The 60,948-nt window shown below is 42.8% G+C and overlaps 3 protein-coding genes across 3 annotated transcripts in view; all 3 read left to right on the top strand.

The window, feature by feature from the left end:
• The first annotated feature begins 3,398 nt into the window (after window positions 1-3,398).
• Window positions 3,399-14,485, top strand: LOC106564089 (pikachurin). The gene is made up of 9 exons (XM_045689838.2): window positions 3,399-4,198; window positions 4,641-4,750; window positions 11,020-11,106; window positions 11,200-11,226; window positions 11,358-11,475; window positions 11,871-12,006; window positions 13,488-13,654; window positions 13,744-13,859; window positions 13,968-14,485. Exons 1-9 carry the CDS (start codon window positions 4,093-4,095, stop codon window positions 14,460-14,462), a joined length of 1,362 nt encoding a protein of 453 aa, XP_045545794.2. The 5' UTR covers window positions 3,399-4,092; the 3' UTR covers window positions 14,463-14,485.
• LOC106564097 (pikachurin) lies at window positions 14,485-23,927 on the top strand (the record flags this gene model as incomplete). Its single annotated transcript, XM_082955288.1, is given in 12 exon segments — window positions 14,485-14,661; window positions 14,812-14,912; window positions 14,989-15,133; window positions 15,281-15,305; window positions 15,308-15,436; window positions 16,304-16,429; window positions 16,524-16,767; window positions 16,986-17,097; window positions 17,278-17,406; window positions 21,297-21,477; window positions 22,961-23,064; window positions 23,162-23,927. Coding segments are annotated over 11 exon segments (1,392 nt in total), but the record flags the coding sequence as incomplete, so codon positions are not given.
• Window positions 23,928-56,757: 32,830 nt separating this feature from the next.
• opn4xa (opsin 4xa) overlaps window positions 56,758-60,948 on the top strand; it is a 65,938-nt gene continuing 61,747 nt past the window's right edge. The window contains 1 exon segment of the mRNA NM_001279055.2: window positions 56,758-57,064. The gene's annotated coding sequence lies outside the window, so the exon portion shown is untranslated.

Raw genomic sequence — 60,948 nt, 5'->3', positions numbered from 1 at the left:
CGGAACTGTTCCGTATTTTATCTAACGGGTGGCATCCCTAAGTCTAAATATTGCTGTTACATTGTACAACCTTCAATGTTATGTCATAATTATATACAATTCTGGCAAATTAATTACGGTCTTTGTTAGGAATAAATGGACTTCACACAGTTCGCAACTAGCCAGGCGGCCCAAACTGCTGCATATACCCTGACTGCTTGCACGGAACGCAAGAGAAGTGACACAATTTCCCTAATTATAAGAAATTAATGTTAGCAGGCAATATTAACTAAATATGCAGGTTTAAAAATATATACTTCTGTATTGATTTTAAAGAAAGGCATTGTTATTTATGGTTAGGTGCAACGACAGTGCTAAATCAGCCGTTTGGCGAAGTAGGGTGTGATTCGATGAGAAATTAACAGGCACCTCATCGATTATATCCAACGCAGGACACGCTAGATAAACTAGTAATATCAACCATGTGTAGTTAACTAGTGATTATGTGAAGCTTGATTGATTTTTATAAGTTTAATGCTAGCTAGCAACTTACCTTGGCTTCTTGCTGCCCTCGCGTAACAGGTAGTCAGCCTGCCACGCAGGCTCCTCGTGGAGTGCAAAGTAAGGCAGGTGGTTAGAGCGTTGGACTAGTAACCGGAAGGTTGCAAAAACGAATCCCCGAACTGAGAAGGTAAAAATCTGTCGTTCTGCCCCTGAACAAGGGAGTTAACCCACCCTTCCTAGGCCGTCATTGAAAATAAGAATGTGTTCTTAAATGACTTGCCTAGTTAAAGGTGTAAAAAATAATGTACAAAAATAAATAGGCAAAATCGGTGTCCAAAAATACCGATTTCCGATTGTTATGAAAACTTGAAATCGGCCCTAATTAAAATCGGCCATTCCGATTAATCGGTCGACCTCTAATACCAACTGGTGAGTGAACGTGGGAGTGGAAATGATGAAGGTAATGGGGTCCAGGTGTGAATCAATGATTCACAAGTGAGCGTCATGATGAATCCCAGGACCGGTGGTCAGTATTCTGGTGACTTTGTACACCGGAGGGGAGGAGCAGACGTGGCAATAGATGAAAAGGTCCCACGTGTAGGCAGAATTGGCTAGCACAAAGAGCATTTGGTTGGCTTATTTTTAATATATTGGTTCAAGCCAATGTACTCCTCTATAGATCGATTTTAAGCAGGCTGGAAGTAAATTTTGCATGCCTCCACCATGTCATGATAAAGGGGCTTGACTCTTGCAAGACGATCATACCCTGCAGCCCCCTTCTTCTGGTCATTCTCCTGATCCTTTTGTGTGTCACTCATGTGAAGAGTACGGTTGATGGCCAAGAATCAGTTTTCACTCATGATGGAGGTGGGGAACTCGAACTGATAGAGTGGGGACTTGCTCCAGTTGTCAACTAGTCTTGATACCTTTACCAGTCCCATGTAAATCACCAAGGAAATGTAGTTGAGCATGTCACCTTTGGTGACAGGTTTCCAGGACATCTTCCTTCCCCCTGTTGCATCTTGTCCCCATACTTGTTGGTATTACTACTTTGTGTTCCCAGTAGAGGTGGTAAAGTAGAGCTGAATCAGCTGTAAGGTGGTGTATATTTCATCACTAACCAACTGTGGGCCTTCAGGTCATTTGGGTTTATACCTAAATTGTTCTGGACCCTCATCTTCAAGGACCCTATGCCACCGGTCCTCAGTCTCATCTCCCTCTGCATCTTCTCTGTTGAGGCCTAGAGCTCTTCCCTGCCCCCACGCCTCCAGATGAACTTGCAGAGGGGAGTGTGCCAAGGCCTGCATTGGGGGTGGTTGAAGAGGAGTGGTGGATGTAGAACCATCAGACGGGGTGATTGACATGGCAGTGAGGACCTTGACCGGCGGGGCGCTTGCTGTGGAGGGGTGGCTCCCAAAAGTCATCATCCAAATCCTCTGCGGTGAATACATTGTTGTAAGACACAGAATTACAGTTTACAAAATGTACAAAACCCATTACTGTAAAGTAAAAACACCAAGCCTAAACTTTACCTGTACAGTGACTCACATAGGTGTTTAGCACAAACACACACAATGCAAACAGTAACACTTTGGAGACAAATGCATAGGTGAGAACCACAAATAAACAAACAATGGACTTGAGAGTTTAGTGGCCTCTCCTAAGTTAAGGATGAAACTTAGAACAGCAAACAGTGAACTAATATGAAGAAACAGACAATAACTACTTTGGAATTATATAACATTGAAATTACTTGTTACATTGGCCTATGTAAACTAAATTCAAAGCACAAAAAGCAGACAACTTAAAAAAAAATACATTGAGTAAATTAGCTATATAAAGTCATGAAAATAATTTACTTACAGATCTAAAACTGGATCCAATCCTTCTAGAAAGCAATCTTTGTCTGCCGAGAAGAAAAATCTGAGCCAGGTAGCAATTGTTTGCATTATGCATGTGAAAAGAGTCACTTGGTGAACATTCGATGTTGACATTAAGTAATACATCAGATAACATTCGCAATAGGCTAGATTTGTTCCTACCAACCTAAGGATTCATTTGATAACCCAATGCAGCTATAACTCAAACAGACCAAATCGAAGCTTACCTTGTAAGATGGTTGCTGTTTGGTGAAAACGTTATGTAAAATAAACATTTTGACTCTCTTGGCTGGTGATCAATAACGGTAGGTCACAGGCAAACAATAAGATATCCTCGTGATCTGTGGAGTTCCGGCTTTCGGTGTGTATCAACATATTCCGTGTTTATTTCGTTTATGCTTCACAACACTAACCGGAATGTAGATAGCAGCCATCTTGAAAGAGGTCATCGGCCTTACAAATTCGTATGCCCATATATGGTAGTAAGTCAAAGATTTGAAGGCACTGATCAATAGCCAAGATACTCAGCTTTCCGCAGACACCCTGCTTTTGCAGATACTGTAGGGGCTACCATTCTGATCACAAACTGAATTGAATAAACGAAAACAAATAGGGTTCCCAAATATTGGGACTATACATTTAAGAGGGGATTGAGGCCACTGTGTTCTTGGGGACCTTCAACGCTGCAGAACTGATTTGGTACCCTTCCCAGATCTGTGCCTCAACACAATCCTGTCTCACCACAATCCTGTCTCAACACAATCCTGTCTCAACACAATCCTGTCTCAACACTCTCCAGCCTTCGACCTCATGGCTTGGTTTTTGCTCTGACATGTGTTGTCAACTGTGGGACCTTATATAGACAGGTGTGTGCCTTTCCAAATCATGTCCAATCAATTTAACTTACCACAGGTGGACTCCAATCAAGTTGTAGAAACATCTCAGGGATGGTCAATGGAAACAGGAAGCACCTGAGCTCAATTTCGAGTCTCATAGCGAAGGGTCTGAATACTTATGTAAATAAGGTATTTCTGTTTTATATATTTTTTTATACATTTGCAAACATTTCTAAAACCTGTTTTTGCTTTGCCATTATGGGGTATTGTGTGTAGATTGATGAGAAAAAAAATGTATTTAATACATTTTAGAATAAGGCTGTAATGTAACAAAATGTGGAAAAGAAGGAGTCTGAATACTTTCCGAATGCAATGTATATATTTCTTGTCTGTATATTCTGTCAATCATTTGTATATTATATTCAAACTACTGTTATACTTATTTTTTTAAAGGGGGACATACTGACAAACACAATTTACCAACATTGTCTCTAATGACTGGTGAATGAATGAACCCGTGTTGTTATTATTCGATAACCTGTGATCAGTCACATAATTAACCCACATGCCGCCTACACCAACCTACCTGCTCACTACCTGGCTGCACTGATAGAAGGTGTTGTCAAAACTGTAGCGTCCGACACTGGAGTACAGTACACGCCCACTGTACTGGTAGGCTACTGAAGATAATTCACGCCGATATGGTCCAGATACGCTGTGGAGAAGGCTGTCCGGTATCATCATCATCATCCGAATGTTGATCGTCTCGCTTGCGCATACACACACCTATTCTCGGGAAACATTTGCAGTTTGCAACGGGGTGCACACTCGCTCAAACGCATTCCTCAAAGTTTTATCCTCTGTGTTTACATTTAATTAACTTTTTCTGAGTTATGGATGTCTTGAGTCAAAAGATACGCATGTGCTTTATTTTGTTGGCGTTACTGAACGCGGTGGGGATATCTTTTGCTGTCAAAAGGACGTACGTCAGAAGATCCGGTAAGTTAATGTCCTCACCTGCATTAAGTTGAAGTTCTGATATTTTATTCAAGTACTTGTTGTGTAGCTTAGTATTTGTTTCATTATGATGTAGCCCAATTCACCCAATAAAAACCTTTCAGCATTGTTATGTTTAGGCGACACATAGACTTTGGTGACTTTTGGAATGCGTTAGTTTATCGGCTGTTATTCGTACCTGTAGCCCGTATATGTTAATGGATGAACTTCTTTTCCCAGTAACGTAATATAGCTGCCGCGGAAGATAGCTAGGTAATATAGGGATGTGAGCTATGCTGTCAACTCAGCAGCTCTATGGGTTTGAAAGCATCCTATAGTACAATTTCCAGTGGACAAAATTGTTAAATACAATTATAAATGTCACTGTCTTTGTTCACTTGGTACTACTGGGTTAAACATAGTCATGTTTTTCTTGGTTGTGCAGAGCGTCTCCATCCACCTCTGGACATTGAGCTGGAGACGATCAACTGCACTGCAGTCCGGGTCAAGTGGAGGTTACCCTGGAGACACGTCAGTACTGTTACAGGTTACAAGGTAAGATCTACTGTGTGTCTGTCTCACTTGTACACCTCTGGAATGATGATGTTTGAGTGTTGTAAGGAAAACCATATCTGATCTTAGTAAAGTTCTCATGAAGAGAGAGCGACTGACCCCTGCCTACTCTTCTCCCAACACTAAGAAAATAGTTTGTTTTCAATTGAATTTATTCCAAATCAAATTTCCTCCCTTGGTATATCTCTAGTAGACAGAAACCCCATTGTCATGTGAAACTGTGCGAGGTTTGCTTCCCACACACATCATTAGCTACTGCAGTTTTCAATGTACTCTCCCAAGGGAAAATCAGAAAGGATTTGTTTGCTTTTAGTCACTGTTTATATTCAGACTCTTAGTTGTAATACAGAATTGTGACAAGGCCCTGGGCCTGGGAGGAGATGATTAAATTAATAATCCATGCTTAGAGATCCACATGACAGCTTGTAAAATCCTGTAGTCATTTTGTCATCTAGTCAAAGTCATTTTACCCCCAGTCAGTTTCCCCCAGGGGACAGCCTACAAAGTAACTGTGTCTTTATGAGAGTGTTCAATTCTGTCAGATTTCTGGTCACTGCTACCTTTGAGATCCAAAACAAGCCTGTCTTTACTGTATTTTAGCAGATTGTTTGTTAACCGTTTACACTCGTGGGATAGTACCAAATTGAATTGTTTCAAACAGAAGAAAATATGAGAGACCTATGCATAACCATGGTAGCAATTGAAAGGGAACACTTTGGAGATTATGGGGAAATTATCAGACCAAAGGTGAGACACATCACTTCACCTGACACAAGACTGAATACGAATATTACACTTGCTTTTATGTACATTTTGCATTTACTGTTCTTTTCGCAGGATTTGTCGATAATGAAATCAGAAAATTCTGTGGATACATTCAGTAACATAATAACGATATTCATGGTAAATGAGGGGTAGGTGCAACATAAGACCAAAAAAATGACAAGTGTTTGCATAAGAGGCCACACACACCTCTCCAAAGTGTGCACAGTTACTAAATTATTTCAATGCACTTTCATGACTCAAGGAAAGAGCCTTCAACTATGAGGTGCTTTTTTGAGCTCTCCTAGCCAAGCACACTTGTATTTTTTTGTTTGGAACATAGCCCTGCATCGAGATCCGTTATGCCCAAGACACAAGGGCACATGCCCCCTCAGATTTGCCCTGTTTAAAAAAAAAAATTCTGATGTAAAATGATTTACTAACTTAATTTTTAAGCCCACTTTTTATCATAATTATTTATAAAAATATCTGTAAGCAGTATTTGCTTGGGGGGGGGGGGCACACTGACTGGACCTGCATCCCCACCATCACACAATACTGCTGTTTACGCAATCCAAAAACGGTCCATTATAAATCGCAATCTGGGTCAGGTGGGCATCATTTGAAAGATTATTCTATTGTCAACATGACTAGCTAAGTTATACAATCTTATAGTGTTAAGTTTTCACAAGGCACTTTGGTGCGTATAGAATGGATTCATGAGTGCATTCAGGTGAGTGTTCCGCAAATATGACAAACATAGGCTCATTCTGTTCAGAACAACCCAGGGTATGATGCCATGTTATCCTTATAACTGTACATCGAACATATGCAATTATAAACATTAATGCTGTAATTTACATTTGTTTTATAATATGGAAATGTGAAGTGCACATTTGGACTCGGGTGTGTGGTTTGCTTGTATGACATCACAGCAGTATTTATTATAATCTTCAACAGCTTCGAGTTCTCCTGATTTACAGCATTCCCCTCTCAAGCATAAAAAAATATGCAAAAGTAGCCCAATTGGCAGGAGGGATGGGGGCATCTTCTTGTTGTGCTTGGTGCTGCCATTTAGAATGCCTGTCAGCTGAATCCCATACAGCGCTGTAAAGCGGAGAGTCAAACTCTTAGCGCTGACATGTATAGCATGTTAGCCACTGCGGTCCAATTTAGGTGCTTATCAGTGACCAAATCTGCCATTTTCAAACCGCATATGTGTTATGAGTGTAAAGAGCTGCCAAGGTGACTTGTGTTGTGTATATGATATGATTTAGCAAGGAAAGCCTGTCATGAAGTGTCTTTATGCACTTAAAGATGCAGTCCAGTATCTTAAACAACACATTTGTAACATATTGTACGAATTGGATTCATACATTTTTGTATATTTTTTTTGCAGGACGTAACGTACAGTATCATACGAAATGGATGACGTAGTACACAATTGGATGACATAGTACACAAAAACAGTGACCTGTTTTGGCTCGTGAGCATCACTTTTTAAATTACTGGCTGAAATTATGCAAAAGTTTGGGAGCATCACTTTAATGAGGAGAAAGATGCAAACAATTAATACTGAGAAGGATATTTTATTGAATTAAATATACAGTCCCCTAATTATGATATTATTTTACATTTTTTGGGGGGGGCTCTATACTCCATCATTTTGGATTTGAGATCAAATGTTTCATGAGGTGACTGTACATTAATGTCACCTTTTTATTTGAGGGTATTTTCATACATATCTGATTCACTGTTTAGAAATTAAAGCGCTTTATACAGTGCATTCAGAAAGTACTTAGACCCCTTGACTTTTTCCAAGTTTTGTAACGTTACAGCCTTATTCTAAAATTGATTCAATTAAAATGTTCCCCTCAATCTACACACAATAGCCCATAATGACAAAGCAAAAACAGGTTTTTAGAGCTTTTTGCAAATTGTATAAAAAAAATAAAAAAAACTGATATCACATTTTATATAAGTATTCAGACATTTTAATCAGTACTTTGTTGAAGTACCTTTAGCAGCGATAATAGCCTCAAGTCTTCTTGGGTATGACGCTACAAGCTTGGGGAGTTTCTCCCGTTCTTCTCTGCAGATCCTCTCAAGCTCTGTCAGGTTGGATGGGGAGCATTACTGCACAGCTATTTTCAGGTCTCCAGAGATGTTCGATCGGGTTCAAGTCCGGGCTCTGGCTGGGCCATTCATGGACATTCAGACACTTCCCCCCCCCCCCCCCCCCCCCCGAATCCACTCCTGTGTTATCTTGGCTGTGTGCTTAGGGTCGTTGTCCTGTTGGAAGGTGATCCTTCGCCCCCAGTCTGAGGTCCTGAGCGCTCTGGAGCAGGTTTTCATCAAGGATCTCGCTGTACTTTGCTCTGTACATCTTTCCCTCGATCCTGACTAGTCTCCAAGTCCCTGCCGCTGAAAAACATCCCCACAGCATGATGCTGCTGCCGCCATGCTTCACCGTAGGGATGGTGCCAGGTTTCCTCCAGACGTAACGCTTGGCATTCAGGCCAAAGAGTTCAATGTTGGTTTCATCAGATCAGAGAATCTTGTTTTTCATGATCCGACAGTCCTTTAGGTGCCTTTTGGCAAACTCCAACTGGGCTGTCATGTGCCTTTTTACTGAGGAGTGGCTTCCGTCTGGCCACTCTACCATAAAGGTCTGATTGGTGGAGTGCTGCAGAGATGGTTGTCCTTCTGGAAGGTTCTCCCCTCTCCACAGAGGAACTCTGGAGCGACCATCGGGTTCTTGGTCACCTCCATGACCAAGGCCCTTCTCCCCCAATTGCTCTGTTTGGCCGTGAGGCCAGCTCTAGGAAGAGTCTTGGTGTTTCCAGACTTCTTCTATTTAAGAATGATCGAGGCCACTGTGTTCTTGGGGATCTTCAATGCTGTAGAACTTTTTGGTACCGTTCCCCAGATCTGTGCCTCGACACAATCTGGTCTCGGAGCTCTACAGACACGAGACGTATGTGGCAGAGTCTACAGACAATCATGGGTTACAAAGGGAAAACCAGCCATGTCGTGGACACCGACATCTTGCTTCCAGACAAGCTAAACACCTTCTTTGCCTGCTTTGAGGATAACACAGTGTCCCGCCGACACGGCCCGCTCCCAAGGTCTGTGGGCTCTCATTCTCCATGGCTTACCGCCCCAATAGATTCACAGACGATGCAATCGCCATCGCACTGCACACTGCCCTATCCATTTTTACATTACATTTGAGTCATTTAGCAGACGCTCTAATCCAGAATGCATACATTTCATTTTTTTTTTTTTTTTCTCTCCATACTGGTCCCCCCGTGGGAATCGAACCCACAACCCTGGCGTTGCACACACCATGCTCTACCAACTGAGCTACACGGGACAATATACCATCTGGACAAGAGGAATACCTACGTCAGAATGCTGTTCATTGACTATAGCTCAGGCTTCAACACCACAGTACCCACCAAGTTCATCATTATGCTCTGGGCCCTGGGTCTGAACTCCACCCTGTGTAACTGGGTCTTGGACTTCCTGACGGGCCACCCCCCTCAGGTGGTGAAGGTAGATAACAACACCTCCACTTTGCTGATCCTCAACACAGGGGCCCCACAAGGGAGCAACAGCGCCTCTTCAACCTCAGGTGACTGAAGAAATTTGGCTTGGCCCCTAAGACCCGCTGAAATGTTTAGATGCACAATTGAGAGCATCCTGTCGGGCTGTATCAACGCCTGGTATGGCAACTGCACCGCCCGCAACCGCAGGGTTCTCCAAAGGGTGGCGCGGTCTGCCCAACGCATCACTGGGGGCACACTGCCTGCCCTCCAGGACACCTATATCACCCAATGTCACAGGAAGGCCAAAAAGATCATCAAAGACATCAACAACCTGAGCCTCCACCTGTTCACCCCGCTATCATCCAGAAGGCGTGGTCAGTACAGGTGCATCAAAGCTGGGACCAAGAGACTGAAAAACAGCTTCTATCTCAAGACCATCAGACTGTTAAATAACTATCACTCGCCGGCTACCACCCGGCTACTCAACCCTGTACCTTAGAGGCTGCTGCCCTATATACATAGACAGGGAATCACTGGCCACTTTAATAATGTTTACATACTGCTTTACCCATGTATATACTGTGTTCTATTCAACTGAATTTTAGTAAATGCCACTCCGACATTGCTCAACCTAATATTTATATATTTCTTAATTCCACTCTTTTACGTTTAGATTTGTGTATTGTTTGATACTACTGCACTTTTGGAACACAAGCATTTCGCTACACCCACAATAACATCTGCTAAATATGTGTATGTGACCAATAAAATTTGATTTGATTTACAGACAATTCCTTCGACCTCCTGGCTTGGTTTTTGCTCTGATATGCACCGTCAACTGTGGGGCCTTATATAGACAGGTGTGTGCCTTTCCAAGTCATGTCCAATCAATTGAATTTACCACAGGTGGACTCCAAGTTGTAGAAACATCTCAAGGATGATCAATGGAAACAGGATGCACCTGAACTCAATTTTGAGTCTCATAGCAAAGGGTCTGAATATTTATGTAAATAAGGAAAATCTGTTTTTTATTTTTAATAAATTAGCAAAAATGTCTAAGAACCTGTTTCCACTTTGTCATTATGGGGTATTGTGTGTAGATTGCTGAGGCTGTAACATAACAAAATGTGGAAAAAGTCAAGGGGTCTGAATACTTTCCTGAAGGAACTGTACAGGACAGGAGTTTATCCTTAGAGGGTTAATGCCAACACTGTGTAGTACCAACACAGGCTCAGGGAGGATGTTTGGAAGTAAGAAGGACCAGGAACACTTCAATCCTATTAGACATGTGAGTGTACTGCTGGCGCCTTGAACAATCTGCTAATGTGCTGGGAAAGAGAGGTGCGCACATTGATATGGCATATTGTAGTTTGTGAGGTCCTGGTTGTGGCAAGATGCTAATTCAATTGAACAGACTGCAAGCCTTGAGATATTTTTGAGTTATTACAGCTCTTTGTCTCATTTGGAGTTCTGTTGTCTGCTTTTAATAGCGTGACAGAGATATTGTTCAGTGTGGCAGTAATCATATCTTGCTGTGGTTGAGCAGGCAGCTGTACACTAATTGTTCTACCGTAAAACAACATGCAGTTAGTGTTTCAGCTTTGACTATGGCTTGTCATTGTAATGGGCCACATTGTTAAACGATGAGCTAAGTCAGCCCAGAAATCTGATACAGTTCAGTGGGCTACAGTAACTTAGACTCGGTTCTGTTTGTCTCTTATGGGCTCTTTTGTTGTCCTCTGCTATCCTCAACTACCCCCAGTCCTTTAGAGCTCACTTTTGTATACTGACAACCACATGGTTTCCTTGACTGTTTTACAATAGAAATGATCCCAGAGGTGATTAATCTGAGGTGTCCTGAGATGTATACAGATATGTATATTTATAATGTATAATTCTACATGCAGTATTTGTGTATTCACGTGTGTTCTGTTGTAGGTGTTTTACACTGAGATGAGGAATGGCCGTCCAGCAAGTTCAGCAGTAGCAGTGAATGTTCGTCTCAGTCTGGACATGTTGGCTACAGTGAGCTATTTCTCCTTCTATATTGAATACGTTATATTTCCAAGTTATTCTTTCGACAATTTTTCTCTGAAAATCCTTTATTTTTTCCCCCAGGTAAAGTTCAATGGGCACACCATTTTTGTAAGTGTATTTTGCATTGCATGTTCAACTAATATCATTCAACTGAGATTACTGGTAGAATGAGCACAAAACGAGATTCAGTGTTTGTATCTTCCTATATATATTTTTTTAAATCTTCCTGTGGCTGTAAGGATGTAGAAATTGGCAGTTTGAAGATGGCAGCTCAGTATGTGTTTAGTGTCGGTGCTTATGGATGGGCAGGAGAGGGACGACACAGCGTGCCACGGAGAGTCAGCACCTTCCAACCAGGTAAGTGGATGGAGCAGAGGGACTCACCTTGGTCAGTCTAGTCATCCTGAATGAGGCGAAAACCAGTGAGCTTACTGCCTGTAGCAATGAATATGGGGCTGAATTTACTGAATGTTTAGAAAAGAGTGGAATGGTAGGAGATGGCACTTTGACTACAAATGGCTCTTCTGGGAATGTCATTTTCAGTTCATTCACTGTACTGTACAACAACAATTTGATGCTGGTGTTGAGGGGATGTTCATGCATCATGGAACCTACTGAATGACCCTTTGCTCCACTGCCCCTGAATGCACCCACGCTTTGAGTTAATAACAAGTACGTGGAATTCCAGAGAAAAGATTTCACATCTTTGATTGTTTTTGTATCTTTCCACACTCCACCACTACCCTCCACAGAGATGTGCATGCCCCCCTCGGCCCCCTCACAACCAGCCGTAGGGGCCGTTTCAGACACTGAAACCGAGTTGTCATGGAAACAGAGTGAAAGAAAGGGAAGCTCACCTGTCCTCCATTTCATTGTGTATTATATCAGGTAAGAGTTGTTTTTCTTCTATTAGAGTGTGACCCAGGCAACCGCTTGTCTTTTTATTTCCTTTACGGCTGTTATTTTTCCTGAAAGTGTGTAATGGTTCAATGTGTCCTTGAATTAACTTGAAGACCACTTTGTCTGACAATATTATTGTTGTGCATGATCTCGGTTAACCCAGAAGTAAAATCTTGCAAAATTTGGTCAGCTGTCTCATTAACTTGTGTGTCTATATGTGTTAGAAATTGACAGTTCTGGCAGTTTGTGAAGTTTCCACCTCTCACAAAAGGAAACTCTGTCTTCACCCAATCCTGATACGTCTGTATAACCAGCGGTGAAAACCCAAAGACCGGAGCTACTCCACATCGTTATCTCACACCTCCCATTCAATCCCGGCTGATTCTTCGGTTTGTCCACGGGAGATTAGGTTGTACATAACGTACGGTGGCTATTTTCATCTCCTGGAACCACTGCTCTTACAGATAGGTTGCCAACACGTTTGGTTTTGATTTTAACAAAAGCAGTAGAGGAAAAACAGTGTCGGAAATATTATGATGAAATATACAGGAGTGCTAAGCCTGATAATGGATTTTACAGTGGTTCACAAGGTTAAGGTCTGACACACAAACACCACAATACTTTGAGAGGTTGACAGTTCAATGGGGACGAGCTGTGTGATTTTTCTATGGGTACAAGGATTTAGAGAAGAACTAAAGAAATAGTCAATTAGTCAAACATTTTGATAGATTTGAATGGACATTCCAAAAGGAGTCATTTGAACAGCAAACCGAGTAAATGTTTGCGTGCAGCCTGTTTGCGTGTTGGGACCAAACAAGGAATGTTAATGATGCTGTGAAGTACCGTAGGATTTTTATTGAGTAATTCATCTCTTGTCTAAACAGCTGCCAGAATGGCCAGATAGCAGATATCCAGAGCCAGGGACAGACCACACACACACAGTATACACCAGAGAGAGATGACTAGAGATGACTATTTGAGTCACAGTCTTTCCTCGCTTGAATCTGTTGTGAATAGAGGATGGATAGTGACTATCATTGAAACTACATGACCGGAGTTGAAGGATGTTGACAAAGACAGTATAATACTTATGAAGGCTGTAGTCAGCATGGATTTGTGGACAAGGGCAACGCGAACATACTTCACTTGTCTATATCTTGCTGAGCTCAGTTTCTGTGACATGCTGTTGTTCACACCTTCACAATTCTATAATGTCTCAACCTGTCCCAGCAATGGCAATATGAGCACGCAATTACTGTAAGCAAGCAGGTGTTTGTGTTCTGGAAGAGCCTGCCTCACACGTGGACGTTGTCTTACGTGTGTAAGAGAGTTCCTAACCTATCCCTTACCCACCTTGTCTTTGACACACTACCCAGTCAGATTGTAATGGCTGATTTAACAAGTTAAATGCATTCACAGTTACTTATACCGTTACCTCAGAGTCTGTCTCTACCTGTGATACCATGCAGACCAGAGCTGGACTCTGAGTGGACGTCCCTAAAGGATCCAGTGAACGGCAGCTCGGTGGTTGTGAGAGGACTGGATCCTGACACTCAGTACCATTTTGCTGTCCAGGCAGTCAATGTCTACGGAGCCAGCCCACACAGCGTCATCGCTGACCCAATATGGACCTTCAGTGAGTGTGGGGAGGCATCTCTTCATTAATGATTTGATAAACTGCTCGTCCAAGTCCGTGATTGTCATTTATTCATGTCTCTGTGTTAGGTGTGCAGGAGGGGGGCAGCGGGAGCTTGGGTCAGGGTTCTCCTGGCAACGGCAACATTAATCAGGAGGATCTGACTGATGTTGAGAACTCTGATTATGGGGCCCTCATTCAGGAGGTAAAAGACAGTGTCATGCAGGCTTCACAATCACCATGTTTCTCGTTAGTTATTTCCCAAACGTTCCAAGTATCTCTTCTTTATTGTGTCCTACTGTCTTTGCTCCAGCTACTTTTCTCTCCAGAAGAAGACAGAAGATCTCTGCCGAGGTCCCGAACATGGAGTCCCTTCTCACACACAGGGGGAGGAGGAATGTCTCCTAGTGAGAACACTGCTGATTCTGGCACCATCGTCACTGCTAACAAGGCAGCCACTATAATATCCACCTCTACCACACCCATTCCTGCCAACCACACCCTTACCACCAACCCAGTTGCCCTCACCTCGTCTCCAGGCCTGGATAGCGTTCTGCCGACCCCTAGCTCAGCCCCACTCCCGGCCCGCTCCACCCTGGCTGGCCCCCTCTCCTCTACCCCTCCCGGCCCCAGGTCCCAGTGGAAGGGACAGGTGAGGGGGCTGTATGACCTGGCCTGTGAGAACGCTGTGTGTTCTCTCAACAGTGTGTGTATAGATGACTACCAAAGTGGGGGATCTCGCTGTTACTGTGCCCTGGGCCGAGGAGGGGACGCCTGCTCTCAGGGTGAGACAAGAGAACCACTCTAATGGACTATTATTGCTTAGTTGATGGACACGAGTCTCTGTTTTGCTACTGAATTTGAGCTTATTTGTGTATTATTGTTCTGGGTTTCTTTGTCCTCCAGTTGTAGTGGTGAAATATCCACAGTTTTATGGCTTCTCCCATATTGCCTTTGAGCCACTGAAGAATTCCTATCAATCCTTTCAGATCATGCTTGAGTTTAAGGTAAAATGTTGTCTGTTTCATTCTGAATGTGTTGCAGTTCCTTCATAGAAATAAGCTGTAAAGCTATTTTGTACATCCCAAATAAAAGTCAATGGTATTCTAAAGAATGTAAAACAAATGGATGCTCACCCCTGTCTTGTTACTCCACAGACTGACTCAGAGAATGGCCTTCTGTTGTTCTGTGGGGAGAATGAACATGGCAGTGGAGACTTCACCTCACTGGCTCTCATACATGGGAAGCTCCACTTTAGGTGGGTGCATGTTGATACAAATCAGTCAGTCACGCACTGACTGACTGACTCACCTCACCTCTATCTGTGTGTGCAGGTTTAACTGTGGCACAGGCACTGCCCAGATAGTGAGTGGGAGTCGGGTGGCACTGGACCAGTGGCACAGTGTCGTTGTCGGCAGGGAGGGTGTGATTGGCTGGCTAAGACTGGACAATGACACACCTGTCACAGGACACTCACAGGTGAGGACAATTCATTCTGTATATAGGACGTACATTACAAAAGAGCACACTCTGCTGCAACTGGTAAATACACATTATACAATGTCATAACCCTACGTGCGGCCCGGCCCTGTCCGGGTGTGTATCTCCTAATCTCTGATCCTACAGGGCGACTACAATAAGATCACATTCAGAACTGGCTGGCCAGGACAGCAGGGACCAATCGGGGTTTCCAGGGGTGTATCCAGACGCTAAGTATCAACAGCAGGGTGACGGACATGAGGCCTTGGCCAATGGGATGGGCTCTTAGTGGGGCGGATGTGGGTGAGTCACTGAACTGAAGCCACTGGATTCTAATACATTAATGTTTCCATCATAATCTCTTACCTCATTTATTCTCTCTGTTGATAAGTTTATCCCTGCTTATTTATGTCATTGCGTGAAGGTCATAGCAAGTAACATGTCAATCAATGATTAACATAAGTGTTTAATGACAGTAGGTTATAAACTTGTATTTGTTCTGAAGCCCTTTGTCATGTCTTATTTTCTGTCGGAACCAACAACTTCCTGGTCACTGGCCAATTTGCCTTCTTTCTTGTTGATGTCTGAATATCCTAAGAACATACTGTCATCTTGAGTCAGTTGTTCAGTAGATATTGTGACACACAGCAGTCCTTGTTGTGTACAACATGTGCACATTAAGACGGAGCAGACAAAGCTTTGATGTGTGGGTCTGCGTCTGGTTCGAATGGCCTAGGGTTGGTGAGATGCGTTTCTATGGCAGCCTCTGGAAGGCTTCCTCCTCATCACTCCTATTATTCAGAGAGACAGAAAGGAAGTCTGTGTTCTAGTTCAATAGGATATGATGAATGCCAGCAGGGAGATGCCAAAGTGGTCAGACACAATAGTCCCTAATGAGCTGACTCGATAAGTGAGATTATGTAAAAAGGGATTTTTGTTTTGGTCCATTTGTGGACTGACACAATTTCTGTCTGTTTTTTCTGTCTGTCTGTCTTTTTTTTACTCTTTCTCCGTATCTATCTTTCTTTCAATATATCTCTACCTCTTTTCTCTTTCTTTCTCTCTCTTGCTCACTTTCATAAACATATATTCTGTATGCCTCTAGTATGACAGAATGTATATACTGTTTAAATGACTGGTATACTATGGTGTATGTGGTTTACCCTGTAGGTGAATGCAGTGCCAGTGTCTGTGAAGGGGTCACCTGTGCCAATGGAGGAACTTGCTTTGCCAGCCATGCAGATGGGTACATATGTCTGTGCGCACTGGGTTATAGGGGTCCTCTATGCCAGGAGAGTGAGTAGCTACCACATCTCCACATTTTCTTATTTTGAACCTACTGTAATTACACACACACCTTACCTGTAACCCCTTCCATGTATTCCCCCAGGCTTCCAGCTGGTGGTGCCGTACTTTAATGCGTCTGTGCTGTCATACGCTAGCGCCCCCTGGCCTCGGTCCTCCAGACACAACCTGTCCTGGATGGAGTTTGAGGTGACCTTCAGGCCGACGGCTCCTGATGGCATTCTGCTCTACAGCCAGGACTCAGCCAGCAGAGACTTCCTGTCAATCATTCTGCTGGGAGGTTACTTGGAGTTCAGCTTCGACTGTGGCTCTGGGACAGCCACCATCAGGTTAGGGATAACAGTAGGGTTGCTTAGTCGTGGGAGAGTCCTGTTTTTGAGAAGCATGCACATTTTTTATATTTCAACATGTTGACGTTGTCGAGCAATCACGTTCTGAAGAAAGGCCATCTATGTGCAGAACCAAGGCATTACATAAATGTAACCAAATAGGAGAAAGGCTGTGTCTGGTCAGCACTGGTAAGGCTGATGTATCTGTTCATGTGCAGGAGTGAAGAGACGCTCACAATGAACGAGTGGCATGAGCTGCGTGTCTCCAGGACGGGCAGAGAGGGCATCCTGCCGGTGGATAACCAGATGCCCACACACAGCCTGGGTGAGGTACAGACCTTCATGGAGCCTGCTGAAAACATACACTGAACATTTCAGTAAAGACTGATCATAATGTATTCAAACCGTAAATTAGAAGAATACTGAAATGTGAATTTGGTCATCTTTGTTGTTTTAAGTAAATGTAGATTGAAGTAAATGTAGTTTGGCTTCCTCTCTCCTGTTGTTCAGGGAGCATTCACTCAGATCAGGTGCAGCGGTCCTCTGTACATCGGGGGCGTTCCAGAACACACCAATCCCAGGACTAAGATCAACGCTGGTGCTGCCCTGCTACACCACTTCACTGGCAGTATCCAAAAGGTACCACAGACCAATGAGCCCCCAGTGTTTGGTTCGTAGATATGACACCACCCAGTAAACTGGATGTCCTGTGGACATTCGGCGTCGTTCCCATTTTGTCCCTTAAGGGTTTCGGTGCAACGTTATCCCAAGGGAACATTCTCTGGGGGACCTTTGTCTAGTTCCCTGTATGTTCCCAGGATGTCACTGAGGACCATGTCAGGACCTTTTTAGGACGTTCTCAGGACTTTCATTTTAATAGTCCTTAGGAGGTGTGAGCATTTCCACTAAAGTGCTAGGGAAGGTTAATGCCAGGACTAAGTTTTTGGGTAGAAAGTCCAAGCTACTTGATAAGGACTCCATGAAAGTGCTAGCTACTGCCCTCATTCAATGCCATTTTGTCTCGCTAGTACTTCCTGGTTTGGGGGCTTTTCTAAGCTTATGTAGGGGAAGCTCCAGATATCCCAGAATAAGCTGATCAGGCTAGTATTGAAGGGGAGTCCACATACTCACATAGGCAGGAGCTGCTTTCAGGAACTCAATTGGCTGCCTGTTGAGGCTAGGGTGTCCCAGATTAGACTGGGTTTGGTTTACGGGAGTATTTATGGTTCTGCGCCCAGATATCTAACTGATTACAAAATAAGGTGTACGCCACTTTCTAAGCAAACTTTGGGATTTATTAAAAAAACTAACTTGAGAATGTGCGGTCCTCCACTGACACTTTGACCCATACGTACGCACATAAACTGCAGAAATTAGAAACTGTGACTCCGTTGGCAGAAGGATGAAACTCAAGAAATGCTTTGAAATTGATACTATTGTGTAAAATAAATCTAAATATTACCTCTCACATATTATATATGAAGAGCTCCCTGGAGTACACACAAAAAAACATGATTTAGGATAATAAATACAGAGTTGTCTGTTATAATAAGGTGAACGTTAGGACAAATTATGTATAAACTGATGCCGTTTTCGATGCCTCAGTCGGGCAGATACGAGTGCACAGTTTCACATATTGTTATCACATGTTCGTTGTGCAGAACTGTCAATGTGATAATGGCCCTGTCATTATCAGTTACAATCAGGGTAATTACCACACCTGAAGGTGTTACACAATTGGGTAGCTTTGACAGTCAAATGGGTGGGTATAAAAAGGCATGCAATTACAAACTGTTTTGGCACTGTTGGAAGATTTGGAGAATGAAAGAATTCAGAGTGAATTTTCAGAGACCAGCAAGATTTACTGGCCGATGATGAGTGGCTTATGAGCCGGTTCTGATTACCAAGCGCTGTTCTCTTGGATCTCTGTGCTGTATTGGGCCCAGCTTTACAGAGAAGCACCCGCAGAAACCAAGCCGTGCCTGTCCCACTTCATCTCCTTGGCAACCTCGTTTATGGCGTCTATAGTCTCTTTGCGTTTGCAGGACTGCATATGTGAGGACACGGCCGCTGGAGGGTTGTGACGCATGAGGTCCGGTGGAGACGCCGGGGCTGGGCGCACTCAGCTTTCGCTCAGCTGCAGCACCACCGACCCCCGCTGGAACATGCAGCGACTAAAAACAATAGAAAATGTCACAATTGTTTGTGTAAATATATGTTTAAACACAACTTGAATGCATTTGGTTGACTCTTTTAAAGCGAGGGAATTCCTATTACATACCTGGATCATCCGGTGCGTCTTGCATGTCCGTGTCCCCCTCCACCTCCGTCACTACTCCACTCAGAAGGCTATGCGCCTTTTGGCCTCCACTTTTATGTCAGACCACTTTTTTATTTCTGAGAGGGTCCGACCTTCTGAGCCAGCAGCATTCACAGCGTCCGCCACATGCTGCCACTCTAACGCCTTTTTGGCATTTGTAATTCCCACACTGCGTCCACCAAACAATATATTTTTTCTTGCTTCAACCTCCCCTACAAGAACTTCCATTTCACACTGGGTGAAATGTCTTTTTTTTAGCCTTTCTGTCGTGATTTGCCGTCATTGTCGTCATGCACTCAGTTTTGGATGAATATTAATTAGGGCGTTTCACTGACTATTTATAGGCAACTATGGGCGTTAAAAGGGTGGGACAAGACGCTCGCTCACATGCGCCACATTGAGTTGATTGTGATTTATGAAGGGAAACTGGCGTGGGACGTGCGTGTGCACAGTTATAAATCAGAATATTGAGTTGAATGGAATGAGTTGCCTCTGCACATAAAAATGACTTCCCCTCTGGGCAGCTTTAAAAATATATTAAAAAACTGTTTGATGTCTTCTGTGCCCATATGAATGACCCCTATGATGTAAACTGCAATGATGAAATAGATGTTCTTCTTTGTTTTTTGTTTTATTATCTCGCTGTCATACTGTGTTCAACCGTGTTGGATCTTACCTAGCCATCTTGTCTCAAGAGGAACACAATGGAAACAAGACCCAGACTTTATTGTGTGTTATCCTCCGTGATTTAACTCATGTGCATGTTTGGCTTTTTCAAGTTGTTTGAGTGCTAGTTTTTTAAAATGGTCGAATTAATAAACTAAACTACAAATAAAACATCAAGTGAACATTCTTTGGCGGACCTTTTTATCGTTCCCGGTTAGCCGCTTTTAAGACGTTCTTGGGACGTTGTGTCATGATCCCCTGGAGGTTTTTGTCAGGTGAGTCCCAGATGTCTCAAACCATTATAAGTAAAGCAATGAAATGGTATAGGAGTTTTTTAAGGTAAATGGTACGCTGTTCAGCTAAAATAGTGTAAACCTTTAATCAATGACAATATGATTACATTTGACATGGTCAGTACTGACTCCAATATGTGATTTGAACTCCCAACCTCTGGGTTTGGGGTATGCTGACCTTTTCTGCTGCACCACAAAGTCTGTAGAAGTTCAGACGTCCCCTCCCTACACATTCATTACCTATAATACATTTCTGCACTTAGAAAAAGAGTGCCATCTGCACTACTATTTTAGTTAAGTTAATATGACTATTCTCTTATTGATTTAATTTCAGCAATTTGAGTTTTGGATTTTGGTGTAGTTGTCTAATGTTGGTGGGGCATATTATTCTGTTTTAATGTTACTCCTGAATATAGTCGTTTTTCTTCAGTATATTTTGCAAAGTGTAGGAATAGGCCTACAGGTGAAATTGATACAGACATGGCGGCATAGCAGGAAGATCGGAAGGCTGTGAACCAAGAGGTTGTGAGTTCAAATCCCAGGTGAGGACATGTTAAGTAATAATTACTGTATGAAAAATACATACATTATGTATGTCAAAATGTGTCAACTGTATAAGTTGAAAACACTATGTGAAAAGCACTCTGTGTCCCCAGCATTGCCAAAAGACAAAGAGCTGTGACTGGATCAGTTGTTCACCAATCAGGGCCTTGATGGGCTTGGCAACAGTAACAAGGGGTGATGTATAATGAAACTAGGTTGTGGGTGGGGGGGGGGCTGGGTTAAAAAGAAAAAAAATCCACAGGACAAACCGGGAACTAGACAAACACCTCCACGGGACCATGACAACATCCCATGAAAGTTAGAGGCCATTCATGGGACCATGACACAACATTCCAAGAAAGTCCTAAAACCATCCCGGAACAAACCAGGAACTACACAAAACCTCCAGCGGACAATGACACAACGTCCTGACGACTTTAGGCAACCATTTCATGACGTCCCGGGAACGTCCCAACAACTCATTATTGTTTGCAGGGCATGTCCCCCATAGGAAATGTAAAAGTTTCTAATCTCATCGCTGTCAAATACACTTAGTGACCTTTACTGAAGCTATGTGGTTCTGTAACAGTATTGTACATAATGATTGCTGTGGATACATTACATAGGGCATAACTAACTATTTGTCTCCACCCTCCTTTATCCTTATTGACTGTTCCATATTCCTCTGCCGTTCCCATCTCTATCAGATCACTCTTAATGAGCGCAGCATCCGTCTGCCCCAGGACTTCTCTGACGGGGTAAACATAGAGAACTCCCTGCACCCCTGTGTAGACTCCCCATGTGCCAACAGGGGCACGTGCCGCCCAAAACAGGCCTTGTATGAGTGTGACTGCCCCCTGGGATACACTGGAAAGCACTGCCTGCAAGGTCAGACCTCTCACTGCTATACTATATAATGCATGTGTATGCTGCATGCACACATCTCTAGTGTGCCCACCTCTCACCCTCTCTCCTCTCTCTCTTCTCTGACCATGGTATTGCTGAGCAGAATGTGGGACTTTCTGCATGAACTGTAAGTCTCACTGTGTGTGTCATGTTGCTCCGGTGCATAATTATACAATGACATATAACAATAAGCTGTATAACAGCATGTGAAAGCATGTGGCGTTTACTTGTAATTGGAAACAGTCTATTGATTTGAATCTGTCCATGTGAAACGTTGTAGTGTCATCTAGTGGAAATTGTGGGTAAGTACAGGTTCCCCTTTACTGTGCCTTCAGGAAGTCTTCACACCCCTTGACTTTTCCCACATTTTGTTGTTAAAGGAAGATTTTTTTTAATTGATTTTAAATTGAGATTTTGTGTCACTGACCTCCACACAATGCACCATAATGTCAAAGTGGAATTATGTTTTTAATTAATTTATGAACATGTCTAAAAATGAAAATCTGAAATGTCAGTACATATTCAACACCTTTATGGCAAGCCTAAATAAGTTCAGGAGTATGAATTTTCTTAAGTCACATAAGTTGCATGGACCCTGTGTGCAATAATAGTGTTTAACATGATTTTTGAATGACCACCTCATCTCTGTACCACACCCATACAAATATTTGTAAGGTACCACAGTCGGGCAGTGAATTTCAAACACAGATTAAACCACAAAGACCAGGGAGGTTTTCCTATGCCTCCCAAAGAAAGGCAACTATTTTTAGATGGGTAAAATTTTTAAAAAGTAACAAAAATCATTGAATATCCCTTTGAGCAGAAACGGAATAGAGCTAAGCACAGGCAAAATCCTGGTTGTCTGCTGTCCACAGACACTGGGAGACTTTCAGCAGGACAGTAACATAAGTCTAAATAAACACTGGACTTGCCTACCAAGATGGCATTGAATGTTCCCAAGTGGTCTAATTACAGTCTAGACTTTAAAAAAATGGCTGTCTAGCAATGATCAACAACCAACTTGATAGAGCTTGAAGAAAAGCCTCCCAGCTGTAATCGCTAAGGTGATTCTGGACTGAGGGGTGTGAATAATTATGTAAATGACATATTTCTGTATTTCATCATTTCATTCATTCATCAAAATTTCTAAAAACATGTTTTCACTTTGTCATTATGGGGTATTGTGTGTAGATGGATTAGAAAAAACATATATTTAATCATTTTTTTAATTAAGGCTGTGACACAACAAAATGTGGAAAAAGTCAAAGGGTATGAATACTTTCTGAAGACACTGTATATGGCATCGGGTCAAGGCAGTCAGGTGACCTCTTTCACTATTCCAGCCTTTCTTTGGCTCAGAAATATTGACGTGTTGACAAACAATTACGTTTCCTGCATTTACACAGCGATTTGTTGGGAGTTTGCTTCCTGGTGGTGTGATGTAATGAGGTTGTCTCTTTATCAGAGATGGCCAGGATGGGAGCCTGACAGTGGACCACTATGAGACCAGTACAGGGAGATCACCAGGCAACATGAGACAGCTCAATACCAACAGCATGGTGTACCTGGGTCAGTAGTGCTGTTGATGGAGATAGTAGGGGTAATGGTGGTGGTGGTGGGAATATTGATGTTGAAAATAATATTGATGATGCCATGGTTCCTGCAGGTGGAAGGAAAGAGGTTGGCTTGTATACCCATGGCCAGTACCTGTGGGGCCTGGTGGGCTGCGTTTCTTAGCTCTCCCTCTACTGACTACCACCTCTCTCTAGTGGAGGATGCAGCCGCTGGCAAGAACATCAACACATGCAGTCCCTGACAGCTGCTGACCTCGTTTCCCTGAGCAGACTATATCATGTTTTAGAATTATGTTCATATTTACTGTATGTCTTGGGATGAACCCAAACACGCAATTGATGGTTAAACTTGCAACTATTTTATTATTTATTGTTGTTTTTTTTATTGTAAAGAATTTCCATTGTTTTGAAAATGTATGATTTTTATGGGATTCCCGTCTCATGGACAGTAGAGGCATGGAACTCAGCCTTCTAGAATCTCTTTGTGCCTGATACTGAGGTGTGGTGTTTTGTACTGTCAGATACTGCTATCCAGCTGTTTTGTGTATTTAATCCCGTAATACATGCATCGTATTTACTTTATGTTCATATTCTTAACTCTTATTATTTCTTATTGTTGTTGCATTGTAGAGAAGGAGCCTGCAAGTAAGCATTTCCTTGGACGGTGTACACCATGTGTATTCTGTACATATGACGAATACAACATTAAACTTGTATTGTAACCATATCTGTCAAAGGAAATGTATAGGATGTATATGTATTGCAATATGCAGAAGATTTTCTGGATGTGGAAATATATACAAATGCCATAACATGTCCTGACATGTCTTTTTAGAAACATAAACATTTTAAACAGCATGTTATATTTGATTGTCTTTCATTGAGAAAGAATGTGGTAATATTGTCTTGACAGGTGTACCACTAAAGTTACCTTTCTTGTGTTGTGTCATAACAGAAAAAAAAGGTTTTAAAACTGAAACATTATTTTCCCAAACAACTGTTCTTTGCAGACTGGAGCAGTATGCCTGACTGGTCCTCCAAAGTAAAACATTTTGTCACCTCTGCTCTTTGTGGTTGTTCCTGGCCACCTACTGGGCCAGAAATAGTCTGCCAGACTCCTCCATACAAACACATATACAGTCCTTGTTATATTGTCTGCCATAGAGGAACAATAGCTCAACAGAAAGCGATGGTGAAAGGACATATAAACCATTCCTAGAAACGTTCATGCACATCTTCCGCTCAAAAAGATGTCTGTCAGAAATTGGTGAAAAAAAAGAATCTTATTTTCAGTAGGAGAAAGAGCAAATGTTCTGTTTTCTTTTCTGCAAATCTTAAGGCCATTTCTGCCGTTCCAGGTGAAAATGGTCTTAAGATTCTCAGAACAATTACTCCTTCTCCTACTGAAAAAAAAGAAATTGTGAGTGCTCTATTTCCATCTAGCATGTCTTGCAGCGTGTCGTGTACCTTTTTCTATACAACAGATTCATAGCGGAAACCTTGCTTGTTAGGAAGACACCCCTGTGCTGCTCACTGATGCACTCACAGTATAATACACACTGCAAAATACTCACACTGTATTATACTCATGCTGTATTATACTTGGTGTACATTACTCGGTGTACAATACTCATACTGTATGATACTCACTGTACGATACTCATACTGTACGATACTCAGTGTATAATAGTCATACTGTACAATATTCATACTGTACAATTTTCAGTGTATAATACTCATGCTGTACAATACTCACTGTATAATACTCATACTGTACAAAGTAGTGTTGCCAGGTTAACAATACCTCAACCCAAACCCTTGCAAATGACAGAAAGAATGCATTGGTCGCTGATCAATTTATATAAGGCAAAAGCATGTACTCAGCTGGAAAAACATCCTCCTCAGCCTCTCATTGTAACCGGGGAAGTATAAATAGCTGCGATCTGACTTTTCAGTTTTAGTCACGATGACATCCCAGGTCCACTGTTAACAAGGTGTGTATGACGAGATCCTTGTCATTGACTGTCCTTAAGCAGACTGCTACAGTTAATTACGGTGTTCTGTATTTCAGCTGGATAAGCTAAGAATACGATGTTATCTGGACAGTTTTACCAAGCGGTAATGATGGGTCTGCTCAAAATCACTTTGCTCTCTCCCATCACTGAGCCCAGATAGAGGGAGACAGTCTGTCTGGTTCTGGGGACTCGGAGGGGGGGGGGGGGGGGCTTCAGGAGCCTCCAGGAGCCTCCAGGGGTCCGTGAGCAGAGCGGTGGCCCCATCTTACCCCACTAATCCCATCTCACCTCACATTCCAGTTACCTGGGGATACAAATGTCAAACACATCAGATCTAGGTGAGATATAAAGAGAGGCATACAGAGAAACAAAGACTGACAGCCTGGGCAAAGATGCTGAGGTGTTCTCTCGGACTCATTACGATTATGCTGACAATCAGAAGCTACAAGGACAGTATGATGTGGGTTCTTCCCTGAGAGCTGTTCCTAGAGGCCTGAGATCCTGTGGACACCACGGAACAAAACAGTAAAGCATTGTGGCTGCCGTCCACTTCTCATTGTCTTACCTCAAGTTGCCTGTACTGTAGCTTTTCTTGAGAACCACTGAAAGAAAAGGAACTGTCAACACTTTCTAGAGACTGTTTATTTTTTGTAGGAGGTTAGATCAGCTTTAATATTGCAGATAGATTGTGGGTTCTGTCAATGTAACTGTTTGCATAATTTCCATTCCCCATATATATATATATATATATATATATATACTACCGTTCAAAAGTTTGGGGTCACTTAGAAATGTCCTTGTTTTTGAAAGAAAAGCAAAAATTTTTGTCCATTGAAATAACATCAAATTTATCAGAAATACAGTGCAGACATTGTTAATTTTATTATTATTGTTGCTGGAAATGGCTGATTTTCTTTAGACTACTTGAGTATCTGAAGCATCAGCATTTGTGGGTTCGATTACAGACTCAAAATGGCCAGAAACAAAGACCTTTCTTCTGAAACTCGTCAGTCTATTCTTGTTCTGAGAAATGAAGGCTATTCCATGCGAGAAATTGCCAAGAAACTGAAGATCTCGTACAACGCTGTGTACTACTCCCTTCACAGAACAGCTCAAATTGGTTCTAACCAGAATAGAAAGAGGAGTGGGAGGCCCCGTTGCACAACTGAGCAAAAGGACAAGTACATTAGTGTCTAGTTTGAGAAACAGGCCAATTTATTGCTTCTTTAATCAGAACAACAGCTGTGCTAACATAATTGCAAAAGGGTTTTCTAATGATCAATTAGCCTTTTAAAATGATAAACTTGGATTAGCTAACACAACGTGCCACTGGAACACAGAAGTGATGGTTGCTGATAATGGGCCTCTGTATGCCTATGTAGATATTCTATAAAGAATCTGCCGTTTCCAGCTACAATAGTCATTTACAACATTAACAATGTCTACACTGTATTTCTGATCAAATTGATGTTATTTTAATGGACCAAAAAATTTATTTTCTATAAAAAACAAGGACATTTCTAAGTGACCCCAAACTTTTGAACAGTAGTGTGTGTATGTGTGTGTATATATATATATCTATAGTAGACTCTGGGAGTTGATGTTAAAACGAACAGCACCTCAGATATTCCTCCACTAATGGTTAAAGGTAGACTCTGGGAGATGACGTTAAAACGAACAGCACCTCAGATATTCCTCCACTAATGGTTAAAGGTAGACTCAGGGAGTTGATGTTAAAACGAACAGCACCTCAGATATTCCTCCACTAATGGTTAAAGGTAGACTCTGGGAGATGACGTTAAAACGAACAGCACCTCAGATATTCCTCCACTAATGGTTAAAGGTAGACTCTGGGAGATGACGTTAAAACGAACAGCACCTCAGATATTCCTCCACTAATGGTTAAAGGTAGACTCTGGGAGATGACGTTAAAACGAACAGCACCTCAGATATTCCTCCACTAATGGTTAAAGGTAGACTCTGGGAGATGACGTTAAAACGAACAGCACCTCAGATATTCCTCCACTAATGGTTAAAGGTAGACTCTGGGAGATGACGTTAAAACGAACAGCACCTCAGATATTCCTCCACTAATGGTTAAAGGTAGACTCAGGGAGTTGATGTTAAAACGAACAGCACCTCAGATATTGAGATATCTAGCTAATGACAAATGGTCTTCAAATTGGTAACTGTACAAAATAAAATGCTCATATTGACAAAGAGAACATTAGCATCATAAAGACTAGAGATAAACAGGGAACTGGGCCTTCCCTGTGGCTCAGTTGGTAGAGCATGGTGTTTGCAACACCAGGGTTGTGGGTTTGATTCCCATGGGGGGCCAGTACAAAAAGAAGGAAAAAAAATAAAAAATGCATGAAATGAAACGTATGCATTCACTACTGTAAGTCGCTCTGGATAAGAGCGTCTGCTAAATGACTAAAATGTAAATGTAAATGTATATATATAAATATATATATATAAACTGCTCAAAAAAATAAAGGGAACACTTAAACAACACAATGTAACTCCAAGTCAATCACACTTCTGTGAAATCAAACTGTCCACTTAGGAAGCAACACTGATTGACAATAAATTTCACATGCTGTTGTGCAAATGGAATAGACAACAGGTGGAAATTATAGGCAATTAGCAAGACACCCCCAATAAAGGAGTGGTTCTGCAGGTGGGGACCACAGACCACTTCTCAGTTCCTATGCTTCCTGGCTGACGTTTTGGTCACTTTTGAATGCTGGCGGTGCTTTCACTCTAGTGGTAGCATGAGACGGAGTCTACAACCCACACAAGTGGCTCAGGTAGTGCAGCTCATCCAGGATGGCACATCAATGCGAGCTGTGGCAAGAAGGTTTGCTGTGTCTGTCAGCGTAGTGTCCAGAGCATGGAGGCGCTACCAGGAGACAGGCCAGTACATCAGGAGACGTGGAGGAGGCCAACAACCCAGCAGCAGGACCGCTACCTCCACCTTTGTGCAAGGAGGAGCAGGAGAAGTACTGCCAGAGCCCTGCAAAATGACCTCCAGCAGGCCACAAATGTGCATGTGTCTGCTCAAACGGTCAGAAACAGACTCCATGAGGGTGGTATGAGGGCCCGATGTCCACAGGTGGGGGTTGTGCTTACAGCCCAACACTGTGCAGGACGTTTGGCATTTGCCAGAGAACACCAAGATTGGCAAATTCGCCACTGGCGCCCTGTGCTCTTCACAGATGAAAGCAAGTTCACACTGAGCACGTGACAGACGTGACAGAGTCTGGAGACGCCGTGGAGAACGTTCTGCTGCCTGCAACATCCTCCAGCATGACCGGTTTGGCGGTGGGTCAGTCATGGTGTGGGGTGGCATTTCTTTGGGGGGCCGCACAGCCCTCCATGTGCTCGCCAGAGGTAGCCTGACTGCTATTAGGTACCGAGATGAGATCCTCAGACCCCTTGTGAGACCATATGCTGGTGCGGTTGGCCCTGGGTTCGTCCTAATGCAAGACAATGCTAGACCTCATGTGGCTGGAGTGTGTCAGCAGTTCCTGCAAGAGGAAGGCATTGATGCTATGGACTGGCCCGCCCGTTCCCCAGACCTGAATCCAATTGAGCACATCTGGGACATCATGTCTCGCTCCATCCACCAACGCCACGTTGCACCACAGACTGTCCAGGAGTTGGCGGATGCTTTAGTCCAGGTCTGGGAGGAGATCCCTCAGGAGACCATCCGCCACCTCATCAGGAGCATGCCCAGGCGTTGTAGGGAGGTCATACAGGCACGTGGAGGCCACACACACTACTGAGCCTCATTTTGACTTGTTTTAAGGACATTACATCAAAGTTGGATCAGCCTGTAGTGTGGTTTTCCACTTTAATTTTGAGTGTGACTCCAAATCCAGACCTCCATGGGTTGATAAATTGGATTTCCATTGATTATTTTTGTGTGATTTTGTTGTCAGCACATTCAACTATGTAAAGAAAAAAGTATTTAATAAGATTATTTCTTTCATTCAGATCTAGGATGTGTTGTTTAAGTGTTCCCTTTATTTTTTTGAGCAGTATATATACAGTGCATTCTGAAAGTATTCAGACCCCTTGACCTTTTCCACATTTGGTTATGTTACAGCTTTACTCTTAAAATTGACTAAATCGTTTTTTCCCCTCATGAATTGACACACAATACCTCATAATGACAAAGCAAAAACTTGTTTTTAGACATTTTTGCAAATGTATTAAACATAAAAACTGAAGTATCAAATTTACATAAGTATTCAGACCCTTTACTCAGTACTTTGTTGAAGCACCTTTGGCAGTGATTACAGCCTCGAGTCTTCAAAGGTATGACACTACAAGCTTGGCACACCTGTATTTGGGGAGTTTCTCCCATTCTTCACTGCAGATCCTCTCAAGCTCTGTCAGGTTGGACGGGGAGCGTCGCTGCACAGTTATTTTCAGGTCTCTCCAGAGATGTTTAATCAGTTTCAAGTCCAGGCTCTGGCTGGGCCACTGAAGAACATTCAGAGACTTGTCCTGAAGCCACTCCTGCGTTGTCTTGGCTGTGTGCTAAGAGTAGTTGTCCTGTTGGAAGGTGAACCTTCGCCCCCGTCTGAGGTCCTGAGCGCTCTGGAGCAGGTTTTCATCAAGGATCTCTCTGTACTGTGCTCTGTTCATCTTTCCCTCAATCCTGATTAGTCTCCCAGTCCCTGCTGCTCAAAAACATTGCTACATCATGATTCTGCCACCACCATGCTTCACCGTAGGGATTGTGCCAGGTTTCCTCCAGACGTAACTCTTGGCATTCAGGCCAAAGAGTTCAATGTTGCTTTCATCAGATCAGAGAATCTTGTTTCTCATGGTCTGAGAGTCCTTTAGGTGCCTTTCTGCAAACTCCAAGCGGGCTGTCATGGGCCTTTTACTGAGAAGTGCCTTCTGTCTGGCCAGTCTACCATAAAGGCCTGATTGGTGGAGTGATGAAGAGATGGTTGTCCTTCTGGAAGGTTCTCCCATCTCCACAGAGGAACTCTGGAGCTCTGTCAGAGTGACCATCGGGTTCTTGGTCATCTCCCTGACCAAGGCCCTTCTCCCCTAATTGCTCAGTTTGGCCGGGCAACCAGCTCTAGGGAGAGTCTTGGTGGTTCCAAACTTCTTCCATTTAAGAATGATGGAGGCCACTTTGTTCTTGGGGACATTCAATGCTGCAGAAATGTCTCAGAGCTATAGGGACAATTCCTTCGACCTCATGGCTTGGTTTTTGCTCTGATATGCACTGTCATCTGTGGGAGCTTATGCAGACAGGTGTGTGCCTTTCCAAATCATGTCCAATCAATTGAATTTTCCACCGGTGGAATCCAAGTTCTAGAAACATCTCAAGGATGATCATTGGAAACAGGATGCACCTGAGCTTAATTTCGAGTCTCATTGCAAAGGGTCTGAATACTTATGTAAATAAGGTATATCAGTATTTGCAAAAATATATAAAAACCTGTTTTCACTTTGTCATTATGGGGTATTCTGTGTAGATTGATGAGATGGATTTTTTTTAAATCCATTTTAGAAGAAGGCTGTAACAACAAAATGTGGAAAAAGGGAAGGAGTCTGACTATTCCTTCATGACTGTTTGATAATCATTCCAGGTGAAGCTGCTTGAGAGAATGCCAAGAGTGCAAAGCTGTCATCAAGGCAAAGCGTGTCTATTTGAAGAAGATATTTTGATTTGTTTAACACTTTTTTCGTTACTACATGATTCCATATGCGTTATTTCATTGTTTTAATGTCTTCACTATTATTCTGCAATGTAGAAAATAGTAAAAATAAAGAAAAACCCTTAAATGAGTAGGTGTGTCCAAACTTTTGACTGGTACTGTATATATACAGTATATATAGTGAATAAAAAATATAAACGCAACAATAGTTTCAAAGATTTTACTGAGTTACAGTTCATATCAGGAAATCAGTCAATTGAAACAAATTCATTAGGCCCTAGTCTATGGATTTCACATGACTGGGAATACAGATATGCATCTGTTGGTCACAGATACCTTAGGGGCATGGATCAGAAAATCAGTCAGTATCTGGTGTGACCACCATTTGCCTCATGCAGCGCGACATATCTCATTTGCATAGAGTTGACCAGGTTGTTGATTGTGGCCTGTGGAATGTTGTCCCACTTCTCTTCAATGGCTGTGTGAAGTTGCTGGATATACATGCTCAATGGCATGTCTGGTGACTATGCAGGCGATGGAAGAACTAGGACATTTTCAGCTTCCAGGAATTATGAACAGATCCTTGCGACATGGGGCCATGCATTATCATGCTGAAACATGAGGTGTTGGAGGTGGATGAATGCCACGACAATGGGCCTCAAGATCTCGTCACAGTATCTCTGTGCATTCAAATTGCCATAGATAAAATGCAATTATGTTCATTGTCAGTAGCTTTTGCCTGCCCATACCATAGCCCAACCTCCACCATGGGGCACTCTGTTCACAACGTCGACATCGGCAAACCGCTTGCCAACACAACGCCATACACGTGTTCTGCGGTTGTTAGGCCAGTTGGACGTACTGCCAAATTCTCTAAAACGAAGTTGGAGTCTGCTTATCGAAGAGAAATTAATATGAAATGATCTGGAAACAGCTCTGTTGGACATTCCTGCAGTCAGCATGCCAATTGCATGCTCCCTCAAAACTCTGTGGCATTGTGTTGTGTGACAAAACTGCGCATTTTAGAGTGGCCTTTTATTGTCCCCAGTACAAGGTGCACCTGCGCAATGATCATGCTGTTTAATCAGCTTCTTGATATGCCACACCTGTCAGGTGGATGGATTATCTTGGCAAAGGAAAAATGTTCACTAACAGGGATGTAAACAAATTTGTCCACAACATTTGAGAGAAATATGCTTTTTGTGAATATGGAAATGCTCTAGGATCTTTTATTTCAGCTCATAAAGCATGGGACCAAAACTTTACATGTTGCGTTTATATTTTGGTTCAGTGTATTTAAAAAAATCTTGCATATCTTAATTCATTCACACAATTGACGAATAATATGCTCAATAATGTTGCCACTTCCTACGAAGGATTGTTACCTATAACAATGACTGGCAGTACAACATCTAAATGTTGAACAATTATTATGCACTTTACATTCCATTATGATTCCATCCTATACTGTCCCTAACATCATTACCCCATAGCAACAGATGTGGGATACAGTTGTAGTTGTTTGAGAAGGCATGCCAGATTAACTGTTGGTGGATAGAGGTTATTTAAGACTTTGCCCTGGGGTGTTCACCACTCAACTGTACAGAGAGCATACATAGCTTTTTATCATCCCTTGTCTAATTAACTTCACACCCTCAAGCACAATGATACAATCATCTAATAAGAATCTATATATCAGGGTGAAAATATATAACATTTCTAGTTTTTGCACGAAGATAATGTATATACATTTTTTAAGTAAACAGCCTAAGCTTGAATGCCATGGGGAGAAGAAATTCAGAGAAATTGTATACTGTCTGAGAATTCTGTGTTAAATCTCAGAGAGACAGAGCTGATTCTAAAGTTGTTTTGTTTGTTTGTGGCTGTATGCTGTGCGGGCGGACGGTTTACGTCTGTTGCTCTCTCTGTCATGGGGTTTGCCCCAGAGTGCTTAAACTGATGATGATGATGATGTTCCTCTCTGGGTGTAACTACAGAGAGAGAGACTGCATTGTGATAATCCCATCTGACACGCCTCCTAAAGCTCTCTTTCCTCCCCTCCTAAGGAGCTCCTCTGTTCTCCAGCCTAATAGCTCTGGCTTCGTTCCCTCTCTCCCCCTTCTCTCTGTTTCTGTTTCTCTTCAACCCCTGGTTTCCCAGGCTGAGACTTGGGCACTCTTCCTCCATTTTCACCACCATCCACTCCCATGATCTCACCTCTCCTTACCCACTCACCATTATGTGTTATTCTCTGGTGTACAATAGGCACATGCTACTGAGAAGTCTCTGGTTAATGCTTCCTTTCTTTTACAGTGTCCTTTCCTATGGCTTGGCGCAGAGATTCATTGTTGAATTAAGAGTATCAGATGGTATACTGCTACTCGAGTCCTTCAGGTATAAGTTATGTGCATACAGTGATTCCGTCCCAAGGTTTCATTTACCAGCAGCAATAGCAGTATGGTTGAATGGTCACGCAAATGGACTGTTAATGTTGAAGTTAGCTGACTTCCTCACACTATTGTGAGGATCTAATCAGCCAGGCACAGCAGTCTGAAATGCTTAGTCTGCACTGCTGTGATAGATACAATTGGCTAATATGTTCTCCAGAATGTCCATGTAAATTGCTTCGAACAGATGTGTGTCCTGAGTTATGAATTCCAAACGTCTCAGTAACGATCAGTTTTAACCCTGTTGCTGACTGTGCTTCCTGTCATTGGTAGTTTCCTTATTGATAATCTGTCATTAATTGGCTGTGCGTTGCCATTGGCTGTAGCTAAATCCATACTAATCTATACTGACAGCACAGTATCAGTCCCTAACATGAATGACGGCTTGATCCCCACTGCTATTAGATAACACGTTTCACTTAATGATAGACCAGTATTTGGAGCGGGTGCACCAGTAACCCTCTGGTTCTGGCTCTGCTAGGACAGAATGTTGATTAGCACCCCACTGAGTTGTTGAATACAAGCTGTCCACTTGAGGTTGCTGCTTCTCATGAAATCTTCAGAGGGAAGATTTCTACTTCAATATAATGTATGTAACAAGGACTATATTGAATAAGAATGTGTTGTAATTGGTTTTGTAATTAGTGATTCATTTAAATCACATAAAATCGTTCAACTGGTTTCTCTACCCCACCATACCATCCTGATTGAATGATCAGAGTGACTATGGCTGCGTTTATACAGGCAGCCCAATTCTGATATTTGTTTTACTAATTGTTTTTTTGACCAATCACATCAGATCTTTTCACATCAGATCTTTTTCAGAGCTGATCTGATTGGTAAAAAAAATGCCTGTTTAAATGCAGCCTAAGACAACTAAATCACCTGTCCCTGATCTTGGAACATTGAATTCCCTCAGTTGTGGCCCACAGCCATAAGCAGCTGAGCTGACCCTCTCGTCCCTGCTCTATCAGCTGTGTTTAGACAGGCAGCTCAATTCTGATCTTTTTATTCACTATGGCTGCATTTACACAGGCAGCCCAATTCAGATATTTGTCTAACTAATTGGTCTATTGACCAATCAGATAGCATCCCACCTACCCTAGAGAGGTTAACGTCCCACTTGGCCAACATCCGATAAAATTGCAGAGCGCCGAATTTAAAATACAGGAATACACATAATAAGCATTCATAAAATATACAAGTGTTATACATCGGCTTAAAGATTAACTTCTTGTTAATCCAGCCGCTGTGTCAGATTTCAAAAAGGCTTTACGACGAAAGCATACAATGCGATTATCTGAGGACAGCGCCCCGTGTAGAAAAGCATACAATCATTTACCAGCCAAGTCAAGGAAACACTAAAGTCAGAAATAGCGATAAAATGAATCACTTACCTTTGATGATCTTCATATGGTTTCACTCACAAGACTCCCAGTTACACAGTAAATGTTTGTTTTGTTCAATAAAGTCCCTCTTTATGTCCCAAAAACTCAGTTTTGTTGGTGCGTTTTGTTCAGTAATCCAATGGTTCCAAGGCGATCACAACAGGCAGACCAATACATACTAAAAGTACCAGTAAAGTTTGTCGAAACGTGTCAAACGATGTTTATAATTAATCCTCAGGTTGTTTATTGTCTTTATGATCAATAATATTTCAACCGGACAATACGGTTTTCAATAGAAAGGAAAAATAACAAACGGTGTGCTCACAGGAGTGCGCCAAATCAGGTCTGCAAACTTCCTCTGTCCTCTGACCAAAATGGCTATTTACACGTCGTTTTTCAAAATAAAAGCCTGAAACCATGTCTAAAGACTTTTGACATCTAGTGTAAGCCATAGGAACTGCAATCTGATTCCTAACCCATTGGATTCTCTATAGGCATTGAGTTGAAAAACAACCACATGAAAATAATTCCACTTCCAGGATGGATTTTTCTCAGGTTTACACCTACCATATCAGTTCTTTTATACTCACAGACATTATTTTAACAGTTTTGGAAACTTAGAGGGTCCACATCTACCAATTATATGCATATCCTAGCTTCTGGGCCTGAGTAACAGGCAGTTTACTTTGGGCACGCTTTTCATCCAGAGGTGTACTACTGCCCCCTACCCTAGAGAGGACAAGCTCTGAAAAATATGTGATAAGATCTGATGTGATTGGTCAAAAGACCAATTAGTGGAAAACATTTCAGAATTGGGCTGTCTGTGTAAATGCAGCCTAATTGGTCTTTTGACCAATCAGATCACCTCTGAAAAATATCTGATGTGAAAAAGTCTGATGTGGTTGGTCAAAAGACCAATTAGTGGAAAAATATCAGAATTGGGCTGCCTGTGTGAATGCAGCCTGTGTCCTGAAGGCTATTCAGTATCTGTCAATGACTGCCTGGTCAGTCTAATTAAAAGTCTGTGTCACCCGATCAATAACCTATTCACTTTCTCTTTCTGCTCTGGTCCATCGCCTAGCCCTGGCCTGTGCTTCCCAATACACGCACACCAGAACTGGATTCAAATAGATGTGTTATTTAAATACTTATTTTCTGTGTATTTGAGTATTTTCAAATAATGTGGCCCGAATCAACTACTTCAAATACTATTTTCAAATACCTGGGTTAAATGCGTCTATTTGAGTATTTTCAAATACTTTCCATGTGTATTTCCAAATATATTCCAATGTTCAACTACTTGTATTTTCAATATTTAAATACTTACTTCCAAATGTCTATCAAAGTCATTGAAATACCATAAATAGTATTTGAACCCAGGTCTGACACACACACACGCATCCATACGCGCGCGGCACACACACACACACACACACACACACACACACACACACACACACACACACACACACACACACACACACACCCCCCCCCCCCCGGGAGAAAGGTAGGGAGTCACAGGAACAATGTGGTGTGGGGGTGGTGAGAAGTGTAGCATTGAATCAGTCCTCTTCTTCTCATCCTCCTGGAATCCCAGGGCAGCGTGCCCCCTTAGAGATGTTTAAGACCAGGATGATACTGCTGATGGGTGATCCTCTGTGGCACTCTCTCAGACTGCCTCTGGGGCTGGGCTGGGCTGGGAAAACAGCTGGTGCAGTAGGAAATAGCATCTGGCCATGTATGCCTGTTTCCTTCAGCCTGAGAGAACCAAGAGTGCAATAAGCTCACAGAACAATGACTCATGCTCCTACTCAGGCTCTGATATTTGTCGTGGGTCTATTTGTTTTCTTTCAAATATGCGCTTCACTTCCCTGGCATAATGGAAGCAGAGGAATGGTCCCAAAAGTTAATTCTGGTCAAGCTAAACCAATAAATATTTAAAGGTATTTGACCCTGGTCTACTGTAGCGGTGCGATGTCCCGACAATGCCCCGTCATTGGCAGACTTATTTATCCATCCATAGCTTTGAGCGTCGGTAGTGTCTCATTTGGCCAAAGATGTGTTTGTCACAAGTATAGAGTGACAGGTGGCTGAGAGAAGATGTTTTGGAGTGGGGGTGCTGTCGACCAGGATTCAAAATGGCTTAAATCAAATCAAATCAAATGTATTTATATAGCCCTTCGTACATCAGCTGATATCTCAAAGTGCTGTACAGAAACCCAGCCTAAAACCCCAAACAGCAAGCAAAGCATGTGAAAGAAGCACGGTGGCTAGGAAAAACTCCCTAGGAAAAACTCCCTAGAAAGGCCAAAAACCTTGGAAGAAACCTAGAGAGGAACCAGGCTATGAGGGGTGGCCAGTCCTCTTCTGGCTGTGCAGGGTGGATATTATAACAGAACTTGGTCAAGATGTTAAAATGTTCATAAATGACCAGCATGGTCAAATAATAATAATCATAGTAGTTGTCGAGGGTGCAACAAGCACGTCCGGTGAACAGGTCAGGGTTCCATAGCCGCAGGCAGAACAGTTGAAACTGGAGCAGCAGCACGGCCAGGTGGACTGGGGACAGCAAGGAGTCATCATACCAGGTAGTCCTGAGGCATGGTCCTAGGGCTCAGGTCCTCCGAGAGAAAGACAGAAAGAGAGAAAGAGAGAATTACAGAGAGCATATTTAAATTCACACCGGATACTGGATAAGACAAGAGAAATACTCCAGATGTAACAGACTGACCCTAGCCCCCCGACACATAAACTACTGCAGCATAAATACTGGAGGCTGAGACAGGAGGGATCAGAAGACACTGTGGCCCCATCCGATGATACCCCCGGACAGGGCCAAACAGGCAGGATATAACCCCACCCACTTTGCCAAAGCACAGCCCCCACATCACTAGAGGGATGTCTCCAACCACCAACTTACCGTCCTAAGACAAGGCCGAGTATAGCCCACAACGATCTCCGCCATGGCACAACCCAAGGGGGGGGCGCCAACCCAGACAGGAAGACCACGTCAGTGACTCAACCCACTCAAGTGACGCACCCCTCCCATGGACGGCATGGAAGAACACCAGTAAGCCAGTAACTCAGCCCCTGTAAAAGGGTTAGAGGCAGAGAATCCCAGTGGAAAGAGGGGAACCGGCAAAGCAGAGACAGCAAGGGCGGTTCGTTGCTCCAGCCTTTCCGTTCACCTTCACACTCCTGGGCCAGACTATACTTAATCATAGGACCTACTGAAGAGATAAGTCTTCAGTAAAGACTTAAAAGTTGAGACTGAGTCTGCGTCTCTTACATTGGTAGGCAGACCATTCCATAAAAATGGAGCTCTATAGGAGAAAGCCCTACCTCCAGCCGTTTGCTTAGAAATTCTAGGGACAATTAGGAGGCCTGCGTCTTGTGACCGTAGCGTATGTGTAGGTATGTACGGCAGGACCAAATCGGAAAGATAGGTAGGAGCAAGCCCATGTAATGCTTTGTAGGTTAGCAGTAAAACCTTGAAATCAGCCCTTGCCTTAACAGGAAGCCAGTGTAGGGAGGCTAGCACTGGAGTAATATGATCAAATTTTTTGGTTCTAGTCAGGATTCTAGCAGCCGTATTTAGCACTAACTGAAGTTTGTTTAGTGCTTTATCCGGGTAGCCGGAAAGTAGAGCATTGCAGTAGTCCAGCCTAGAAGTAACAAAAGCATGGATTAATTTTTCTGCGTCATTTTTGGACAGAAAGTTTCTGATTTTTGCAATGTTACGTAGATGGAAAAAAGCTGTCCGTGAAACAGTCTTGATATGTTCTTCAAAAGAGAGATCAGGGTCCAGAGTAACGCCGAGGTCCTTCACAGTTTTATTTGAGACGACTGTACAACCATCCAGATTAATTGTCAGATTCAACAGAAGATCTCTTTGTTTCTTGGGACCTAGAACAAGCATCTCTGTTTTGTCCGAGTTTAAAAGTAGAAAGTTTGCAGCCATCCACTTCTTTATGTCTGAAACACAGGCTTCTAGCGAGGGCAATTTTGGGGCTTCACCATGTTTCATTGAAATGTACAGCTGTGTGTCGTCCGCATAGCAGTGAAATTTAACATTATGTTTTCGAATGACATCCCCAAGAGGTAAAATATATAGTGAAAACAATAGTGGTCCTAAAACGGAACCTTGAGGAACACCGAAATTTACAATTGATTTGTCAGAGGACAAACCATTCACAGAGACAAACTGATTTCTTTCCGACAGATAAGATCTAAACCAGGCCAGAACTTGTCCATGTAGACCAATTTGGGTTTCCAATCTCTCCAAAAGAATGTGGTGATCGATGGTATCAAAAGCGGCACTAAGATCTAGGAGCACGAGGACAGATGCAGAGCCTCGGTCTGACGTCATTAAAAGGTCATTTCTATTTCTTCTCACACATCTACATACAATACCCCATAATGACAAAGTGAAAACATGTTTTTAGAAATGTTTGCAAATGTATTGAAAATGAAATGCAGAAATATCTAATTTACATAAATATTCACACCCCCTGAGTAAATACATGTTAGAATCACCTTTGACAGCGATTACAGCTGGGAGGCTTTCTGGGTAAGTCTCTAAGAGATTTGCACACCTGGATTGTACAACATTTGCACATTATTCTTCAAGCTTGCCTAGTTAAATAAAGGTTAAATAAAAAATAAATAAATAAAAAGCTCTGTCAAGTTGGTTGTTGATCATTGATAGACAGCCATTTCCAAGTCTTGCCATAGATTTTCAAGCCGATTTAAGTCAAAACTGTAACTAGGCCACTTAGGAACATTCAATGTTGTCTTGGTAAGCAACTCCAGTGTATATTTGACCTTGTGTTTTAGGTTATTGTCCTGCTGAAACGTGAATTCGTCTCCTAGTGTCTGTTGGAAAGCAGACTGAAACAGGTTTTTCTCTAGGATTTTGCCTGTGCTTAGCTCTATTCTGTATCTTTTTATCCCCCCTAAAAAACTCCCTAGTCTTTGCCGATGACAAGCATACCCATAACATGATGAAGCCACCAGCATGCTTGAAAATATGAAAAGTGGTAATTATCAAACCTTTTGAGATGAGAAAACTTGTTTTTATGAACATGTACTTTTTATGACATAATGTTAAAATGATCTGAAATCAAATATTTATTTTTTTACCAAGTCACACTACTCAAAAGGCACCTAATTGGTGGAACGACCCTACTGTGGATACCAATATCCCTGTGAGCCTTCCAGGCCCATGCATATAAGGGTTTAGAACATAAATTGTGGATTATTAATATTACATTGTATTGTACTGCACCCTCTAAGCTTTTAACACAGATCCCTTGTCCAAAAGTATTTTAATCTGCTATTGTTAGCAATATATATATATATATATATATATATATATATATATATATATATATATATATATATTTGACCCCACTTTGGGAACCCTGTGCTAGGCAATCAGCAATTAGTGCTTGTATGGCAGCTGTAAGTGGCAGTCTTGTCAAGCGGTGACCTTATTGCCAAAACTGTCAACAAAACAAAGACAGTTCTGCTGAGTTGTTCTGCGGAGTTGTTTGAGGAGGGAAATAGAGAGGAAGGCTCCACACCACTCTCTTACTTGAGTTTCTTGACTAGTTATTTTCAGATGATCTCATTTAGCTCTTTTATAGCTTTGTCAAGCAACCCACATGTCAACTATGTGTTTGTTTTCTATCCCTGTTCGTTCCTCTCCCTGTAGGTTTTACAGATGCTCTCCACCCTGTGGCTGCAACCCTTCTAATTTAGTGTACCCTGCGTGCACACCCCATGTGTAATTCCTGGTCTCTGGCAGCATTTGGCACTTCCAATCTGCGGTCCAGAAGATGCTACTCATTACTCCTAAGCAGAGATTTTCTCTTTTCCTCCTCTCTCACCTGTCCATCTACTCATTGGAATTCCATGCTGTAATTGTCACTTGTCCACTCAAGCTTAACATTGTTGTCATCTATCGCCCACCAGGTGCCCTCGGAGAGTTCCTCAATGAGCTTGACACCTTGACAAGCTAATTTCCCAACGATGGCCCACCACTCATTGTACTGGGTGACTTTAACCCCTCAAAGCCTGCCTTCGATTAATTTCTTTCCACCTCTTTCTTTCCACTCCTTTCCTCTTTTGATCTCACCCTTTCCCAGTCCCCTCACACGCACAATACAAGGTAGGCAATGCGCTTGACCTCATCTTTACTAGATGCGGTTCACCTACTAATCTCACTGCAACCCCCCTCCATGTCTCTGATCACAAATGTTCCTTTCCTCTCTCCTCCCACTCTACCCACTCAGCCCCTACCCAGATGGTCCTGCACGTCGCAATCTCCGCTCACTCTCCCACTACTGCTCCTCTATCCTATCATCTCTCCCCTCTGCTAAATCCTTCTCCCTACTCTTATCACCTTTCAGCATCCTTTGATTTTCAATGTTCCCATTCCTCCCCGCTGGCTAGGCCTTCCCCTCCCGCTCTGTGGCTGTGTGGCTCACTGCGGGCTCACAGAACAGGGCTGCAGGTATTCTTCCCCTCCTTCTTCTCTACTTTCTCTTTCTATCTGCTGCTAAAGCCGCTTTCTATTACTCAATATGTTAAACTTCTGCCTCTAACCTTATGAAACAATTTTCCACCTTCTCCTCCCTCCTTAATCATCCACTTCCTCTCCCTTCTTCCTCCCTCTCTGTGGATGACTTTGTCAACCACTTTGAAAAGAAGTTTGACGACATCTGCTCCTCATTCACAGTCTATTAGTCCACTAGTCCCACCCACACAGAACTACCCTATGCCTTGACCTCTTTCTCCAGATGAAATTGTGTAACTAGTGATGTCCAGCTACTGACAACCTACCCACTTGACCACATCCCCTCCTCCCTTCTCCAGACCATCTCTGGAGACCTTCTCCCATTCCTATCTTCCCTCATCAACTCATCCCTGACCTTTGGCTGTCCCTACGGACTTCAAGATGGCCACAGTTGCTCCCCTCTAGAAACACTCGACCCCTCTGACTTCAAAAACTACAGACCGGTATCCCTTATTTCTTTCCAAAACACTTGAGTGTGCTGTCTATGGCCAACTCTCTCGTTATCTCTCTCAGATCAATGTTCTTGACCCTAACCAGTCAGACTTCAAGACGCATCATTCTACTGGGACCGCTCTCCTCAGTGTCATGGAGGCTATCCACTCTGCCAAAGGGGACTCTCTCTCTGCCAAAGGGGACTGTTCTCATCCTAGATCTATTCACTGCCTGCAACACAGTGAACCATCAGATCCTCCCCTACACCCTCTCAGGGCTGGGTGTCTCAGACTTTGCACACTCTTGGATTGCATCCAACCTACCAGGTGATGTGGCGAGGATCTGTGTCTGCACTACGTTCCTTCACTACTGGTGTCCCCCAGGGCTCGGTTCTAGGCCCCTTCCTCTTTTCTTTATGTACCAAGTCACTCAGCTCTATCATATCCTCACATGGTTTCTCCTATCATTGCTATGAAGATGTCACTCAACTACTTTTCTCCTTTTCGCCTTCTGACACCCAGGTAGCAAAACACATCTCAGTTTGGAAATCGGCCCAGACATCTGAGCTTGGATGTTGGCCCACCACCTCAACCTCGGAGCTGGTCTTTCTCCTGGGGAAGGACTCCCCACTCCAAGACCTCTCCATCATGGTTGACAATTCCACATTGTCCCCCTCCCAGAGTTGATGTTAGGACAGCAGAGTCCCTGCCCATCTTCCGAAAATGTCTGAAACCCTACCTCTTCACGGACTATCTTGACTAATCCCACAGCACCCGCCCCTCCCTTCTATAAAAACAACAAAAAACGATCTGTCACGTGTGCTCCCTCTCCGGCCTCTAGGTCACCAGGCTGCTCGTTATGGCGCACACCTGTCCCCATCGTTACACGCACCGGCGCATCATCAGACTCACCTGGACTCCATCACCTTCTTGATTACCTTCCCTATGTATGTCACTCCCTTTGGTTCCTTCCCCAGGCATAATTGTTTCTGTTCCAGTGTCATGTCTGTGCGTTGTTTGTGTTTCTTGTTTTGTATTTAGTTGCGTTTATTTATTAAAACTCACTCCCTGAACTTGCTTCCTGACTCTCAGCGCACACGTTACAGAATGATGCCTCACAAAAGGGAAGCATTAGGGGGTGATTGTTTTGTGTGTGTGTGTTGGAGGTGATGTCTGGTCCGGGTGTCCGAACCAAAGCTACCTGGGAGGCCTCAGACGGTTTGTCGGGTTCCCCTGCCTCAGCTGGCTCGACGGGTTTCCATACCTCAGTGGGATCGATAGGCTCCCATGCCTCAGCTGGCTCGATAGGCTCCCATACCTCAGCGGGCTCGATAGGCTCCCATGCCTCAGTGTCATAAGCGTCGTAAGGATTGGACCAAGGCGCAGCGGGTAAAGTGCTCATCTTCTTAATTTATTTGAAAAAAAAAACACTTAAACTAAATAAACAAACGACGAAACAGTTCCGTAAGGCAACACAGGCTACACAAGTGAAACAAACCCCAACTAAATATTGCCTCCAATTAGAGACAACGACAACCAGCTGCCTCTAATTGGAGGTCATTGCCAAAAACCCATCATAGAAATAGAAAACTAGATATAAACATAGAAATAGAGAACATAGAACCTAAACCCCAAAACCCCGAAATACACAAAACAAACACCCCCCTGCCACGCCCTGACCAAACTACAATGACAAATAACCCCTTTTACTGGTCAGGACGTGACACTCAGCGGGTGAACAGGTTCCCATGCCTCGACCGAGGCAACAGCGGAGGTCTCAGCCGGCTCATCAGGCTCTCATGCCTCAGGTGACCGGTCCGCTCCGGGGCCCCGGGATCGTCCCTTTGGTTGGCGTCCTGCGGCTAGATCCGAAAGCCCCGGGGAGGCTGGTACCGTCACGTATGCTCTCTCTCCGGCGCTCTAGGTCGCCATGCTCCCGCGTCTCAGCCGGACTGACAGGTTTCCCACACCTCAGCAGAGGTGACCGGTCCGCTCCTGATCCCCGGGATCGTAATTTTGGTCGGCGTCCTGCGGCAGGAGCCGCGTGTCGGGAAGGGGGTACTGTCACGTGTGCTCCCTCTCCAGTCACCAGGCTGCTCGTTATGGCGCACACCTGTCACCATCGTTACGCACACCTGCGCATCATCAGACTCACCTGGACTCCATCACCTCCTTGATTACCTGCCCTATGTATGTCACTAGCTTTGGTTCCTTCCCCAGGCGTCATTGTTTCTATTCCAGTGTCATGTCTGTGCATTGTTTGTGTTTCTTGTTTGTATTTAGTTGCATTTATTTATTAAAACACTCGCTCCCTGAACTTGCTTCCCGACTCTCAGCGCACACGTTACACTATCACTCTTGCCTTTCGTAAACTAACACTCACACTTGATCTTTTCCTACTAGCAATGACTTTGCTGATATCTACTTTATCGAGGAAAACTTACTATGACTGAGATATGTGGTTGTCCCACCTAGCTATCTTAAGATGAATGCACTAACTGTAAGTCACTCTGGATAAGAGTGTCTGCTAAATTACTAAAATGTAAATGTCAAAATGTACACTTACAAATTACTTTCTTCTGCAGGCATTTGCAGTGCCCTACCTGTCAGTTCTGCTAAGTACTTCTCACCTTCAACACATTTGGGAAATGTGGTAAAGGAATCTGAGGTTCCCTTTCCCCTAACTTCACACCCACACCTACCTGTCCTCAGTGGTTCTCAAATTAAAACACAGTCTCACCACAACATACCCATAGTGTGGTACAATGCCTTTTCTCAGAAGCTCTTACATCTTGCTGCCTCTTCTCAGAATATGGCCTTACTCTTAGAATTCACACCCCCCCCCCCCACCCTTTCCTTTGTGACTTTCACACACACGCACGCACACAGGCACACACGCAGGCATGCACGCACACACACACACACACACACACACACACACACACACACACAACAACAACCTAAGTAAGTTAAAGTGCATTTATTTGACCTCTGCTGTGGTGGGCTAGATGATGTGTATGTGTGGGCTATAGCTGTCTTTTCACACCTAGCCTGCGCAGTGGCCCCAGAGCAGAGGGTGACAGACCAATCAGATGGCCTGTTACCCACAGCAGAGACAACAGGGAGGGAGACCTGTCCCAAGCAGGCTGCAATGGCATATGCCACTAGCACAGATGAGAGGCATTTTGGAATACAGTTATTTCACTCCTGAAATCAGATATCAGGGAGTGAATGATATACAGTTATTTTATAATGATTAAAAAAAATGATTTTATTCAGCGTTAGAAAAAATTGTGGCTGGGGTGGCCAGTAAGATTGACATGCATTCATGGATGTAATCGCAGCACCATCTGTTACGTACCTCCTAGTAGGAGGGAGGTGCAGGAATCAGGAGCAGGAGAGCAAGGAAGTCCCAGTGGCACAATCGTTTACTCAAGGAGTCCCAAACAAACAACAACATGTGGGAAAACACGCTAAAATGAAGTCGCCACACACAGGGAAGAAACGCAACACACGGAGGAGAAAGTTGTACTCCTAGACGAATAAATCAAAACGGTAACATTACCGTGAGCAAAGAAAACCCCGTGGTGCAGACACGCACCCCTAACAAAGTAACACTGAACAATCCCGCACAAAGACTAGCAGGCAGCGGGGTGTAAATAAACCCATCGAAATCAACTAAATGAACACAGGTGTGATAAAACAGACAGACACAAACGAAAAGGAAAAATGGATCGGTGGCAGCTAGTAGGCCGTCGACGACGACCGCCGAGCACCGCCCGAACAGGGAGAGGAGCCACCTTCGGTGGAAGTCTGACACCATCTGTGGACCTAAAACTTGAGGTGGTAACAACAGCAATATAAAATGGTTATGATGATATGGCAAATATCACAAAGCTATATTTGAGATTCTACCCCACACCGTTAAGATAACATAACATAACCTAATGCTACAGGCCATACAGTCTTATGGGACTTTCCTTTGGCTGTGTCCTTGACCTCTAATTGGTCTAAATGCCATTCGAAATGGCACCCTATTCCCTATATAGTGCAATACTTTTGACCAGGGCCCATAGAGCCCAAAGACCCAGACACTCACAGCCCATAGTGCTGTAGCAGTAGGGGGTAATGCGTGTTAGATGCCTGGAGAGCTCCTTTCATGATGCAGCTTTCGGAGAGGGCTTCGTGTCTCCGTTATGTCCAGGAACACTAGTTGGCTTTGTTTCAGCAATGATAAACCTCTGCCCGTGGATCAGCTGGTAATCACAACCATGGACTGGCTGTGTTTGGCCTAAAATAAACCGGTCCACAGAGCAACCCATCAACAGAGCTGCAGATACTCATATTTTTTATAAAAACAAAAGCATTTTGTAGTGTCAGTTACAGTGCCTTCAGAAAGTATTCACACCCCTTGGAAAATAATAATGTGCAAATATTGTACAATTGAGGTGTGCAAAGCTCAGAAGCTCAAAGACTTACACAGAAAGACTCACAACTGTAATTACAGCCAAAGATGATTCTGACATGTATTGACTCAGGGGTGTGAATACTTACAGTGCATTCGGAAAGTATTCAGACACCTTGACTTTTTCCACATTTTGCTACGTTAGTCTTATTCTAAAATATATTCAATTGTTGTTTTTCCTCATCAATCTACCCACAAAATGTAATATTACATTTACATAAGTATTCAGACCCTTTACTCAGTACTTTGTTGATGCACCTTTGGCAGTGATTACAGCCTAGAGTCTTCTTGGGTATGACACTACAAGCTTGGCACACCTGTATTTGGGGAGTTTCTCCCATTCTTCTCTGCAGATCCTCTCAAGCTCTGTCAGGTTGGATGCTATTTTTAGATCTCTCCAGAGATGTTTGATCAGGTTCCAGTCCGGGTTCGGGCTGGGCCACTCAAGGACATTCAGAGACTTGTCCCAAAGCCACTCCTGCATTGTCTTGGCTGTGTGTTTAGGGTCATTGTCCTGTTGGAAGGTAAACCTTCGCCCCCAGTCTGAGGTCTTGAGCGCTCTGGAGCAGGTTTTCATCAAGGAACTCTCTGTACTGTGCTCCATTCATCTTTCCCTCGATCCTGACTAGTCTCCACTTCCCTGCTGCTGAAAAACATCTCCACAGCATAATGCTGCCACCACCATGCTTCACTGTAGGGATGGTGCCAGGTTTCCTCCAGACGGGACGCTTGGCATTCAGGCCAAAGAGTTCAATCTTGGTTTCATCGGATCAGAGAATCTTGTTCCTCATGGTCTGAGAGTCCTTTAGGTGCCTTTTTGGAAAACTCCAAGTGGGTTGTCACGTGCCTTTTACTGAGGAGTGCCTTCTGTCTGGCCACTCTACCATAAAAGTCTGATTGGTGGCGTGCTGCAGAGATGGTTGTCCTTCTGGAAGGTTCTCCCATCTCCACAGAGGAACTCTGGAGCGCTGTCAGAGTGACCATCGTGTTCAAATCAAATCAAATTTTATTTGTCACATACACATGGTTAGCAGATGTTAATGCAAGTGTAGCAAAATGCTTGTGCTTCTAGTTCCGACAGTGCAGTAATATCTAACAAATAATCTAACAATTCCCCAACAACTACCTAATACACACAAATCTAAAGGGGTGAATGAGAATATGTACATGAAAGTATATGGATGAGTGATGGCCGAGCAGCATAGGCAAGGTGCAATAAATGGTTAAAAAAATACAGTATATACAGTACATGTAATATGAGTAATGTAAGATATGTAAACATTATTAAAGTGGCATTATTTAGAGTGCATTGTATAAAGTGACTAGTGATCCATTTATTAAAGTGGCCAGTGATTGAGTCTCAATGTAGGCAGCAGCCTCTCTGAGTTAATGATTGCTGTTTAGCAGTCTGATGGCCTTGAGATAGAAGCTGTTTTTCAGTCTCTCGGTCCCAGCTTTGATGCACCTGTACTAACCTCGCCTTCTGGATGATAGCAGGGTGAACAGGCAGTGCCTCGGGTGGTTGATGTCCTTGATGATCTTTTTGGCCTTCCTGTGACATCGGGTGCCGTAGGTGTCATGGAGGGCAGGTAGTCTGCCCCCGGTGATGCGTCGTGCAGACCGCACCACCCTCTGGAGAGCCTTGCGGTTGAGGGCGGTGCAGTTACCATACCAAGCTGTGATACAGCCCGACAGGATGCTCTCGATTGTGCATCTGTAAAAGTTTGTCAGGGTGTTGGGTGACAAGCCACATTTCTTCAGCCTCCTGAGGTTGTAGAGGCGTTGTTGCGCCTTCTTCACCACGGTGTCTGTGTGAGTGGACCATTTCAGTTGGTCTGTGATGTGTACGCCGAGGAACTTAAAACTTTTCAGCTTCTTCACTTCTGCCCCTTCGATGTGGATGGGGGGTGCTCCCTCTGCTGTTTCCTGAAGTCCACGATCATCTCCCTTTGTTTTGTTGACGTTGAGTGAGAAGTTGTTTTCCCGACACCAAACTCCGAGTGCCCTTACCTCTTCCCTGTAGGCTGTCTCGTCTGTTGTGTCATCTGCAAACTTGATGATTGAGTTGGAGGCGTGCATGGCCACGCAGTCGTGGGTGAACAGGGAGTACAGGAGGGGGCTGAGCACACACCCTTGTTGGGGCCCCAGTGTTGAGGGTCAGCAAAGTGGAGATGTTGTTTCCTACCTTCACCACCTGGAGGCGGCCCTTCAGAAAGTCCAGGACCCAATTGCACAGGGCGGGGTTGAGACCCAGGGCCTCCAGCTTGATGATGAGCTTGGAGGGTACTATGGGGTAGAATGCTGAACTGTAGTCAATGAACAGCATTCTTACATAGGTATTACATTTGTCCAGATGGGATAGGGCAGTGTGCAGTGTGATGGCGATTGCGTCATCTCTGGACCTGTTGGGGCAGTATGCATACTGAAGTGGGTCTAGGGTGGTCGGTAAGGTGGAGGTGATATGATCCTTAACTACTCTCTCAAAGCACTTCATGATGACAGAAGTGAGTGCTATGGGGCAGTAGTCATTTAGTTCAGTTATCTTTGCCTTCTTGGGTACAGGAACAATGGTAGCCATCTTGAAGCATGTTGGGACAACAGACTGGTATAGGGAGCGATTGAATATGTCCGTAAACACACCAGCCATCTGGTCTGAGCATGCTTTGAGGACGCGGCTAGGGATGCCGTCTGGGCCAGCAGCCTTGCGAGGGTTAACATGTTTAAAGGTTTTACTCACGTCAGCCACGGAGAAGGAGGGGGGGGGGGGGGGTGCAGTCCTTGATAGCGGACCGCGACGGTGGCACTGTATTATCCTCAAAGTGGGAAAAGAAGGTGTTTAGTTTGTCTGGAAGCGTGACGTCGGTGTCTGTGATGTGGCTGGATTTATTGTTGGAGTCCGTGATTTCCTGTAGACCCTGCCACATACGTCTCGTGTCTGAGCCATTTAATTGCGACTCCACCTTGTCCCTGTTCTGGCATTTCGCTTGTTTGATTGCTTTGCGGAGGGAAAAGCTACTATCCATGGTTAAATGCGATGGATCGCGCTTTCAGTTTTGCGCAAAGGCCGCCATTCATCCACGGTTTCTGGTTAGGGTAGGTTTTAATAGTCACAGTGGGTACAACATCTCCAATGCACTTCTTTATAAGCGCACTCACAGAGTCAGCGTATAGGTCGATGTTGTTCTCTGAGACTGACCGGAACATATTTCAGTCCGCGTGATCAAAAAATCTTGAAGCGTGGTTTCCAATTAGTTGGACCCGCATTGAATGGTTCTCGTCACTGGTACATCCTGTTTGAGTTTTTGACGGAAGGAACAAGATGACGTCATGGTCGAATTTGCCGTAGGGAGGGCGGGGGAGAGCTTTTTATGCATCGTGGAAGTTAGAGCAGCAGTGGTCGAGGCTATTGAACATACGCGTAGCGCAATCAATATGCTGGAAGAATTTAGGTAGACTTGTTCTCAAATTTGCTTTGTTAATTATGGACAGACGTTCCGCTAGCGGAACGCCTCATCAATATCCAATGGTAGCGCCTGGCGCGAAATACGAAAAACCTTAAAAATGCTATAATTTCAATTTCTCAAACATATGAATATTTTACACCATTTGAAAGAAAAGACTCTCGTTAATCCAACCACATTGTCCGATTTCAAAAAGGCTTTACAGCGAAAGCAAAACATTAGATTATGTTAGGAGAGTACCCAGCCAGAAATAATCACACAGCCATTTTTCAAGCTAGCATATAATGTCACAAAAACCAAAACCACAGCTAAATGCAGCACTAACCTTTGATGATCTTCATCAGATGACACTCCTAGGACATTATGTTATACAATACATGCATGTTTTGTTCAATCAAGTTCATATTTATATAAAAAAACAGCTTTTTACATTAGCATGTGATGTTCAGAACTAGCATACCCACCGCAAACTTCTGGTGAATTTACTAAATTACTCACGATAAATGTTTACAAAAAACATAACAATTATTTTAAGAATTATAGATACAGAACTCCAGTGTCATTGTTCTCAGAAGGGCCACTCACAAAAACCCCTGCTGTTTTTCGCCCAAAGACTGGAGAGCTCTCATTCCACTTTCTGGCGCCGTCCTAGAGCCAATGAAAGCCTTAGAAAATGTCACGTTACAGCAGAGATGCTGTATTTTTCATAGAGATGTCCTAGAAGGAGAACAAATTGTCAGACAGGGCACTTCCTGTATAGAATCTTCTCAGGTTTTGGCCTGCCATATGAGTTCAGTTATACTCACAGACACCATTCAAACAGTTTTAGAAACTTTTGAGTGTTTTCTATCCAAATCTACTAATTATATGCAAATTCTAGTTTCTGGGCAGGAGTAGTAACCAGATTAAATCGGGTACGTTTTTTATCCGGCCGCTTCGGGAAAGTGGTATTCCTGGTCGTAATGTTGGTAAGTTGACGTTGCTCTTATATCCAAAAGTTCTTCCCGGTTGTATATAATAAGACTTAAAGGGCTAGGCGTCCCGCCAGTGAAACTGGAGGGTGCGCAATTCAAATAAATAATCATAAAAATGATGGATATGAAACATTTAGGTACATACAAGTGTCTTATATCGGTTGAAAGCTTAAATTCTTGTTAATCTAACTGCACTGTCCGATTTACAGTAGCTTTTACAGCGAAAGCATGCCATGCGATTGTTTGAGGACGGCGCCCGACGTCAAAATATTTTTCCACCGGCACAGGTTTTATAAATTCACAAATACCGATTAAATATTCACTTACTTTTTGAAAATCTTCCTCTGATTTGTCATCCAAAGGGTCCCAGCTATAACATGTTGTGTCGTTTTGTTAGATAAAATCCTTCTTTATATCTCAAAAAGTCTGTTTAGTTGGCGCCATCGATTTGAGTAATCCCCTCATTCAACATGCAGAGAAAGGTATCCGAAAATCTACCCCTAAAGTCAAAATACATTTCTATTTACTCCTCAGATACCTTAAAATGTAATCAAACTATAATATTTCTTACGGAAAGAAGTATGTTCATGTTTTAGCAAGTGCATCTTGTCTTCATGGCGCGCCCAAACACGAATTTCCAAGACTGTGTCCCTGTACTAAAACTGATATTTCTTATTAGTTTTGGAAGTTACAAGCCTGAAACTTTGAACAGAGACTGCTGACACCCTGTGGAAGCCATAGGAATTGCATCCTGGGAGATAGAATTCAGTATGCTCTTATACTTTCCATTGTAAGAGCATGATCTCTCTCAAAAACAAAACAAATCTGGTTGGTTTTTCTTTGGATTTTCTCCTATTGTGTTATATTCTCCTACATTATTTTAACATTTCTACAAACTTCAAAGTGCTTTCTTCCAATGGTACCAATTGTATGCATATCCTGGCTTCAGGGCCTGAGCAACAGGCAGTTTACTTTGGGCACGTCTTTCAGGGTGAAATTGAGAAAAAAGTGGCCTAGCCGATTTCCTGTGGTAACAATATAAGAAATAACATGTAAAAAAAACGAAATACTGCATAGTTTCCTAAGAACTCGAAGCGAGGCGACCATTTCTGTCGGCGTCATCTAGTTCTTGGCCCTGACCAAGATTAATCCCCCGATTGCTCAGTTTGGCCAGGCTACCAGCTCTAGGAAGAGTCTTGGTGGTTTCAAACGTATTTTATGTAAGAATGATGGAGCCCACTGTGTTCTTGTGGACCTTCAATGCTGTAGAGATTTTTAGGCACACTTCCCCAGATCTGTGCCTCAACACAATCCTGTCTCTGAGCTCTAGGGACAATTCCTTCGACCTCATTGCTTGGTTTTTGCTCTGTCATGCACTGTCACCTGTGGGACCTTATATAGACAGGTGTGTGCCATTCCAAATCATGTCCAATCAATTGAATTTACCACAGTTGGACTCCAATCAAGTTGTGTAAACATCTCAAGGATGATCAATGGAAACAGGATGCATCTGAGCTCAATTTAGAGTTTCATAGTAAAGGGTCTGAATACTTATTTAATAAAAACTTGTTTTTGCTTTGTCATTATGGGGTATTGTGTGTAGGAACATAAGGAACATTTTTAATTTCGTCCATTTTAGAATAAGGCTGTAACGTAACAAAATGTGGAATAAGTCAAGGGGCATGAATACTTTCTGAAGGTACTGTAGTTGTCATCCAGTGGAAAAAAACTATTATGTGGAAAAAGTGTGGCATTTGTATTTTTGTGAATGGAACATTCTAAAGCACTGGAGCTGGTGATAAATATTCTATTTGCAACAAATCAAATTCCCTAGAAAATTGAATGAATTCAGCCGTTTTTACTGTCCTCAGGGGTGGAGTTTAAATAACACCTTTCTTTCTTTATCCACAGTCTCTTGTGTCCTGGCAAACCCTGTACATCGTGAACCTGCTATGTCTTTTACAAGTGGCGAAGGCAATCTTTTTACACCCTTTAGCGAGTTCTGACCTGTGGTGAACCCAAGATAATCGAGTTTAGTATTTTGGTTTTTGAGCAAAGAGGTCTGAATAGGGTCTTGGGGAGTGGAACGGCAGCTGCTTGCTCACTTGGGCGTGACTTGATAAAAGTGGGGAGGCTTTTATCTGTCCCTCTCCCAGGACTAACCTTCCCTCACACATGGCTGCTCATTTAACAGGCCTGATGCTGGTTTAAAAGGGCTGATTCTCCCTGAATCCCCATGCTGGATCACTTCGGTCTCTCCTCCCCTCTGTAGGGAGCCATGCTGGGCCACACTGCTCTCACCTTCCATGTACCTTGGGCCCTGGAGCTCTATGTACACTCAGATCTGATTAAGGCACGCAGAGTTAGAGAGAAGAACAGCGCTTTTTAGAAGTGAATTATCTGTGGTGTTCCGCATTTACAGTAGTTATATAATGGAGATTGGAGTCTAGGAATGATACAGTATGTTGTAGAGCCTACATAATGCAATGATACAACATGTATGCTTATAAAGCTCATACTATCTAGCTGAGAGCCAGACAGCCTTAGTGGGCTACAGGTGCAGTTCAATACATACTCTCCTGTCTGTCCTGTCTTCAGGTAATTGACCAATGCAGTCGATTTTCTCTGTTGCACCTGTTCCTCCATGCTTTGCTTGACCCAGTCAGTCTGATACCAGTCTGCAACTCTGTGATCCTGTGTCATGCTGGGTAAGTGGGCTGTCAGTGTAAATCAGAATTGGTTCTTAAAACCTCTTACATCTAGATGTGCCGCTAGCGGAACGCCTCGCCAATATCCAATGATAGAGCGTGGCGCGAATTACAAACACCTCAGAAATCCAAAAACTTCAATTTTTCAAACATATGACTATTTTGCACCATTTTAAAGACAAGACTCTCCTTTATCTAACCACATTGTCCGATTTCAAAAAAGCTTTACAATGAAAGCAAAACATTAGATTATGTCAGGAGAGTACCCAGCCAGAAATAATCACACAGCCATTTTTCAAGCTAGCATATAATGTCACAAAAACCAAAACCACAGCTAAATGCAGCACTAACCTTTGATGATCTTCATCAGATGACACTCCTAGGACATTATGTTATACAATACATGCATGTTTTGTTCAATCAAGTTCATATTTATATAAAAAAAACAGCTTTTTACATTAGCATGTGATGTTAAGTACTAGCATACCCACCGAAAACTTCCGGTGAATTTACTAAATTACTCACGATAAACGTTCACAAAAAACATAACAATTATTTTAAGAATTATAGATACAGAACTCCTTTATGCAATCGCGGTGTCCGATTTTAAAATAGCTTTTCGGTGAAAGCACATTTTGCAATATTCTGAGTAGATAGCCCGGCCATCATGGCTAGCTATTTTGACACCCACCAAGTTTGGCACTCACGAAACTCAGATTTACTATAAGAAAAATTGGATTACGTTTGCTGTTTTTCGTCAGAATGCACTCCCAGGACTTCTACTTCAACACCCAATGTTGTTTTGGTTCCAAATAATCCATAGTTATATCCAAATAGCTGCGTTTTGTTCTTGCGTTCAAGACACTATCCGAAGGGTGACGCGCCGGCGCGTATCGTGGCAAAAAATGTCAAAATATTCCATTACCGTACTTCGAAGCATGTCAAACACTGTTTAAAATCAATTTTTATGCGATTTTTCTCGTAAAATAGCGATAATATTCCGACCGGGAGACCTTGTTTTCGTTCAAACACTGAAAATAGAAAATGGAGTCTTCACATGCATGCGCGCACCCGTGTCATTGTTCTCAGAACGACCACTTTCCAAAAGCCCTACTGTTTTTCACCCAGGGACTGCAGAGTCATCATTCCCCGTTCTGGCGCCTTCTGAGAGCCTATGGGAGCCTTAGAAAATGTCACGTTACAGCAGAGATCCTCTATTTTCGATCAAGAGGTTATAGAAGGCCAAGAAATGGTCAGAGAGGGCGCTTCCTGTATGGAATCTTCTCAGGTTTTGGCCTGCCATATGAGTTCTGTTATACTCACAGACACCATTCAAACAGTTTTAGAAAGTTTAGGGTGTTTTCAAATCAAATAATTATATGCATATTCTAGTTTCTGGGCAGGAGTAATAACCAGATTAAATCGGGGACGTTTTTTATCCGGCCGTGAAAATACTGCCCCCTATCCTAAACAGGTTAACTGACTTGCCTAGTTAAATAAAGGTTAAATAAATAAATACAAATAAATAAAAGTGGAATAATCTAAAACTGTAGACAGCACATCTACCAGTCACTGTACTTTTAAGCCACTTGAAACAACTTTATATCACCGTGTTACCAAGGAATATAGGGTGTGGCAAAGATGTTTAAGACAGGATTTACAGTTCGAAGTTGAAAGTTTACATACACCTTAGCCAAATACATTTAAATAAAGTTTTTCACAATTCCTGACATTTAATGCTAGTACAAATTCCCTGTCTTAGGTCAGTTAGGCTCACCACTTTATCTTAAGAATGTGAAATGTCAGAATAATAGTAGAGAGAATTATTTCTTTCAGCTTTTATTTAATTCATCACATTCCCAGTGGGTCAGAAGTTTACATACACGCAATTAGTATTTGGTAGCATTGCCTTTAAATTGTTTAACTTGGGTCAAACGTAGCCTTCCACAAGCTTCCCACAATAAATTGGGTGAATTTTGGTCCATTCCTCCTGACAGAGCTGGTGTAACTGTGTCAGGTTTGTAGGCCTCCTTGCTCGCACACGCTTTTTCAGTTCTGCCTACAAATTTTCTATAGAATTGAGGTCAGGGCGTTGTGATGGCCACTCCAATACCTTGACTTTGTTGTCCTTAAGCCGTTTTGCCACAACTTTGGAAGTATGCTTGGGGTAATTGTCGATTTGGAAGACCCATTTGCGACCAAGCTTTAACTTCCTGACTGATGTCTTGAGATGTTGCTTCAATTTATCCACATAATTGTCCATCCTCATGATGCCATCTAACATGATGCTGCCACCCCCGTGCTTCACGGCTGGGATGGTGTTCTTCGGCTTGCAAGTGTCCCCCTTTATCCTCCAAACATAACAATGGTCATTATGGCCACACAGTTCTATTTTTGTTTCATCAGACCAGAGGACATTTCTCCAAAAAGTACGATCTTTGTCCCCAAGTGCAGCTGCAAACCGTAGTCTGGCTTTTTTTATGGCAGTTTTGGAGCAGTTGCCTCTTCCTCGCTGAGCGGCCTTTCAGGTTATGTCGATATAGGACTTGTTTTACTGTGGCTATAGATACTTTTGTACCTGTTTCCTTCAGCATCTTCACAAGGTGCTTTGCTGATGTTCTGGGTTGGATTTGCACTTTTCGCACCAAAGTACGTTCATCTCTAGGAGACAGAAGGCGTCTCCTTCCTGAGCGGTATGACGGCTGCGTGGTCCCATGGTGTTTATACTTACGTACTTTTGTTTGTACAGATGAATGTGGTACCTTCAGGCGTTTGGAAATTGCTCCCAAGGATGAACCAGACTTGTGGAGGTCTACAATTTTTTTTCTGAGGTCTTGGCTGATTTCTTTTGACATTCCCATGATGTGAAGCAAAGAGATACTGAGTTTGAAGGTAGGCCTTGAAATACATCCACAGGTACACCTCCAATTGACTCAAATGATGATCATAAGTTTCTCAAGCCATGACATTATTTTATGGAATTTTCCAAGCTGTTTAAAGGCACAGTCAACTTAGTGTATGCAAACTTCTGACCCACTGGAATTGTGATACAATGAATTATAAGTGAAATAATCTGTAAACAATTATTGGAAAAATTATTTGTGTCATGCACAAAGTAGATGTCCTAACCGACTTGCCAAAATAATAGTTTGTTAACAAGAAATGTGTGGAGTGGTTGAAAAACGAGTTTAATGACCCCTGCTGAAATGTAGTCCCTGTGCCTGACATGATCAGACTGCCCCCTCTCCTTAATACTGCAGCACTGCCAAGACCTGCACTCCTCACAAATGTCCTCATCATGGAATTCAGTCAAAGTCTACATAGTAAATTAATAACTAATCTAATCCAAAACTAATTAAGATTTAAAGGTTACATGCAACATTGAGAAATATTGCCAAAAGCACATTGGAAATCAATGTAACACATGACCAGCGTGAGAACAGAGGGCAGAGTGACAGGGGAGGGAGGGAAGCAGGGGAGGAGTCGGGGTGGGGGAGGCTGCTTCCTCCTCTCTCACTGTTACTCTTTCAGCTGGCTGGCTGACTGGCTGGCTGAGAGGAGGCTGAGGTGAGAGCAGAGTAGTGGAGAGCAGAGCAGTTGATTCCTGTAGCTTTGGGTGATTATCATCAGACTATCTGAACAAACGTCAGGCTCCACCTAACCCAGGAATTAGAGAGAGAGGCTTCAGTCTAGAACCTTACACAACATTTAAATCTTCAGCCTGTCTGCTCTCTCCAGCACTTCCTATACATGCTGCGCAGCCAAAGTCACCCATCTCCACCAGTCCATACTAACATAGACTCAACAGGAGGAGGAGGACATCACTAGGGCAACAGGTATGTGGAATTGACTTATTTATGATTTGTTCAGTCATTTTCTCTCTGCTAACATAGATTGATTGATGGATTTTGTGATTTGAAGATGAAGCTCGTATCAAATCTGTCTTCAAAATGTTTGCAGTATTGCGAGTTGAAAGCTATGTTGATTCTGTAAAACTTTATTTGATTCACTACACTGCAGGGTGTCCCTTCTAAAAAAATACATTGAATAAGTCTGGAATTATTTGAATTAGACTATTTCCGCTATTCCCTGGCCATTATAAAGCTCACATTTATTCTTCGAGAAACACATCAAGCCCAACACACATGGGAACGAGCCGAAAGATCTAGGCTAACCCCAATTTGACTGGCTCAATATTCAGGTATGCTATCCATGCACAACCACACAACCATGCACAACCACAACAGCCTATGGCTATGATGCTGCCCTCAGCATAAGACAATGATGAGGGCACCCTCTCACTTGGGTAAAAGGAACACTATTAATACTATTATTGCTGAACATTGGACTTCCTTCTTACTATATTGCCATTGATCCAGGACATCTAGACAAAAAGGACTCTATGTCAATTAAGGAACAATGGACAATATATTGAAGTGTCATACAGACTGGGGCTGCTTCATTGTGGGGATACAGCACATTGCATCCATAAGTGGCCTAAATATGGCAATAAAAATTGGAAGCTATTCCCCTACTATTTTTATTGTACGACTGTTTAGGATAGATGGCCAGTCCTATATGGGCTACCACACAATTCCTTTTTTTCTTCTTCCTGTTGATCAGTGTCCCCTTCCATTTACGCTACTGAAAATGTAGTATAGAGCACCTAAATGCTTAATACAAATTAAGGGTACATTTATGTTTATGGTCATTTAAACCATATTGCTAATAATAATAATGAGGATTATGGCTCAAGGGATATTACTCCTACAGTACAGCCGTCCTATTTGACTGTTTAGGCTTGCATATCAGTTATATCTCGCCTACTTTTCTCCTTTTCTTTTATTACCCACCATATCTCATCAAGTCTACTAGCTTAAATGTACCAGTCTGAAGGGGTAAATGCTTACTTATTGTGTTTCACTTTATTTATTTATGAATAACTTAAGTCCTAAACAAATATATACAGTTAGTGTACAAACAACATTATCAACACCTTCCTTATATTGAGTTCCACCCCCTTTTTTCAGAATAGCCTCAATTTGTTGGGGCATGGACACTACAAGCTGTCGAAAGCGTTCCACAGGGATGCTGGTCCATGTTGACTCTAATGCTTCCCACAGTTGTGTCAAGTTGGCTGGATGTCCTTTGGGTGGTCGACCATTCTTGATTCACACGGGAAACTGTTGAGCGTGAAAAACCCAGCAGCGTTGCAGTTCTTGACACACTCAAACCAGGGGGCCTGGCACCTACTACTATAGCCTGTATGTGTATGCTCCAAATTCATATGATCCTGCATTTTTTGATTCTCTGAACACCCTATTGTTATAATTAACTGAATTCCATCTGGTTATACGGACAGACATTAACGACATTTTGGACGTGTGAGACAAATCTAATAACTACAGTCCACACGCAACCAAGGCTCTCCAGCATACTGTATACTCTCTGATTACAACATCATTGATGCCTGGCAAGCACATCATCTTAAAGCAAAGCAAACATTCTCGCAAATCGATTTCATACAATTATCTACACCTATATTTTCTTTAATCAAGAAAATAGAAATCTGACTTAATATGAGCTTGTCTGATCACCACACAAACTACTGCCAACTTTAAATCTTCGAATCTACTAAAAGAGCCACAAGATGGCGTTTCAACCTTTCATTACTACTAAATCCTACATTCTGATTAATTTGAAATTGAACTAAATTAATTCATAATGATCAATCAAAATTCAGTTGACCCCTGGATTCTATGGGATGCAACTAAAGGTTTTATAAAAAATAGTGCAACTGCATTTGCACCTGGTTGAATAAATTGCAATTAAAAAGTATATCTGAAATGGAAATGTTGTTAATAACTGTGTTAGAGCGTTCTCAACAAACACTCTTTTCAGACCAGTTACTCTTTTTAAAATCAAGACAGAACTTCATTTATTGATAAGACATAAAGCAGAATTTACCATCCATCGAGTTAGACTCAACCATTACTTACATGGTAATCATCCTAGTCGTTTACTGGCCAACAAACTTCGCAGTAATGAACCGTTAGCTGATATAGTAACTACTGAATCTAAAACAGGGGAATTACGGTCAGAACTCAAATGAATGAATCAAATATTATCCCGCTTCGATAAAAAACTGTACATCTCTGATTGTAAATCCACACCAAGCCAGACTTATTCCTTTCTAAAATAATTAGTAACTCCTCTTCTCTCAACAGAAGAAGTCACCTCGCTGTGAGCACAAATCTCTCTCAACTCAAAAGGGTATTGGATAGCATGAATAAAGGCACATTTCATTTAAATAAATGAGGTCCACTATTGTTCGAAATGATGAATACAGCCATTCACAAAGGTTCATTTTGGAAAGACGTGAATACAGCACTAATTTAGCTTTTATTAAAAAAGGTAAGGATGCCACCCTGTGTTCTCACTATAACCCCCTATCTATGATAAACACAGAAATAAAACTGTTTTCCAAAATGTTGTTGTCCTGTCTCGAGACTTAATTACCCAAATTGGCCCACACAGACTAAAGTGTGTTTGTTAAAAAACTTTTATTTTCGGAAAACCTCCACCAACTGTAAGGACAGACTCTGGGAGATGAGAAGCAAGTGCAGAGAGTCAATATTTAATAAATTACAGACATGAAACAAAACAAGAACAGCGTCTGGACGGGGAACAAAACGACATTTATGCAGACACGGGGAAGAAACTGAGGAAGTGACAGATATAGGGGAGGCAATCGATAAAATAATAGAGTCCAGGTGAGTCCCATGAAGCGCTGATGCGCATAACGATGGTGACAGGTGTGCGTAATGATGGGCCGCCTGGCGCCCTCGAGTGCCAGAGAGGGGGAGCGGGGGCAGGCGTGATAATTACATGTCTTAAATGCTTCATCAGAAACAACAGCTCCTTGTGTGTATTATCTCTCGATGCAGAAAAAACTTTTGATATGATATAATGGTCATATCTCTGGTTTGTCTTGGAACATAATGGAAATTGCCTCCAATTTCATTAATATAATGCTATATGCATTAAAATGCTATATGCATAGTCGATATATGCATACAACTTAGCCATAGTTTTAACAGGCATTATCTGCTGTGCTCCATTCGGAATCACTAGAAGCAGCAGACAGGGCGATCCAATTTCGCCTTTGCTATTTTCATTATCCATGGAACCCCTGGCCCCTGGAAATTCATCAAGTGAAGGAAATAACATACATTTCCTTAAAATCTACTGATCTACTTCATCTCATTATACAGAGACTATATTTTACTATATCTAGACAATGTATCTCAGTTGCTCCCAAACGCATGAAGGATCATAGATAAATGCAGCTTCATCTCAACCTTTTTCAGTTACTGTACAACCAAATTAATTTTGCTCTGTCCAGAATACCCCTGAAGTATCCCCCCATGTGCATTTTACCAGTAGGCCTATGATATCATGAGTCTTCTCAAGTACCCCCTATGTATACTTTGGCCGTCTCTCCTTCCAGTTCCCTGCTGCCAATGACTGGAACGAACAACAAAAATCTCTGAAACTGGAAACACTTATCTCCCTCACTAGCTTTAAGCACCAGCTGTCAGAGCAGCTCACAGATCACTGCACCTGTACATAGCCCATCTATAATTTAGCCCATACAACTACCTCTTCCCCTACTGTATTTATTTCTTTTTCCCCTTTGCACCCCATTATTTCTATTTCT

This window comes from Salmo salar, chromosome 01 (assembly GCF_965601325.2).
Source record: "Salmo salar chromosome 01, fSalSal1, whole genome shotgun sequence".
Lineage (NCBI taxonomy): Eukaryota > Metazoa > Chordata > Actinopteri > Salmoniformes > Salmonidae > Salmo > Salmo salar.
The sequence above is the reverse complement of the archived record's forward strand: the minus strand, read 5'-3'. Positions and strand labels throughout refer to the sequence as shown.

What these genes read in the sequence shown, in the direction of transcription:
- LOC106564089 (XM_045689838.2), top strand. Translation starts at nt 4,093, where the DNA reads ATGGATGTCTTGAGTCAAAAGATACGCATGTGCTTTATTTTGTTGGCG. An exon ending in AGTCAGCACCTTCCAACCAG is followed by an intron (nt 11,476 to 11,870) that starts GTAAGTGGATGG and finishes TACCCTCCACAG; the next exon opens with AGATGTGCATGCCCCCCTCG. An exon ending in ATGGGGCCCTCATTCAGGAG is followed by an intron (nt 13,860 to 13,967) that starts GTAAAAGACAGT and finishes TCTTTGCTCCAG; the next exon opens with CTACTTTTCTCTCCAGAAGA.